Source organism: Hypomesus nipponensis, chromosome 13, assembly GCF_054491055.1.
Source record: "Hypomesus nipponensis isolate SF chromosome 13, ASM5449105v1, whole genome shotgun sequence".
Lineage (NCBI taxonomy): Eukaryota > Metazoa > Chordata > Actinopteri > Osmeriformes > Osmeridae > Hypomesus > Hypomesus nipponensis.
Window position 1 is genome coordinate 17,209,497 of NC_140373.1, and position 70,278 is coordinate 17,279,774.

At 49.4% G+C, this 70,278-nt stretch overlaps 5 protein-coding genes across 6 annotated transcripts in view; all 5 read left to right on the forward strand.

The window, feature by feature from the left end:
• The window catches only part of ppm1bb (protein phosphatase, Mg2+/Mn2+ dependent, 1Bb), an 11,925-nt gene extending 139 nt beyond the window's left edge, over positions 1–11,786 (forward strand). Inside the window, exons 1-6 of one of the 2 annotated variants that reach the window (XM_084670054.1) lie at positions 1–262; positions 3,923–4,765; positions 5,943–6,060; positions 6,590–6,701; positions 6,878–6,935; positions 7,539–8,794. The exon at positions 1–262 is cut by the window's left edge and continues 139 nt beyond it. In XM_084670054.1, coding sequence (XP_084526180.1) covers positions 3,935–4,765; positions 5,943–6,060; positions 6,590–6,701; positions 6,878–6,935; positions 7,539–7,832 — 1,413 coding nt within the window. In that variant the 5' untranslated portion in view covers positions 1–262; positions 3,923–3,934 and the 3' untranslated portion in view covers positions 7,833–8,794. Of the gene's footprint in view, positions 263–3,922; positions 4,766–5,942; positions 6,061–6,589; positions 6,702–6,877; positions 6,936–7,538; positions 8,795–10,573 lie in introns of those variants that run through there. The other variant, XM_084670055.1, reaches the window with a different exon arrangement.
• A 5,175-nt stretch (positions 11,787–16,961) lies between these two features.
• On the forward strand, positions 16,962–19,082 carry six3b (SIX homeobox 3b). The gene is made up of 2 exons (XM_084670043.1): positions 16,962–17,784; positions 18,507–19,082. The coding sequence occupies exons 1-2, from the start codon at positions 17,093–17,095 to the stop codon at positions 18,643–18,645; spliced, it is 831 nt and encodes a 276-aa protein (XP_084526169.1). The 5' UTR covers positions 16,962–17,092; the 3' UTR covers positions 18,646–19,082.
• A 4,539-nt stretch (positions 19,083–23,621) lies between these two features.
• On the forward strand, positions 23,622–48,657 carry prkcea (protein kinase C, epsilon a). Its single transcript, XM_084669852.1, has 16 exons — positions 23,622–23,884; positions 23,979–24,739; positions 32,088–32,151; positions 39,705–39,864; positions 40,037–40,071; positions 40,185–40,273; positions 40,373–40,502; positions 40,680–40,822; positions 43,444–43,543; positions 43,674–43,846; positions 44,097–44,270; positions 44,430–44,584; positions 45,211–45,349; positions 45,524–45,712; positions 46,680–46,826; positions 47,187–48,657. The coding sequence occupies exons 2-16, from the start codon at positions 24,395–24,397 to the stop codon at positions 47,331–47,333; spliced, it is 2,190 nt and encodes a 729-aa protein (XP_084525978.1). The 5' UTR covers positions 23,622–23,884; positions 23,979–24,394; the 3' UTR covers positions 47,334–48,657.
• Positions 48,658–48,913: 256 nt separating this feature from the next.
• epas1a (endothelial PAS domain protein 1a) lies at positions 48,914–54,587 on the forward strand. The gene is made up of 9 exons (XM_084670662.1): positions 48,914–49,167; positions 51,310–51,476; positions 51,804–52,036; positions 52,294–52,378; positions 52,583–52,683; positions 53,098–53,261; positions 53,387–53,493; positions 54,011–54,179; positions 54,325–54,587. The coding sequence occupies exons 1-9, from the start codon at positions 49,142–49,144 to the stop codon at positions 54,386–54,388; spliced, it is 1,116 nt and encodes a 371-aa protein (XP_084526788.1). The 5' UTR covers positions 48,914–49,141; the 3' UTR covers positions 54,389–54,587.
• A 12,016-nt stretch (positions 54,588–66,603) lies between these two features.
• The window catches only part of glud1b (glutamate dehydrogenase 1b), a 15,149-nt gene continuing 11,474 nt past the window's right edge, over positions 66,604–70,278 (forward strand). Inside the window, exon 1 of the mRNA XM_084669499.1 lies at positions 66,604–67,132. Within this exon, the coding sequence (XP_084525625.1) occupies positions 66,736–67,132 (397 nt within the window). The 5' untranslated portion in view covers positions 66,604–66,735. The remainder of the gene's footprint in view (positions 67,133–70,278) is intronic.

The window sequence follows — 70,278 nt, forward strand, 5'->3', positions numbered from 1 at the left end:
TCTTTCGAATACACAGAATTGTTTTAGATTGTTGTGAGAAACATCATTGGTGTCAAACATGCGTAAAAACCAACGCCATCCAAGCAGGGAACCGCCGAGAAAGGAATTATCGCCGCTCATCTGAGGCCAATCTCGCTTATTTTGTCAAATAAGGAAACATAACGAGACAGCTAGCTAGGTAGCTAACATTAGCTACATATATACGAAAAAATAACACCCAGGCACCGAATTGAAACTATATTTGTAATTACATCCAGAAAACGTAAGTATTGATGCGAAGATCATTTGACGTACACACTCTTAGCCAGATAGCTAACGTTACATTAGATAGCTATCTAGCTAACAATACTGTTAGATTTAGCTAGCTTGCTAAAGTGGCTAGTGAGTAAGGCCTACTCGTAAGGCCAGGACCAGTCTAATGTCTGGAAATGCAATGGAACGGTACGTGCGATTGAATAGTTTACGTATTGAATTCGGAATGTACACACGTACCTAGCTCTGGCTAACAGGTCAATTGATCCATAACACACTGTGGTTATCTCTCTGGGTTTTACTTCAGCTACCTACATGGTTTTATAATCTTTCAAACTTCATAAAATGTGTTTTTTCTTCTTCCAGGGATTAGACAAACCCCTGTCTCAGCCGGACGTCGGGGGCTAGCTAGTGGCTATTATTGTTGCTAGATAGCTAACAACTTGTAAATGCATCTGGAGGAATGGTGTTGCTAGCTCACTACACAGATGCTATTTCAATCCAGCTAGCTAGTTGGTTAGATTTTTATGGACGCACAGACTGACATTATGCGTAATCATAGCGTTTATTGCGTTTGGCTCTGTCTGCAGTGTAGCGCAGTCAACAAACAACTGCGCGCGTCAGAAATAATCCAATCGGATCAAGCGTAATATTAGCATGGTTCATGGGATTATGTAATCTGTAACGTACCCCCTACCTAATCAAATTGGCTAGTAAACGACACCAACTCTCTTGCTATTTACTGTTTTTGACGACCATGGAATCTTTATCCACAAATAGAATAGCATTAAACTTGCTTAGCTTCTGATATTGTTAGCAAGATCACATGCTGATTTAATAGATTCGTATGTTTAAACCAAATTGGTAAAAGGAAAAACTAGAAAAGAATGCAGAGATCTTCCATTTCCTTCCAGTTGTTCGATTAGAAAATAATCGTGGTTCTACACGTTTTTTTAAACTCCATGCTGTTCACACCAAGTCAGTGAAACTTCAGGACCCCTGCAACATTTTTCCTGTATTTTAGAATATCACAGGTGGGATTAAGTGACACTAACGCAACGCTAGCTAGAATATGGTGAACTGTGACCCCTGCAAGATTAAGGGTCAAACTAAGCAGGTGACCTACAGTGTGACAGCATGGATTTTGACCCCAGCTCTCTAAGTGATTAGGGTGTTTCATGTCAATTGAGAATGGGGGGGGGGGGGGGGCATGACAGTTCCACAGGAGGGACAGCTGTGATGTGACAGTATGTGTGTGTGACGGCTAGGGGCGCTGACACGGGCACGGCAGTGTCTGTTGGAAGTGGGCGTGTCAGGGCGTAGGCTCGTGTGCCACTTCAGACAAACCTTATGTGTTTGCCATCCCGGGTCACATGATCACGAGAGGTGGACGTGTGAGTCAGGTGTTGCTTGGCCTCTTTGGAGCCCAGGGTCTTGATTTGTGTGAGGGCATATTTAGGGTGTGTGTGTGACCAGAGAGCTGAACCCAGGCGCATACTAGCATTACGCAATCGCTGACCTCCACTTCCCTCTGAAGAGCCAGTGGTTTTTGGCGTGTGTGTTTGGGGGGGGGGGGGGGGGGGGGGGGGAGAGATGAATGACGGCAGTTTCGATGGTTGAGTGGTCGAGAGTGCAATATAAACTTAGGGTTTCAGTGAAACTAGGATAGGTCTTTGGATTGAGAGAGCCCATATTAGTTTCACGAGTGAGTGAAGTGGACGTCAATAGATTGTTGTACACTTCGTAGATTCTACCAGCAATTCCATGTGTTTGCGTGTGTCCATACAGTCTTTTGCTGTGTTGTAAAGCCAGGGTGATGCAACTACCCTTTTCTGTCAGTAGAACTGTGTGTGCGCGTGCACGCCAGACGAAGGATGTTGCTGAATGAAGCTCAACCTGGGTGTTTGCAGCGGTAGGTCGCTAGGCAACACCAGTATGTTTGTTTTATTTTTAGAGAGGATCACTGCTGCCGAACACAACAGATGACATACACACACCTCAGCATGCACGCTCACTTCCTGAAGGAGCGATTGAGGGAGGGATAGTGGGAGGGAGGGAGGGACGGTGGGAGGGAGGGACAGAGGAAGGGAGGGAGGGACAGTGGGAGGGAGGGAGGGAGGGAGGGAGGGAGAGGTTAGCGTCAGAGTTTGACACCGGCGAGGGTGGCAGCATGGTGGAGGTATGAATGGGGTGACCCCTCTCACCCTAGGCTTGAAATCCAAACCACAGGGGTATTAATAGACCCGTGTGTGTTTCTCAGAGACACAGGACTGCACAAGTGGCATGACACTGCGCACACACACCCACACACACACACTCATTCCATTAAGGCCAGCTGGAGTCACTACTCGCGTTTACCAGCCTTTTTTGGGCACATGCTTGTCATTGTGTGTGTAAGTGTGTATGTTTGTGTGTGTAACTGTGTGTGTGTAAGGTTGTGGGAGTGCCTGTGTAAGAGTGAGTGTGTAAGAGTGTAGGGAGTGTACACTTCTCTCCTGTGTGGACGGTGAGGGACGGGATTCTCTCCTGTGTGGACGGTGAGGGACGTGATTCCCTCCCGTGTGGACGGTGAGGGACGTGATTCTCTCCTGTGTGGACGGTGAGGGACGTGATTCTCTCCTGTGTGGACGGTGAGGGACGTGATGAAGGACTGATGCTCTGGTCACCTGACTGGGGAGACCTTCCTCTGGCACTGCTCTCTAAAGCTGGGGCCCCTGGAGAGTGCTGGCCAGCCGGCAGTGAGCTTGGTGTGGCCCACGCAGTAACACTAGAGCCTAGGAAGGGTTTAAGTCACTTCAAAGAAAAGTGTGTGTTGGAAGAATTGGTGTTCCAGTCCAGGTGTGCTCTGTGAGGCTGTCAGCTGCTGTGAAGCTCTGTGGAGATGTTTTCTGTCCGCCCCCCAGCCCTGATGCCCCCTGGGGATGTCAGCATCACTAGCTTGGCACCAGCTGGTCAAACCAACAAGCACTCAAGTGCCCCCCCGTACTCCCGGTCCTGTGGTAGACCTTCTATCCTCTCTTCAAAGCGGTCTCTAGAACAATGACACTTGATGTCTTGGTAATCCTAGCCGACAGGAGCAGGGGTGTAGCTCTGAGATCATTGGATAGGCTGGGGGGTAGATCTGAGAACATTGGATAGGCTGGGGTGTAGATCTGAGATTATTGGATGGGCAGGAGTGTAGATCTGAGATCATTGGATAGGCAGGGGTGTAGATCTGAGATTATTGGATGGGCAGGGGTGTAGATCCAGGGTTTCCCGCAACACTTTTCAGTTAAGGTGGCCGCTGAAGTAACACATGTCCGCCACCTTAACTAGGTAGTAAGAAAAAAAAAAAGAGTCCTGTTGTCTCCCTTCCATACCGTGGCCAACACCAGTCTCCCTTCTCTGCAGAACGCATTAGTCTATCACTCAAACTAGCCCCGCCCCCCCGATTATTGGATGGGGCTGGGGCGTAGATCTGAGATTATTGGATGGGCAGGGGTGTAGATCTGAGATTATTGGATGGGCAGTATGGTTGTATCTTGTTCACTGATGACCTTGGTGGAGGTGGTACCACGCATCTTCCCAGAACCTGTCTGTACATAGAGTAGAATGTATCAAGCAGTGACTAGAGCATGTAACTAACATCTCACACTCCTCCTTCTGTCTGTCTCTCCGCATGCCTCCCCAGGTGTAGGCAGCGATGGGCGCGTTCCTGGACAAACCCAAGACAGAGAAGCACTGCGCCCACGGCGAGGGCAACGGCCTCCGCTACGGCCTGAGCTCCATGCAGGGCTGGCGTGTGGAGATGGAGGACGCCCACACGGCCGTGGTGGGCCTGCCCCACGGACTCACCGACTGGTCCTTCTTCGCCGTGTACGACGGCCACGCCGGCTCGCGCGTGGCCAACTACTGCTCAGGCCACCTGCTGGAGCACATCCTGACAGGGGGCGCGCAGTTCAGCCCCGGGGCGGGCGCGGTGGACGGCGTGAAGGACGGCATCCGCTCGGGCTTCCTGAAGATCGACGAGTACATGCGCAGCTTCTCGGACCTGCGGCAGGGGCTGGACCGCAGCGGCTCCACGGCGGTGGGTGTGCTCCTCAGCCCCACCCACCTCTACTTCATTAACTGCGGCGACTCGAGGGCCGTGCTGAGCCGCGACGGCCGCGTGGGCTTCTCCACGCAGGACCACAAGCCCTGCAACCCCCGCGAGAAGGAGCGCATCCAGAACGCCGGCGGCTCCGTCATGATCCAGAGGGTCAACGGCTCGCTGGCCGTGTCCCGCGCCCTGGGCGACTACGACTACAAGTGCGTGGACGGGAAGGGCCCCACGGAGCAGCTGGTCAGCCCCGAGCCCGAGGTGTGCGTGATGGAGCGCGCCGCCCAGGGAGACGAGTTTGTGGTGCTGGCCTGCGACGGCATCTGGGACGTCATGTCCAACGAGGAGCTGTGCGAGTTTGTCCGCTCGCGGCTACAGGTGTGTGACGACCTGGAGAAGGTGTGCAACGCCGTGGTGGACACCTGCCTGCACAAGGTACGCACAGACAGACAGACGCACAGACCCACAGACAGACGCACAGACCCACAGACAGACGCACAGACCCACAGACAGACGCACAGACCCACAGACAGACGCACAGACCCACAGACAGACGCACAGACCCACAGACAGACGCACAGACCCACAGACAGACGCACAGACCCCCAGACAGACCCCCAGACAGACCCCCAGACAGACCCCCAGACAGACCCCCAGACAGACCCCCAGACAGACCCCCAGACAGACCCCCAGACAGACCCCCAGACAGACCCCCAGACAGACCCCCAGACAGACCCCCAGACAGACCCACAGACAGACGCACAGACAGACGCACAGACCCACAGACAGACGCACAGACCCACAGACAGACGCACAGACAGACAGACGCGCGCACAGACAGACGCGCGCACAGACAGACGCGCGCACAGACAGACGCGCGCACAGACAGACGCGCGCACAGACAGACGCGCGCACAGACAGACGCGCGCACAGACAGACGCGCGCACAGACAGACGCGCGCACGCACAGACGCGCGCACGCACAGACGCGCGCACGCACAGACGCACGCACGCACGCACAGACGCACGCACGCACAGACGCACGCACGCACAGACGCACGCACGCACGCACGCACAGACGCACGCACGCACGCACAGACGCACGCACGCACGCACAGACGCACGCACGCACGCACAGACGCACGCACGCACGCACAGACGCACGCACGCACAGACGCACGCACGCACAGACGCACGCACGCACAGACAGACGCACGCACGCACAGACGCACGCACGCACAGACGCACGCACGCACAGACGCACGCACGCACAGACGCACGCACGCACGCACAGACGCACGCACAGACGCACGCACGCACAGACGCACGCACGCACAGACGCACGCACGCACAGACGCACGCACGCACAGACGCACGCACGCACAGACGCACGCACGCACAGACGCACGCACGCACAGACGCACGCACGCACAGACGCACGCACAGACGCACGCACAGACAGACGCACGCACAGACAGACGCACGCACAGACAGACGCACGCACAGACAGACGCACGCACAGACAGACGCACGCACAGACAGACGCACGCACAGAGAGCTTAGGCCTGTAGACAAGGTGTAACAGGCTGTTATGGTGTGTGCGTGGGGTCCAGGGGAGCAGGGACAACATGAGCGTGGTGCTGGTGTGTTTGCCCGGCGCCCCCAAGGTGTCTGAAGAGGCTGTGAAGAAGGAGGAGGAACTGGACAAGTACCTGGAGTCTCGCGTGGAGGGTGAGAACACACACACACACACACACTCTCCAAACCCCCGCATGTCATTCATTCACACACACACACCTTCTCCAAACCCCGCACGTCATTCATTCACACACACACACACCTTCTCCAAACCCTGCACGTCATTCATTCTCACACACACACACACACACACACTCCAAACACATGCATGTCATTCATTCACACGCTCACTCACTCACTCACAAAAACCCATACAAATTATTTTTTGTATTCTCACACTGCCAGATTTCAATTGACGACCTACAAACCCTTTTCTTGTAGCCAATTATCGATGCCTTGACCCACTCCACACCCCTTAAGCAAAACTCCCCCCAAGTCTGGCCCGCCTCCCCAGTATGGCCCGCCCCCCCAGTCTGGCCCGCCCCCCCAGTCTGGCCCGCCCCCCCAGTCTGGCCTGCCCCTCCCTCCCAAAGCTGCCAGGGAGACACGGAGGTGACAGACACACGCACACTCTGTGACGGTGTGTGTGTGTGTGTGCGCGCGCGCGTGTGTGTGTCCGTAGAGCTGCTGGGTGGCTGTGGGGAGGAGGGGCTCCCTGACCTGGTGTCTGTCCTGAGGAACATCGCCACTGAGAACATCAGCAACCTCCCACCAGGAGGAGGCCTGGCCAGCAAGTAAATACATACACACACACACACACACACACACCCTCAAGCACGCTCTCACATCCTTTTATTTTGTCGCCAATCAGACTCCCATGACCTCATGAATCAGGCATGCTGTACCTTGGTTTTCCTCCTAAGAAGCTGTGTGTTGGCTGACTAGTCTGTGTGTGTGTGTGTCCTCCCAGGCGCAGTGTAATCGAGGCTGTGTACAACAAGCTCAACCCCCATAGAGAAGAGGAAGGGGTGAGTTGATCCCTCTGACCTCAAACACCCACCGCCCTGCCCCGCCCCCTCCATCAGCTTCAGACTGGCAGCCTGCTTCAGCCCACACTGCTGTCAGAGGAGTCTGTCTGCCCATCTGTCTGTCTGTCTGTCTGTTACTGTCTGTCTGTCTGTCTGCCCGTCTGTCTGGAAATTGTCATGTTGTGACATGAAACGAGGGAAAATGACGACTGTAGAAACGACACTAAACATCTTTTCCATCCATCGCCTTAACACCATGGCAACCTGGGGTGTTGAGCCGCTGTCTCCACGTGTCTGTAGAACTGGACAGTACCAGAGCCCGGTAGAACACGTCCTCTTACTGCCACTGGGACAACCATGCACCTCACCTCCCCAGAACATGCTGTTTGTATAGTTATAGCAGGATGTGTGTGTCTAGTTTAACAATAGACTGTGTGGTGTGACTGGGGGTGTGTGTGCCATGTTCCTGGGTGTATTGAGTGTCTGGGCTGGTCGCTCCTTGAGAAATATCCCCAATCTGGCCAGGGTTAGTCCGTGTGTGTGTGTGTGTGTGTGTGTGTGTGTGTGTGTGTGTGTGTGTCTGACGGTGGCGTGTCGCCCCAGGCCTGCGCGGGGGGAGGCAGCGCGGGCGAGGAGGAGAGCGAGGAGGGAGGCCCGGCGGGCCACCTGCTGGAGGCGCTGCGCCAGTTTCGCCTGCACCACCGGGGCCAGTACCGCTCGGTGCTGGAGGAGGCCCTGACCTCCTACCGGCTGCCCGGCCACCAGGAGAGCCCGCCCAGCCAGGACCAGGAACGCCCCGCCTCGCCCCCCTCACCCCCTCCCTCGCCCGACGCCCCCGCTGGTGACGACGGGCCCGCCCCCACAGTGGCAGACCAGCCCGCCCCCTCCTCTGCCTGAGCCTCCCCCACCCCTCAGCCCCACACCCAGCCTCACCGCCCAGCCTCACCCCCACCTCCATGTAGGGACCCCACAGGACAGAACGACCAACCCTGGTGAAGACCATGTAGCATCTGGACCTGGAGACCACATGGACACAAGCTCTGTCTCTAGCACAACAGCCCGCACAAACCTAGACCACCACCCCCACTGTGTGTGTTTGTATGTGTATATATGTGTGTGTGTGTGTGTGTGTGTTTATGTAAGGAAATGACACTGGCCGTAATTGGGAGCTCATTGTATCTTTTCCCAAAAGGGTTTGGGTTTTGCCAATGAAGTGTTTTCAGTGCATTCTGGGCTTTGTAGTCATGGGGGGGGGGGGGGGGTCAACCTGAGTGGAGAAGACAAGAGTGGGTTGGGTTGTTCACGGCCCATTCTGTGTGTGTTTGGGAAGCCATCCCAGAATGAGCTGTACTAATGGCTTCAGATGGGACCTTTCATCTGTGCTGTACAAGCACCAGTCTCCTGTCATCCCATCCTGTTCCATCTAGTGCACATTTCTCGGAGACAGCTCCGAGCGTTTTTATGGAGCAGTTGCAAAGAGATTTGTTGTAAGTAAATCCTGCCACGCCTAAGAATGTATCTAGAACATTTGGAAATGACTCCTATCATCAAATTAGTTGTTTACAACAACAACAAAGGTATACAAATTGTAGTTTGGCAGGTGCTCTTAAAGGTGCAAAACGATCTACTAACTACTGTGTTGTCTCGTCTTGATATGAACTGGGCGTTAAACTGTAAGGTGTGTGTCTGAGACAAGTTTATAATTCCTTTTCTTATCCCAGCACATGCATTGTACCTGCTTATCTCACGTGTGGTTCATATAAAATGAGGCCATGCTAAGGTGATGGTGTGTTTTTCAGCAGTTCAATGCAGTTCAATGTAAGCAACAAACCCTCAAATAAAGCATTGGAGCTCCAGAACTTTGATGTGCGAGTGATTGGGTTACATGTCTGTTTGTTGTGTCCACTGGGTTGTATGAGACTGGCTACTATTGCGACCCTCTCCCTGGTCATGTCTGTGTTGCGGCTGCTTCGTGGTCACGTGTGTAGTTGTGTCGGAGCTAGAAAGAGTTAGGTGAGGTGATGACCACAGCTGGTCATGGATAGAACCAGTCATGTCCTCCTGTAGGTGATGACCACAGCTGGTCATGGATAGAACCAGTCATGTCCTCCTGTAGGTGATGACCACAGCTGGTCATGGATAGAACCAGTCATGTCCTCCTGTAGGTGATGACCACAGCTGGTCATGGATAGAACCAGTCATGTCCTCCTGTAGGTGATGACCACAGCTGGTCATGGATAGAACCAGTCATGTCCTCCTGTAGGTGATGACCACAGCTGGTCATGGATAGAACCAGTCATGTCCTCCTGTAGGTGATGACCACAGCTGGTCATGGATAGAACCAGTCATGTCCTCCTGTAGGTGATGACCACAGCTGGTCATGGATAGAACCAGTCATGTCCTCCTGTAGGTGATGACCACAGCTGGTCATGGTTAGAACCAGTCATGTCCTCCTGTAGGTGATGACCAGAGCTGGTTAGAACCAGTCATGTCCTCCTGTAGGTGATGACCAGAGCTGGTCATGGTTAGAACCAGTCACCTGTCCTCCTGTAGGTGATGACCAGAGCTGGTTAGAACCAGTCATGTCCTCCTGTAGGTGATGACCAGAGCTGGTTAGAACCAGTCATGTCCTCCTGTAGGTGATGACCAGAGCTGGGTAGAACCAGTCATGTCCTCCTGTAGGTGATGACCAAAGCTGGTTAGAACCAGTCACCTGTCCTCCTGTAGGTGATGACCAGAGCTGGTTAGAACCAGTCACCTGTCCTCCTGTAGGTGATGACCAGAGCTGGTTAGAACCAGTCACCTGTCCTCCTGTAGGTGATGACCAGAGCTGGTTAGAACCAGTCACCTGTCCTCCTGTAGGTGATGACCAGAGCTGGTTAGAACCAGTCACCTGTCCTCCTGTAGGTGATGACCAGAGCTGGTTAGAACCAGTCACCTGTCCTCCTGTAGGTGATGACCAGAGCTGGTTAGAACCAGTCACCTGTCCTCCTGTAGGTGATGACCAGAGCTGGTTAGAACCAGTCACCTGTCCTCCTGTAGGTGATGACCAGAGCTGGTTAGAACCAGTCACCTGTCCTCCTGTAGGTGATGACCAGAGCTGGTTAGAACCAGTCACCTGTCCTCCTGCGCTCCTCCTGGTCTTGCCCCAATGTAGCTCTAGTCCCCAGCTCTGAGCCTGCGTGGTGCTAGTCCAGCTGGCCACCTGTGGGGTAGCCACAGCTGGTAGAGCTGTGTGAGAGCATGCAGGGAGACGGCTGATGGAGGGCTGTATTTCCACCCGTCCAGTTCTACTGCGTGCCTGTGGAGGAGAGGAGTCTAGGACAGGACAGCTCCATAAACTATTGAGATGCGCTCCCCCTTCTAGCAGTGTTTGTCTATCTGCCAGGTGAGTGGGGGACGGAGCCCTGGCAGTCTTACTGGTGGGGCAGGGCCGGTGGGGTGGGGCGGGGCAGGGCCGGTGGGGCAGGGTAGAGTAAATTAGAGCCGTCCCAGCTTAACTTCTGCTCAACTTGAACACACAGAATAACAAGAAGGGACACCTGTACATTTTGACATGCTTCCCATTTGTGGGCCAGTATGCATGATTAAACTTTGATCTCTCTCTTCCCCTCTCTCTCTCTCTCTCTCTCTCTCAGAGCGCTGCTGACTTAGAGGACCCCTGGTAGCCATGGTAACAACCCCCGTCTCCTCCTTCGATTGGTGCAGCCACCCAGAGGAGGAGTGTCTCCATTGGGCAATGTTCCCTCTCTCCACATGGGGACGTTGTGTTGGAGTGTGTGTGTGTATGTGTGCGTATGTGTGTGTGTGGCAGGGGACTACATACACACACACACACACACTCTGCTTAAACCAGGAGGAATCTCTTTTCGGAAATGTTAAAAATTTAAAGAACTGAAGCATCGTAATGGTAGAGATGATTTTTACCATTGAGTTAATTTTTGTGTTTTTTTTTCTTTTTTTTTTTTTTTTTTTTTTGGATGTTGTTGACAGTGATCACCTGACTTCACAAGCCGTACGGAGCGACTCTGTGCGTGCGTGTGTGCGTGTGTGCGTGCTACAAGTGCTTGGAGGAGCGGGTTGGGGGGGGTGGTAACTTTGTGGTTCTGCTCCTTGTTCAGTTCCAGGACTGTGCTGCCTGACATACCAGCCCTCTCGCTCCACCGTTCACACACACACACACACACATTACAACCTTACACACAACCTGCACCCTGCACACGCATGTGTTGTTCCATCCTGGGGCACACAAGGACTTGGGTTCTACATGTTCATAGTTCTTTCACCCCTCCCCCCACCAGCCCCCTCCGCTTGGCGCCACAAGCCTCAACAGATCTCATTTGCAGATCTCTGGACTCTGATTGGCTCCTGCTGTTGATTGAAATTCTGATTAAATGTATATTTTTCTGTTTGATGATGGTAATGAGGAGGAAAGGGGAGAGGAGAACTGTTGGCGCAGGGCCGGGATGGAGAGAGAAGAGTTAGTGGGTAAGATGGCGCGGTGGGAGAGCACTGTCTGGACTGAGGTATGGGAAGAGCGATCTAAGAAAGGGTGCGGGGGTCTTTAATATTCTCTAGTTTGTTCAAAGTCAACTGAATGGGAAGTAACCTTTTGGACTATGTGAGGGCAAGGCCCCCCCCAGCTACTCCACCCTCCCCCCCCCCCACACACACACACACCAACATCAGGGGGCCAAGGGGCCCCTGGGCCCCTGCCACAGGCTTCCAGTTTAACCCTGTGTTTCCTGGTTCTCAGACTGCATTGGTAATGTTTGTATTTGCTGTTGTTTGATTGCACTCACATTTGATTACAGAAAGCGTCTATATATGAAATAAAATACCTGCCAAGGACCAGTGGTCACAGTGTCTGTCAATGACTGTGTGTTTGTTGACTGTCAAAGCGCAGATCTGAACGGCCACCCACTCTCCCTCCAGGGTTCCTAAGGGAGGTCGTGTGCCCACATCAGGGACGAGTGAGAGTCTTTCGCTGGGGTCGGTGGTCTGGGTCTCCAGCCTGTCTCAGTGGTGGACCAGAGAGGGGCATCCCCTTCTAATCCACCCTCAACATAATTTGATCATAATCTCCCATCGCAATCATATATCTTGAAGGTGTTCTCAATCTGCAGGGGGATTAGGGGATTACAGGCAGTGTGTGTGTGTATGTTTGGTGGGGGTGGGGGCAGTGGGGCTTGATTTAATGATGGCTCTCTGACATTTCAGTCCATCCTGGCAAAGCAGCTCCTGGAAGGACACTAAATGTTAAGGAAACAAACAAAATATTTTTGGGGCCATTCCAGACATGCCTACATCTGTAGAGAGGGGAGTGGGACAATGAATCAAGATGGTGGTTACCCTGACATCTGCCCTGTTCTCCCTCATTGTCCACACGCTTTCCCGTCTCCTCCCCCTTCTTCTCCACAGCCCACACTGCACTCACTTCTTCCTTGAATGTCCTGAATAGATGGTTAGATCAAAGTCTTTCCACAACCTTGAAACCATTTATCACATCTCCGTTCAGCAGACAGGAGTGCTTGCGCTGCTGCCAGGTGACGGGAGCGGATGCTTTGTGCCCTCGCACATCCTTTTGAACAGAAATATGCCGGTGCACACACACCCGCTGCATTCATAGACACACTCGCTGCTCTCATAGACAGTCATTATTTAGCTGCAGGCACTGGTCTCATGGTTGGTCTTTGTAGAGAGAATAAGATGGTTGAAGCCGTTGTTGTGTCACACACCTTGATCCTTACTCTCGTAGAGAACCTGCTGCTGGAGTTCGTTTTGTTGCGCATGTTTTCTCGTCACTGCTCCTCACCTTCTCTCCCTCCTCTCATCCACCCTCTCTCTTCCAATGTCATTCATTACCAGTTAACGGGAGACGTGAGGCCTTGAGTTTCCATTGCAGTTCTGGGAAATCTCCAGGAAGAACACCTGCATGTTTACAAGCTTCTACGCACACCTTCAACATTTGATCGGCTTCTTCTGATCATTTTAGGACATAAAATGAGAGTTTGAACACATGACCGGTCGACCGAGGGAACTGGCGCGCGTGTGCGCGCGTGTGTGTGTGTGTGTCAGGAGCAGCATATGATTTTGAGTGGAGTAATTTAGCAGATGAGCGAGAGGCCATTGTCAGAGGGATAATCCATCTCTCGCTGCTCAGATGGGTTAAACACGCAGCAGATTAGACTGGATTATGCAGAGCCACACCAGACAGGACAGACTCAACGTTCACCTCCAGTTTCACTGACCAGTGCCTTTTCCTCCCCCCTCCGCCCCCTCTCTCCAGCCCACCTGACCTCTGCTGTCTCAGTGTCTTCCCTCCCAGTTCAAACTCATTCCTTTAATTCCACTCCCTTCCTGTTCAGTTTCTTCCGTCATCGTTCTCTCCTCATCACCGGTCCTCTTCTACCTTTTTCTGTTTCCCAACACTAGCAGATGCTGCTCCAAGAAATAGGATTAAGCCTTATAAACAACCAACTAAATACATACGGCACAAAACCTTCTCTCGTCGGGCTTTCGCCAAATCTCTTAAGACCTCTTGACATTTGGAGCATGTGAATGCATAGAAAGCCATAGTTGTTCCAGTAATAATCACCATGGGGAAATGTTTGTTTCTCAGAACCCACTTTGTCAATCACCTTCCACCTTTTCTCTACTACTTTTATCATCTTTCTCTCTCAGAACAACCTGCCTTCAGCTAAACAGCTGTATGTGTGTGTGTGTGTTGTTGTCCAGCTGTTTATATTTTTGACTGTGGGTATGTTTGCTTGTCAGGTCAGTTATGTTTGTCACATACACACAGAGTAATTAAAAACAACCCCAGCGATGATGTGATATCTGCAGATCACAGGATAATGATGTAATTACAGCATCAACATCTGGTCCACGCATTCTAACCTACTGCCATGTCCAGTAGGATGCAATGTATGCTGTATTAGAATTGAATATCTCATTATTATAATCTTGATGTTTTTTGTTTACAGGTACACATGTTTTTGTGTGAGTTTGTATGGTGCTTTTGTGTGGTGGAGAGATGTTGCTCTGATTCAGCTGTGAGTGACTACTGGACAATCTGAAAGATTGTAACTTGCACCCATAACTATCTGTAAATGAGGAAAGTCGATGAGAATGTTCTTGTGAGATATCTGAGAAATTAATATACTGTTATCAGTGAATTCACATTAAGCATCGAACCAGCTATCTAACCAGCAGTTTTATGTAACCAACAGCTCTATCTAACCAGCAGTTTTATGTAACCAACAGCTCTATCTAACCAGCAGCTATGTCTAACCAGCAGCTCTATCTAACCAGCAGCTATATGTAACCAGCAGCTCTATCTAACCAACAGCTCTATCTAACCAGCAGCTCTATCTAACCAACAGCTCTATCTGACCAGCAGCTCTATCTAACCAGCAGCTATATGTAACCAGCAGCTCTATCTAACCAGCAGCTTTGTCTAACCAGCAGCTTTGTCTAACCCAGCAGCTCTATCTAACCAGCAGCTTTATCTAACCAGCAGCTCTATCTAACCAGCAGCTTTATCTAACCAGCAGCTTTGTCTAACCCAGCAGCTCTATCTAACCAGCAGCTTTATCTAACCAGCAGCTTTGTCTAACCAGCAGCTTTATCTAACCAGCAGCTTTATCTAACCAGCAGCTTTATCTAACCAGCAGCTTTATCTAACCAGCAGCTTTGTCTAACCAGCAGCTTTGTCTAACCAGCAGCTCTGTCTGACCAGCAGCTCTATCTAACCAGCAGCTTTATCTAACCAGCAGCTCTATCTAACCAGCAGCTCTGTCTGACCAGCAGCTATGTCTAACCAGCAGCTCTATCTGATCGGCAAACATACAGCTGGGCTGTCGCTCCACCTAAATAGAGGGATTGAGAGGTTCTCTCAGGTTACACTCCAATCAGAGCTCTGGATTAGGTCCAGTTACCTGTCCTCCTCACCTGCCCCTCCTTGTCCCATTGAGGTGGCACACACACAGCCAACACCTGCCCAGCAGTACACCAGGAGGTACGTCTTACTAATGTTGTCCTGTAGTATGCTGTTTGCCAGGAGATGTTTGTGTATTTGTGTGTGTGGGGGGTGACGGTGGGGTTGTCACCTCACCTCTCACCCTCTTACCCTGCTCCCTCTCCTCCTCTGCTTTGAGGCCTCCCACACTTTTCATTCTCTCTCTCTCTTTCCATTCCTACCCTAACAAAAACCTGTTGAGCATTTTGTCCGAGCACAGAAGCACAACAGCACACACAGGAAGTGAGAGCATCTTAACGAGGGGATTGTGAGCAGGCTGAGAGGGAAGATCCTCATTGGAACCGATCAGGGGTTAAAGTTGGAGGGCTTAAGAGGCCCACTTAGTGAAGTGTTAGGTCACAAGGGTTAGTTAAAGGGTTCATTAGGACTTGGGCGCATTGTCTAGAGGAACAAGGAGGGGAGATACGGAGGGAGAGGAATCCACTAAAGTTTTCAGTTTTCTCCTCTGCTTGTTTTGGTTGTGTTGATTGTCACCCTCCTCTTCTCCTGCTCCTTCTCCCCTTTCTACTACCCTGTCCGTCCTCATCAGTAGCATCTCCAAGGTTACAAACACACACACACACACACATACGCACTCTGAAAGCGAGAGACATACAGAATAAGGAATGGGTAAGAGTATAGCCTTGACCCAGACATATACACACAGTGAATGGAGAGAAAGAAAGGAGTGTTTAACATTGACACAACAGTGTCCCGGTGGTCCATTTCAGGAAATAAACAAAAAACATTTGAAACAGCTACTCACCCAGCAACAAAGGCAAGCACACACACACACACACACACACACACTGTGGCCTGGTGATCAGACTGGGACATCTGTCTGTGGGAGTAATTGGCATTAACCCTTTGAGCTCAACCACTCCTCTTCCATATAGTTCACTACCTTTTCACCAGATAGTGTGTGTGTGCGTTTGTGTTTAAAACAGTCCCCTTCCAACCTAAAACACTTACAGTATACCCACAAAAATGTTGGTATATTGTATGTTTTTTTGAAACCTCTGCTACTGTAAGTGCAATTTGCCTTTGAGAATCAATAAAGTGCTACTCTACAGTTCTCTAAAACACATTTACAGACAGAGACAAAGGCAGACAAACACACAAAACACTTTTACTTTGTCACCAAATAGAGAGCAGTCGACTCCAACCCAGCCTCTCTGCATGGGGTGTTTTTGCTAAGCTGCTTGTCCTGGTCATAACGGCTAACGTCAAACATCAGGTCCTCCAGCAGGAAGGAAAACTGGACCAAAGAGCGTATGTTTCTCTAAGTGGTCCACCGTTATTATAATCACTTTTCTCGTTTCAAATTGAATTTGATATTAAGCTGTTCTCCATTCTATCACATTGGGATTATCATAGGTCTACACCTAACATTAGACTAATAGAGAAGCATATTCAATCAGCATTAACACATTCTAGTCTAAGCCATATGATCTGAACCAGTGCCCTTTGTGAACGTGTGTGTGTGTATGTGTGTGTGTGTGTATGTGTGTGTGTGTGTGTATGTGTGTGTGTGTGTGTGTGTGTGTGTGTGTGTGGGGGGGGGGGGGTTGAGGTATGAATTTTTGTTATTGTGCCAGTTCTTGTCCTCATTTTTTGATGGATTTATATTAGGTCCATGAAAGGAGCAATAAAAGTCAGTCTGGTCTGATATATTTTAACAATTAACTGTCAACAACTTCTTCTGCATTCCATCGTTCATTCCATCGTTTATTAATCTTGACTCTTAAGCTTTGGTTAGCAGTACCAAGCTCCCTCCACCACCACCAACCTCATCCTTATTGTCCTCATCATCATCTGGTGGCCGTTTTCTCTGTGTCTGTGTTGGTAGACTAGGTGAAAAGCTGAACAACAGTCCATGTGTCCACGATCGGACCCAGTTGCATCCTAACCAAACGAAGAGCCCTTGTGCAAAGGGCGGTGCTTGCTGGTCTGTGATTGGCAGCGCTGTCATTACAACCGCGCAGTGTGACCAATGGAGAGAGACACTGTGTCGCACCCCGCCTTTCAGGTGAGCTAAAGAGGGAGAGAGAATCCACAGCCCCAGTCAGACAGTACAAAGACGTGATCCTGCAACTTACGCTCTAATTTCTCCGTTTCGGTTTTTTCCGGTGCACCAATGGTGTTCAGATCGCCGCTTGAGCTATTGTCCGCCTCTCGTCTCCTCCTTCCCCACTTCACCGACCGGCCAACGATCTTACCTCGCGCTCGGTCACCGGAGGAGACCCCAGTTTGCACTCCCGTGGCTCTCCCAGGGCTATGCTTCTCTGCCGCACAGGTGGCCAGTGTGTGTGAGACTCTGGAGGAAACGGGGGACATTGAGCGGCTTGCGCGTTTTCTCTGGTCTCTGCCGGTTGCTCATGGTACGTGCGACTCCATCACAGAGCACGAATCTGTGCAGCGAGCTCGCGCCGTGGTCGCATATCACACGGGAAGTTTTCGTGAACTTTATCACATCTTGGAGACGCACCGCTTTACGCGCGTTTCCCACGGCAAACTGCAAGCCATGTGGCTCGAGGCACATTACCGGGAGGCAGAGAAGCTACGTGGACGGCCACTCGGGCCAGTGGACAAATATCGAGTACGGAAGAAGTTTCCGTTACCAAGGACCATCTGGGATGGCGAGCAGAAGACGCACTGCTTTAAGGAGCGCACGCGCGGGCTTCTGAGAGAGTGGTACCTGCAGGATCCGTACCCTAACCCCGGAAAGAAACGGGAGCTGGCGCAAGCCACCGGGCTTACACCAACCCAGGTTGGAAACTGGTTCAAAAATCGGAGACAGAGGGATCGCGCTGCCGCTGCCAAAAATAGGTGAGCACTCTTTCACTGTTACCACCTTGGTCTCCATGCGGAGGGAGCCTGTTAAAAAGCAGAACAATATTGGGTCAATAAAAAGTGTTACATTTGAGCATATTATAGGTTGTTGTTAGGATGTTAGGCGAACTCAAACTAAAATAAATAGTTTGCCTATACAACTTGGATAAGTTGTCATCTAAATAGTTTGATGAATGAAAAACTGCGGCCAATTTACAGTTGTAGTATAGCCTATGTACATTTTGCGAGAAGAAAAATGCTCTTATAAATGTATTTGTCAAATAAAGCAATTCACAATTATGATATAAACGCATTTAATGTGTGCTCATTGCTTTAAAAAGCTTATAGGCCAACATTAATTTAAGAAATTATTTGAACTAAGAAATAATAAATGCAGTCTAATATTTATTTAGGAGAGATGTTTGGTTTCCTCGCCAAGAGCACATTGTTGGAAAGTGCTCCCTCAGTAGTTAGACCATATCTTTATCTCGGTCCAAACTATACATTTCTCTCTCTTTCCTACGTCCTTTCTCTATATGGTGGATGTTTGGGTGGAGAGTTAATTTCTTGCATGCCCCATTAGACCCACGAACACGCGTGATTGAGTGTCAATGTGTTTGTAATTCAAGGTGGATTCTAGACCGGGATTCTTGATTTCTGTTAAAATAGCCTACTTTTGATGTTCTTTCTAATTGTCTAGCCTTCTCCATCTCTTTCAGGTTGCAAAATCACGGGATAGGACCCAACGGCATGCACGCTCTTACGAGAAGCCAATGCAGCCCCATGGGCAGCGCGGAACATGGGGAAGGGGACACGCATCTTTCGGTAACGGATAGCGACTCTGACTTCGACATTTGACTTTATAAAAACGGACAAGCTTTACCACGTCCGGACCTGGATGATCTGATTGTTGTTGGCCTATCATATTGTCTGGAGACGATAACACATTCTCTCCGCGAAAGACAGTTGAAGAGAAACGGTTTCCATGCATTCAGGACAAACTGAAATCTTTTCCACGGAAACGCACATTTTACTTCTGAATAAAGAGCTCTTGAGTGCGATGCGCATCCTCAATACCTCCCAAATACAATACACTTCTTGTCTAAAGATTAATAAACAATTTGACGTACTGTCCTCCCGGTTGTGGTCGGACTCTTTGTCGTTGTTTTAAATTGAACAGGAGTTCCTTGTAACTGCCCTTTGACTACATTAGATTACAGTATAATAGACTACAGTACAAAACCTGTAAATGTGAAATGCCCTATTTTGTCTTTGCCCTGAATTGTGTTTTTAAAAAGTTGTCATTTTATGTAAATAAATACATTTAATATATGAGTATTTGTGTTATGTCTTTCTTTAGGCTACAATAATATCCATAATGATGAATGTGCATACAGCCTAATATGCACAATTCAGGAAGTAATTAGGCATTGAATAGCCTCCTGAAATTTATGAAAAACGTTTCAAACGGTAGCCCTCCAATATAGTGAAGTAATAAGTACAGTACAAGCGGTGCACCTGCAATCCGTGTGCTTACAGCGCCGCCTACTGACAAGTTGTAAGGTAGCGTCTATCTAAACGGCTTTTCTATTGACGTCAGTGTGTCTGATGCCATACTGCTTTTTAACACAGGATGGTGACAGTAGCTGGGACTGAGACATCTGGGTCAAATGCATGGAGCCGCTACGGCCTTAGTGTTTTCACAATTTGCAGACAACAGTGGCAGGTGGGGTTCTGAGGGGGGGGGGGGGGGGGGGGCAGTGTCCCTGTGACAACAAGCCTTGTGGCCCCGCTAAATGTAGAGTCTGAATAATTATAAACATGCTCTTTTGCCTGTTAATGCCTGCAATGCAGTGAAGAAAACTATATGACAACAATACTGGTCCTCTAACAGTACAAATGCCTGTAGAACCTCCTCTGAACAGTAGTTACTTTCTATTAAAGATATGTTACAGCAAATCATATGAACAGGTATGCTTATATGACCACAGAGGCTATGATGAGCACAAAAGTCATTGGATAACTAGGCTAAATGTATTTATTTAGTTTAGCTTGGCATCGCCAGAGCAATCCACATTTTCAAATTCCAATGTTAGCGGGCCCAGACCAAATTGCCACCTTGCTGCAGTTGAATCGAATCAGATAGATACAGCCAATCAGAGCTAGAAACGTCCTCTTGTTTAGGGTTAGTTGTGTAGCTTGTTTACAAAAATGACAGATCATTGGATTATACCCGCTCCAAATCAAATAGACGGTTGTGATTGGTTTGACCAGATCCATTTTGGATGGGAGGATGGCCAGACAAATCTAACCTGACTTGCCAGATGGTTTGTTACACATACAGTATACATCTGGGAAGTTGTATTTGGAAACAGTTTGGACAAAGGCAGGCACTTATATAAATACTTGGGAGGTGTTTGGATGAACCATCTGTCTATCACAGTCTATCACGGGCTAACGTCACCCAGAGCTGCCAGCAGATTCTTAGAGGACTGGTCTGAAACACTGTGGTTAAGACACAAACAGATAGAGCGTCCAGGACGGATTTATGGCCATGATCTCTCAAATCCAGCTGTTTCACATTATGTACAATGAAGTCATCATATTTCATGTTCGGTCATGTATCACAAACATGTACTGACTCAAATTTGAGGTCTACAACCTATATATATCGCCAGATGTTCTTCTAGAAGGCTTCTGTGTTTCGTGCCAATTCCAGCCTGTCCAGATTCACCTCTGAAACGTCAGCTCCATGGATAGACACAGGAGTCTGCCTGGTCCACCCCCATCTCCGTGGTCACCCTACACGGAGCTGCAGGTGGGTTTGTGAGCACCAACAAGTCTCCTATCAGCTTTCTGGATTACCCCTCTTCTTTAGATGAACACTTCTTTAGATTAAGATCAGGTTTGGCCATGGCCATAAAACATAACAGTTGCTCTGGCACTGTGTTAGTCTCATGACCTGGCAATCAGTTGGGAAATGTTTGTGTTTTTCTGCAGAGATCAAATGTTTCGGAACACTTCCTAATGAAACCAACTACTGCTGCCAGCCGTCACATCATCCGTGAAGACAAGGGAGTTATATCAGCTGCCACACATGCCCAGGTCCAAACACCACCTCCACCATGTTCCCCAGAGGGGGCGGTATGCAGCAACTGTCTGTTCTTTAACAGTAGTGTGTCCTCTGAGGGCTCTGTAGGTGAAGGATCCTGGATGTGGTAGACACAGATACTCTTCATCTTGGAGAGTGTGCCTGATCTGTTGGGCTCTGGTAGATCTTCTCACTAGAGAGTATTCTATGGTAGATCTTCTCAGTAGAGAGTATTTTCTGGTAGATCTTCTCAGTAGAGTATTCTCTGGTAGATATTCTTAGTGGAGTATTCTCTGGTAGATATTCTCAATAGAGTATTCTCTGGTAGATCTTCTCAGTAGAGTATTCTCTGGTAGACCTTCTCAGTAGAGAGTATTCTCTGGTAGATCTTCTCAGTAGAAAGTATTCTCTGGTAGATCTTCTCAGTAGAGAGTATTCTCTGGTAGATCTTCTCAGTGGAGTATTCTCTGGTAGATATTCTTAGTGGAGTATTCTCTGGTAGATATTCTCAGTAGAGTATTCTCTGGTAGATCTTCTCAGTAGAGTATTCTCTGGTAGACCTTCTCAGTAGAGAGTATTCTCTGGTAGATCTTCTCAGTAGAAAGTATTCTCTGGTAGATCTTCTCAGTAGAGAGTATTCTCTGGTAGATCTTCTCAGTAGAGAGTATTTTCTGGTAGATCTTCTCAGTAGAGTCTTCTCTGGTAGATCTTCTCAGTAGAAAGTATTCTCTGGTAGATCTTCTCAGTAGAGTATTCTCTGGTAGATCTTCTCAGTAGAGAGTATTCTATGGTAGATCTTCTCAGTAGAGTATTCTCTGGTAGATCTCAGTAGAGTATTCTCTGGTATATCTTCTCAGTAGAGAATATTCTGTGGTAGATCTTCTCAGTAGAGTATTCTCTAGTAGATCTCAGTAGAGTATTCTCTGGTAGATCTTCTCAGTAGATATTCTTAGTGGAGTATTCTCTGGTAGATATTCTCAGTAGAGTATTCTCTGGTAGATCTTCTCAGTAGAGTATTCTCTGGTAGACCTTCTCAGTAGAGAGTATTCTCTGGTAGATCTTCTCAGTAGAAAGTATTCTCTGGTAGATCTTCTCAGTAGAGAGTATTCTCTGGTAGATCTTCTCAGTAGAGAGTATTTTCTGGTAGATCTTCTCAGTAGAGTCTTCTCTGGTAGATCTTCTCAGTAGAAAGTATTCTCTGGTAGATCTTCTCAGTAGAGTATTCTCTGGTAGATCTTCTCAGTAGAGAGTATTCTATGGTAGATCTTCTCAGTAGAGTATTCTCTGGTAGATCTCAGTAGAGTATTCTCTGGTATATCTTCTCAGTAGAGAATATTCTGTGGTAGATCTTCTCAGTAGAGTATTCTCTAGTAGATCTCAGTAGAGTATTCTCTGGTAGATCTTCTCAGTAGAGTATTCTCTGGTAGATCTTCTCAGTAGAGTATTCTCTGGTAGATCTCAGTAGAGTATTCTCTGGTAGATCTTCTCAGTAGAGTATTCTCTGGTAGATCTTCTCAGTAGAGTATTCTCTGGTAGATCTTCTCAGTAGAGAATATTCTCTGGTAGATCTTCTCAGTAGAGAGTATTCTCTGGTAGATCTTCTCAGTAGAGTATTCTCTGGTAGATCTTCTCAGTAGAGTATTCTCTGGTAGATCTTCTCAGTAGAGTATTTTCTGGTAGATCTCAGTAGAGTATTCTCTGGTAGATCTTCTCAGTAGAGTATTTTCTGGTTATACAGTTTTTCTGTCCTCTCTCTGGTGGAGAACATTAAAGTGTAAGGGCCCTATCTTGCCCCCAGGGTAATAAGCGCAAAGTCATTTATCCCGCGGGTATAATAACAACAGGGCCGGAGTCCTGCCCACAAAGTTACTTGCGCTTTGCGTTTTGATACTTGTGTTTCAGCTCGTTAAAATAGGGCTCTAAGTCTCTCTCTCTCTCTCTCTCTCTCTCTCTCTCTCTCTCTCACACACACACACACACAAACACACACGCCTGAACCTGCAGATGGCAACAGGCCTGGTCAGGCCACAGTCAGTGTGAACTGTGTGAACACACAGATTCCAACTAAAGAGGGACAGTTATCGAAGTTACAATCTGTTGTTGAGCTCCTGGACCAATCAGCTATCTCTACACATAAATATGTCATATACTGTAAGCGTGAGAAAGATGTGTGTGTGTTTGTGTGTGTGTGTGTGTGTGAAAGAGAGTTATAGGCTCCATGTCTTCTCTCACCTCAGCAGAGTATACAGCTCAGTCCAAGTAGAAATGTTACAGCTAGCATGTGTGTGTATGTGCATGTTCATGTGCAAGCTGGGAGTGGTGGTGGTGGTGGTGGTGGTGGGGGGGGGGGTGTTAGTGTGTCTGTGTGACTGGGACCATGCGTAGGGCAGAGACCGGCTGATTGACTATTTGGTGTCTGCTTGTTTTTATCTCTCTCTCTCTCTCTCTTTCTCTCTCTCTCTCTCTCTCTCTCTCTCTCTCTCTCTCTCTCTCTCTCTCTCTCTCTCTCTCTCACACACACACACACACACACACACACACACACACACACGAACACACACCCTCGGCCCGCGGGTGAATTCCATCCTCCCCCCTCCCATCCCTGTCCTTCTCGCGCACAAACACACCTCTCCCCCATCTGCACACAGTCACACACTATCCTATTCGACAGAAGGGGCAGGCGGCGCGTCTGACGCGTTTTGCGCATTTCCTGAAGCTCGCGCTCACTCACGGATTCAGGAGAGGGACGGGAAACAGAACAGGAGGGCGCGCGCAGGAACAGAGAGAACGAAGAGGGAGCTGCGCTAATTGTTCAGTTTGTTAGCTGCAAGACCGCACAGAAAAACGTAGCACGCGCGGACCAACATCGCATTACCTATAAAATCAACCGAAGAGATTAGCGGATTTGAGCTGAGGCACAAGACAGAACACGGATCCCGGATGGCTAGGCGCGGCTGCTCGCGCTTTCTTCCACCCTGACCCAGGAGAGACGGCTGCTCTGTTGAGGTAGTCTCCAGTGGTCAGACAACCATAAATGCCCCGCTAACCGTGTTTTCGTCACAAGGTTTCTTCAGCCACTACAATCTCTTTCACGCTACAGCTATTTCCGTTTAACCGGGATCCTGTCTAGCGCACCGGACAGACTGTAAACAAACGAGCGGAACTCCATCCCGAGCCGGTTGGCGCGAGAAGGTTTGGAAGAAAAATACCTGGCGTGTGTTGTGGTCCTACTAGATTTCTTCCTTTTATCTCTGCCGTGTTCATTGATGAGTTTTGTACATGACTGTAGGATGACTGAGAGTCCAAAATACCGAATTGAACGCTGGAATGTAGCAGGAGTATGTATGTCCATCTGATGCAGTGACTGCTCAAACAGCCATCAGACTCCCTCCACATACCAGGACACACACAGCTTACAAACTACACACACAGTGACACACACACAGAGACACTCACAAACACCCCCCCCCCCCCCATACAAACACACACACACACCCGCACCACCACCTCCGGGCCATGCCTGTGTTCAGTGGTCTGTTGAAGGTGCGCGTGTGTGAGGCTGTGGACCTGAAGCCCACTCCCTGGGCACTGCGTCATGCTGTGGGGAAGAGTGGCTCCTTCCTGCTGGACCCCTACCTGGCCCTGAACCTGGACCAGGCCCGGCTGGGCCAGACCGCCACCAGGACCAAGACCAACAGCCCGGCCTGGCACCAGGAGTTCTGCACCGAGGTCCGCGAGGGGAGGAGCCTCGAGCTGTCAGTCTTCCACGATGCGCCGATCGGATACGACGACTTTGTAGCCAACTGTACTATTCAGCTGGAGGACCTGTTGCAGAATGGGACCAGGCACTATGAGGACTGGGTACGTGTGTGTGTGTTGTGTCTTAGGTAAAGGTAACCTGTGCTGCATCAGTAAATAGTCATGTTCTATCCTATATCCAGACCTGGATGAACTGTACTGTATTAGAACTGGTAGACACCTGGACCCCCAGCTGAGACATGTTTGTGTGTGTGTTTCGAGTCCCCTGAGTGATACCTGTGGCAGAGCAAGCGGTGGGCAGGGTCTTGTTGATCTGGACAGACACTATATAGCAGCTCTGGAGAACACACAGCACCCCAGGCCTCTCCTGGCCTCTCTTCTCCTGGTCTCTCTTGGCCTCTCCTCTCCTGGTCTCTCCTGGCCTCTCCTCTCCTGGTCTCTCCTCTCATGGTCTCTCTTGGCCTCTCTTGGCCTCTCCTCTCCTGGTCTCTTCTGGCCTCTCCTCTCCTGGTCTCTCCTCTCCTGGTCTCTCCTGGTCTCTCCTCTCCTGGTCTCTCCTGGTCTCTCCTCTCCTGGTCTCTCCTGGTCTCTCTTCTCTTGGCCTCTCCTCTCCTGGCCTCTCCTCTCCTGGTCTCTCCTGGTCTCTCCTTTCTTGGCCTCTCCTGGCCTCTCCTCTCATGGTCTCTCCTCTCATGGTCTCTCCTGGCCTCTCCTCTCCTGGTATCTCCTCCTCTCCTGGCCTCTCCTCTCCTGGTCTCTCCTCTCATGGTCTCTCTTGGCCTCTCTTGGCCTCTCCTCTCCTGGTCTCTTCTGGCCTCTCCTCTCCTGGTCTCTCCTCTCCTGGTCTCTCCTGGTCTCTCCTCTCCTGATCTCTCCTGGTCTCTCCTCTCCTGGTCTCTCCTGGTCTCTCCTCTCCTGGTCTCTCCTGGTCTCTCCTCTCTTGGCCTCTCCTCTCCTGGCCTCTCCTTTCAGTGTCCTGGCTGACTTGCTCCTGGTGTCCCTGGGACCTAGGGTCTGCTCTAGTGATTGTGATTATGTAACACGTAAATACACACACCTCGGGGCGTTCTGCTCTTCCAGGCAGTGTCCCAGTGTGAGGTCAGTTTGTATAGATCGCTCCACTGATTGACCACAACATTGATTATCCAGCCTGGTTAGGTCAATACATCTGCCCTACGGTGCTCTCCCCTCGCTCTCTCATCCCTCGCTCCCTCGCTCACTCCCTAACCCCCTCGTTCCTTCACTGCTGAACTCCATTCCTCACCTCTCCTTTCCATGGTGTTCCCCTCCTTCCTCTCTCTCCCTGTCGTAGCTTCCTCCTCCTATCTCTCTCTCTCTCTCTCTCTCTCTCAATTCAGCTTTATTAGCATGACAGTCATTTCAACCGTAGTGCCAAAGCAAGACGCACAATAACAGACAACCATACATCAACAACACCAAAAACAACTCAAGGAACGACAGTCAGTATTGTCCGGAACATGTGGTAACAACAAAGTGTCAAGAACAGAAAACAACAAATCGAAACAAAAATAAAAAATAGCTACATTGAGATGGACAACACATATTACAAATAGAGTTTCAAGGCTGGTCACATTACATTCAGGTTTTCCCTGATTTTCATGCTCTTTTAGAAATCGCCCAGATAGGGGGGCTGTGTGTCCCTCCCCTAAGAGTAGTTTTAGCTTTTCATCATCCGACAGTGTGGTGAACGATGGTACAAGGGATTCAAATTTAACAAAGAAATGCTGTCTGGTATTTTTGTACCGTTGGCAGTGTAGTAGAAAGTGCATCTCTGTCTCTACCTCACCTGCAGTACAGTGGCCACACACTCTGGACTCTTCCGGTAACCAGGTTTTCTTATGTCTGCCTTTCTCAATGGCCAGACTGTGGTCACTGATCCTGTATTTAGTCAAGATCTGTCTCTGTTTTACGTCTTTTACAGTATGAAGATATTTAGCCAATTCATAGTTTCTGTTTAGGGCCCGATAACAATTTAGTTTGTTTTGTGTTTTGGTCTGGTTGTTCCAATGTTCCAGATAGGCCTTTTTGGTTTGTTGGACAATTTGGTTCACTCTGATTGGTGATTGTGAAGTAGTGCTGATCTGAGATGGGGCAATGTTAGGTGTTGGTTGGTTGATTAGTCTCATAACCAGCTGACTGAAAGGACTCTTTTGGGGGTTCAATTCTTGGGTGTTCAGTGCTTCAAATTGCAGAGTATCTTGGGGACTTAATTTGAGATGTATCCAGAATTTTAGTGGTCTTTTTTTAATGTTTATAATTAGTGGATATAGGCCTAATTCTGCTCTGCATGCATTGGTGGGTGTTTTCCTTTGTATATTCAATATAATTCTACAGAATTCAGGGCCTCTATTAGATGTTTGTCCCATCTCTCTCTCTCTCTCTCTCTCTCTCTCTCTCTCTCTCTCTCTCTCTCTCCCTGTCGTAGCTCCCTCCTCCTGTCTCTCTCTCTCTCTCTCTCTCTTTCTCTCTCTCTCCCTGTCGTAGCTTCCGCCTCCTGTCTCTCTCTCTCTCTCTCTCTCTCTCTCTCTCTCTCTCCCTGTTGTAGCTCTTTCCTCCTGTTTGTCTCCCTGCTGTGTGTCCAGCCTGTGGACTAGCAGGGGTTAAATGATTTATAGGGGTATGATGCTTATTAATTGTTTCAGTCTGTAATTGAGATGCTCTCTGGAGCCTGTCCCCATGGTGACACCATAGCCACTCTCCTCCTCCTCCACAGAGAAAGAGGGGGGGGCAGTGAAAAGTGAGATTTAGGGGGGTGCAGGAAATAGAGAGATAGAGGGGGATAGAGAGATAGAGGGGGATAGAGAGATAGAGGGGGATAGAGAGATAGAGGGGGATAGAGAGATAGAGGGGGGGCAGGAAATAGAGAGGGGGGATAGAGAGAGAGAGAGAGAGAGAGAGAGAGAGAGAGAGAGAGAGAGAGAGAGAGGGAGGGAGGGGGGGAGCAAAAGAAATGTGCGATGATTGTTTGCATGTGACGGTACGGTAAGGTCATACTGAGATGAATGCTCAAGGGCTCTCCTGTAACCCAATAATGGAACAATACTGAGGTTTGAACACACACACACATGCACACACACTAGCCTGAAGTGTTACCCAGAGAGCCACAATCAGAGGCTGCCTCTGGCTCGTTACTGTGGCAGGATGCCGGGTAGTGACATCATTAGCCCCACCCCTCAGTGTAGAAGTAGGGCAGACTGGGCTTAAGATGCCCTGGCACATTATCACCACGGAGACGAGTAACACGCACACACACACACACACACACTCACACACACACACACACACACACACTGGACCAAGATGCCCAATCAGGTCATCATCCCTGTGTGTGTGTGCTTCTCTACGGTGTGTCATGCATGGCCTTAGTGAAAGGAAAGAAATAGGGTGACATTTGAGAACGTATTCAGCAGGTGAAACATACACTCTCTTTTTCTCTCTCATGGTCTCTCCCTCCTTCCCTCCCTACCTACCTCTCTCCCTCCCTCCCCCCTCCTCTCGCTCTCTGTCCTAACTGTTAACCTAAGATCAATGACAAAAGAAAGTATCGCTTTCTCCCATTCTATGTTCTTAGTGTGTGCCCCCCTGTATCACGACTGGCCCGAGGGCCTGTCACTCAGGGTTATCACGCAGGGGCGGGGTTTTCTCGGGAGAGCTCCAATCAGAGGGTCCCAGGGCTGACCCAATCCTACTCCACTTACATGATTAGCCGTCTGTGATGTTATATTAAAGATGCATGACTCTCACACTGTCTCACTCAGCATGGCCTCTGTCTGTGTGTTAGTGTGAGTGTGAGTGTGTGTGTGTGTGTGTTTGTGTGTGTGTGTGTGTGTGTGTGTGAGTGTGTGTGCCAATGCCTGGACGACTGAGTGAAAGAGAGACACTGAGTTATCTCTGTGCTCAAATTAGTCTTTTGACAGATGGACGTGGGAGGCTGTCACTGAGAGAGAGAGAGAGAGAGAGAGAGAGAGAGAGAGAGAGAGAGAGAGAGAGAGAGAGAGAGAGAGAGAGAGAGAGAGAGAGAGAGAGAGAGAGAGAGAGGGAGAGAGGGAGGGAGGGAGGGAGGGAGGGAGGGGGGAGGGGGGAGGGGGAGGGGGAGGGGGAGGGGGAGAGACCATGAGAAAGAAAAAGAGAGAGGGGTGGCAAAGAGAGAGAGAAAAAAAGAGACCACCAGAGAGAGAGAGAGTGAGAGAAAGGGCAGAGTTTGAATAGGAGCAAAGGAAATGGACGTGCAGGGAGTGGAAGGGGTAAAGAAGGTATGTGTACACAGTAGAAAGGCAGCGTCCACATGGTGAACGTAGTGTATGACAGTGTGTGTGTGTGTCTCATAGAGAGAGCAGGAGGAGGAGAGGGCTGAGCTCTGATGTGTGGGTAAAGATGACCTCAGACTGAATCCTACTTTAGGTTCCCTAGACACCCGACACACACTGATAACCTGTGTGTTTGAGTGAGAGAGAAAGAGGTGATCTGTCTCTCTGTCTCGGCCCGTATCAGTGTTCTAATTGGACTAGCCAGATTAAGGAGGTGAACTAGATTTGAGAGGCCTTCTCTTCCTTGTGCTGAAACAGGTTGGACAGACACACAGGGATGCTTCCAGCCTGGATTTCCCTGTGAGCGTGTGTGTGTGTGTGTGTGTGTGCGCGAGTGCACGTGTGTGTTTGTCTGAAAAGCTCCTTGGGTGATATTAGAAAGGAAAGGCCCAGAGTCTCAGTTTATGATAGTCCTGATGTGTTCTTACACAAGCTGCCATTAGTAACTGCACAGTACAGGTTACCTGGGAGGGAGGGGGGCTAGAGTATGTGTATGGTTAGTGTGTATGGTTAGTGTGTGTGTGTGTGTGTATGGTTTGTGTGTGTGTGTGTGGATAGTGTGTGTATGGTTAGTGTGTGTGTGTGTGTGTGTGTATGCTTAGTGTGTGTGTATGGTTAGTGTGTGTGTGTATGGTTAGTGTGTGTGTGTGTATGGTTAGTGTGTGTGTGTGTGTATGGTTAGTGTGTGTGTGTGTGTATGGTTAGTGTGTGTGTGTGTGTGTGTGTGTATGGTTTGTGTGTGTGTGTGTGGATAGTGTGTGTATGGTTAGTGTGTGTGTGTGTGTGTGTGTATGGTTAGTGTGTATGGTTAGTATGTGTGTGTGGTTAGTGTGTGTGTGTGTGTGTATGGTTAGTGTGTGTGTGTGTATAGTTAGTGTGTGTGTGTGTGTGTGTATGGTTTGTGTGTGTGTGGTTAGAGTGTGTGGTTAGAGTGTGTGGTTAGTGTGTGTATGGTTAGTGTGTGTGTGTGTGTGTGTATGGTTAGTGTGTGTGTGTGTGGTTAGTGTGTGTGTGGTTAGAGTGTGTGGTTAGAGTGTGTGTGGTTAGAGTGTGTGGTTAGAGTGTGTATGGTTAGTGTGTGTGTGTGTGTGTATGGTTAGTGTGTGTGTGTGTGTGTGTGTGTGGTTAGAGTGTGTGGTTAGAGTGTGTGGTTAGTGTGTGTGTGGTTAGAGTGTGTGGTTAGAGTGTGTGGTTAGAGTGTGTATGGTTAGTGTGTGTGTGGTTAGTGTGTGTGGTTAGAGTGTGTGGTTAGTGTGTGTGTGGTTAGTGTGTGTGTGGTTAGTGTGTGTGGTTAGAGTGTGTGGTTAGAGTGTGTGGTTAGAGTGTGTGGTTAGTGTGTGTGGTTAGAGTGTGTGGTTAGAGTGTGTGGTTAGTGTGTGTGTGGTTAGTGTGTGTGTGTGGTTAGTGTGTGTGTGGTTAGAGTGTGTGGTTAGAGTGTGTGGTTAGAGTGTGTGTGGTTAGAATGTGTGTGGTTAGAGTGTGTGGTTGCACTGTGTTGCATAAGAGGATCTGCTCCTATCCCAGAGCTTAGTCAAGGATTTAAATTTCTGTTTCTCTCTCCGCCTCTGTCTCTATCTCTCCCTCCCTCCCTGTCTATCTCTGTCTCTCTCTCTCCCTCTTTTTCTCTTCCTCTCTCTCTCTTTCTTTATCTCTCTCTCTCTTTCTCTCACCCTTTGTCCATTTGTCTTCCCCTCTCTTACCCCCCTCTCCTTTTATCTCACTTACCCTCTTTCTCTCTCTCTCTCTCTCTCTCTCTCTCTCTCTCTCTCTCTCTCTCTCTCTCTCTCTCTCTGTCTCTCTCTCTCTCTCTCTCTCTCCCTATTCCTGTCTCTCTACACTCTTTCGTTCTCCATCCTCCTACATCTCTCTATTTTTGATCATCTCTCTTTAATTGCATATATATGAAGGGAGTGATGTCACTAGTGGATGGAAAGATGGGATTTATCTATCTAGTACAGTTATTAGTGCATGAATATGTATGTCTATCTGTGTGTGTGTGTGTGCGTGTGTGTGTGTGAGAGAGAGAGTTTGTTTCTATATGGGTAGCTGTCACACACACCAGAGTGAGGGCTGATATTCCAGCTGTTGCTGGATTAGGCAGCACCATCCTCTGGTGTCTCCTAGATTAAGTCCTCCCCTGCAGATAGCTGTGGGACTCAGATAGCAGCAGGCTGTCACCAGCCAGCCCTGGCCCTGCCTGACCCTAGCCAGCTAGCCTGCTCTCTGCCCCTGACCCTAGCCAGTTAGCTTGGTCCCTGCCCCTGCCCCTAGCCAGCTAGCCTGCTCCCTGCCCCTGCCCCTAGCCAGCTAGCCTGCTCCCTGCCCCTGACCCTAGCCAGCTAGCCTGCTCTCTGCCCCTGCCCCTAGCCAGCTAGCCTGCTCCCTGCCCCTGACCCTAGCCAGCTAGCCTGCTCTCTGCCCCTGACCCTAGCCAGCTAGCTTGGTCCCTGCCCCTGACCCTAGCCAGCTAGCCTGCTCTCTGCCCCTGACCCTAGCCAGCTAGCCTGCTCTCTGCCCCTGACCCTAGCCAGCTAGCCTGCTCTCTGCCCCTGACCCTAGCCAGCTAGCCTGCTCTCTGCCCCTGACCCTAGCCAGCTAGCCTGCTCTCTGCCCCTGACCCTAGCTAGCTAGCCTGGTCCTGGGGCTAACCCTGGGGGAGGAAGGGGATGTGGTGAAGGGTTGAGAACTATTATCTTTTGATTGAGTCTGTGTCATGTGGTGGGTTGGTGAGGGTCCAGTTTACACTTGTAATACAATCAAAAGGAACAACAATGAATACCCCTCTCTCTCTCTCTCTCTCTCTCTCTCTCTCTCTCTCTCTCTCTCTCTCTCTCTCTCTCTCTCTCTCTCTCTCTCTCTCTCTCTCTCTCTCTCTCTCTCACTTTCAGTCACCAAATTCTAATGCTTTATTGGCACGTTAAGACATATTTCAAATATTGTCAAAGAAAACATGTAGAGCATAGAGATTCATTGATGTATCTAAATAAATATACATATACATTTATGTATGATGATATTTATGACACATTCTATTATAATATATTCTGTTATTATATATGGTCATTACAAAGTGTGAAACCCACATGAAAGAAGTAAGGTCGGTCCATATGCTGTGTCTGTAGGTGGACCTGGAGCCAGAAGGGAAGGTATACGTGGTCATCGACATGTCGGGGTCGTCCGCTGAAGGTAAGCACGTTGACAAGTCTGCACAGGTCACTGCTACTTGCACTCACAAGCCTCCCCAAGGTTCAAGGGTCACCTTGTAATTTCTGTTTATAGTGGCTCTATCAATAATGTACACATTTAGTCTATACCCCCCCCCCTCCCCACACACACTAACATGCATATACACATACATGGGGGTGTGGGGAGGGGGGGGAGGGGAAGTGGGGAGATTTGGACAGAGAAAGTGGGACAAAGGAAAGATGGGGTCAGAGAGAGAGAGAGAGATGATACCAGAGGGAGAGGACTGTAGGCATTATAGTCTTAAAATAGAAGGTGCAATAGAGCTGTGGATTACATCACACACACACACACACACACGGACCCCACCTTCCTTCCTGGCCGCCCCCTCTTCAAGGCGATTGGCTGTAGTCTGCTGATCTCTCAGCCCCCTCTTGAACTCATGGGGCTCATTGCGTTCATGTTAATGTATGCTTATATATGCGGATACATGCAAGTGTGTTTGTGTATGCAGCTAGCAAGTGCAGGGGGCGTCAGAAGGAACGAGAAAGAGGATGCAGGGGGGGGGGGGGAGGAGGTATTTTTAGCAGGTTTGTTCCTGGTGCAAAATCTGTTCTGAGCAGCTCACGGGCTGCAGCCTCCTCTCCTTATCTCTCCTCTCTCTCTCCTTATCTCTCCTCTCTCTCTCCTTATCTCTCCTCTCCTCTCACTCTCCTTATCTCTCCTCTCTCTCTCCTTATCTCTCCTCTCTCTCTCTCCTTATCTCTCCTCTCCTCTCTCTCTCCTTATCTCTCCTCTCTCTCTCCTTATCTCCTCTCCTCTCTCTCTCCTCTCTCTCTCCTTATCTCTCCTCTCTCTCTCCTTATCTCTCCTCTCCTCTCTCTCTCCTTATCTCTCCTCTCACTCTCCTTATCTCTCCTCTCACTCTCCTTATCTCTCCTCTCCTCTCACTCTCCTTATCTCTCCTCTCTCTCTCCTTATCTCTCCTCTCTCTCTCCTTATCTCTCCTTATCTCTCCTCTCCTCTCTCTCTCCTTATCTCTCCTCTCTCTCTCCTTATCTCTCCTCTCTCTCTCCTTATCTCTCCTCTCTCTCTCTCCTTATCTCTCTTCTCCTCTCTCTCTCTCCTTATCTCTCCTCTCTCTCTCCTTATCTCTCCTCTCTCTCTCCTTATCTCTCCTCTCTCTCTCCTTATCTCTCCTCTCACTTTCCTTATCTCTCCTCTCCTCTCTCTCTCCTTATTTCTCCTCTCACTCTCCTTATCTCTCTCCTCTCTCTCTCCTTATCTCTCCTCTCCTCTCACTCTCCTTATCTCTCCTCTCTCTCTCCTTATCTCTCCTCTCCTCTCTCTCTCCTTATCTCTCCTCTCTCTCTCCTTATCTCTCCTCTCCTCTCTCTCTCCTTATCTCTCCTCTCTCTCTCCTTATCTCTCCTCTCCTCTCTCTCTCCTTATCTCTCCTCTCTCTCTCCTTATCTCTCCTCTCACTCTCTCTCTCCTTATCTCTCCTCTCTCTCTCCTTATCTCTCCTCTCTCTCTCCTTATCTCTCCTCTCCTCTCTCTCTCCTTATCTCTCCTCTCTCTCTCTCTCCTTATCTCTCCTCTCTCTCTCCTTATCTCTCCTCTCTCTCTCCTTATCTCTCCTCTCACTCTCTCTCTCCTTATCTCTCCTCTCTCTCTCCTTATCTCTCCTCTCTCTCTCCTTATCTCTCCTCTCCTCTCTCTCTCCTTATCTCTCCTCTCTCTCTCTCTCCTTATCTCTCCTCTCACTCTCCTTATCTCTCCTCTCACTCTCCTTATCTCTCCTCTCCTCTCACTCTCCTTATCTCTCCTCTCTCTCTCCTTATCTCCTCTCCTCTCTCTCTCCTCTCTCTCTCCTTATCTCTCCTCTCTCTCTCCTTATCTCTCCTCTCCTCTCTCTCTCCTTATCTCTCCTCTCACTCTCCTTATCTCTCCTCTCACTCTCCTTATCTCTCCTCTCCTCTCACTCTCCTTATCTCTCCTCTCTCTCTCCTTATCTCTCCTCTCTCTCTCCTTATCTCTCCTTATCTCTCCTCTCCTCTCTCTCTCCTTATCTCTCCTCTCTCTCTCCTTATCTCTCCTCTCTCTCTCTCCTTATCTCTCTTCTCCTCTCTCTCTCTCCTTATCTCTCCTCTCTCTCTCCTTATCTCTCCTCTCCTCTCTCTCTCCTTATCTCTCCTCTCTCTCTCCTTATCTCTCCTCTCACTTTCCTTATCTCTCCTCTCCTCTCTCTCTCCTTATTTCTCCTCTCACTCTCCTTATCTCTCTCCTCTCTCTCTCCTTATCTCTCCTCTCCTCTCACTCTCCTTATCTCTCCTCTCTCTCTCCTTATCTCTCCTCTCCTCTCTCTCTCCTTATCTCTCCTCTCTCTCTCCTTATCTCTCCTCTCCTCTCTCTCTCCTTATCTCTCCTCTCTCTCTCCTTATCTCTCCTCTCCTCTCTCTCTCCTTATCTCTCCTCTCTCTCTCCTTATCTCTCCTCTCACTCTCTCTCTCCTTATCTCTCCTCTCTCTCTCCTTATCTCTCCTCTCTCTCTCTCCTTATCTCTCCTCTCCTCTCTCTCTCCTTATCTCTCCTCTCTCTCTCTCTCCTTATCTCTCCTCTCTCTCTCCTTATCTCTCCTCTCTCTCTCCTTATCTCTCCTCTCACTCTCTCTCTCCTTATCTCTCCTCTCTCTCTCCTTATCTCTCCTCTCTCTCTCCTTATCTCTCCTCTCCTCTCTCTCTCCTTATCTCTCCTCTCTCTCTCTCTCCTTATCTCTCCTCTCACTCTCCTTATCTCTCCTCTCCTCTCTCTTTCCTTATCTCTCCTCTCACTCTCCTTATCTCTCCTCTCATTCTCCTCTCCTCTCCTCTCTCTCCTTATCTCTCCTCTGCTCTCTCTCTCCTTATCTCTCCTCTCCTCTCTCTCTCCTTATCTCTCCTCTCTCTCTCCTTATCTCTCCTCTCTCTCTCCTTATCTCTCCTCTCCTCTCTCTCTCCTTATCTCTCCTCTCTCTCTCCTTATCTCTCCTCTCCTCTCTCTCCTTATCTCTCCTCTGCTCTCACTCTCCTTATTTCTCCTCTCTCTCTTCTTATCTCTCCTCTCCTCTCTCTCTCCTTATCTCTCCTCTCTCTCTCCTTATCTCCTCTCCTCTCGCTCTCCTCTCTCTCTCCTTATCTCTCCTGTCCTCTCTCTCTCCTTATCTCTCCTCTCACTCTCCTTATCTCTCCTCTCTCTCTCTCCTTATCTCTCCTCTCCTCTCTCTCTCCTTATCTCTCCTCTCTCTCTCCTTATCTCCTCTCCTCTCTCTCTCCTCTCTCTCTCCTTATCTCTCCTCTCTCTCTCCTTATCTCTCCTCTCCTCTCTCTCTCTCCTTATCTCTCCTCTCTCTCTCCTTATCTCCTCTCCTCTCTCTCTCCTCTCTCTCTCCTTATCTCTCCTCTCCTCTCTCTCTCCTTATCTCTCCTCTCTCTCTCCTTATCTCTCCTCTCTCTCTCCTTATCTCTCCTCTCTCTCTCCTTATCTCTCCTCTCTCCCTCCTTATCTCTCCTCTCCTCTCTCTCTCTCCTTATCTCTCCTCTCTCTCTCCTTATCTCTCCTCTCCTCTCTCTCTCCTTATCTCTCCTCTCCTCTCTCTCTCCTTATCTCTCATCTCTCTCTCCTTATCTCTCCTCTCCTCTCTCTCTCCTCTCTCTCTCCTTATCTCTCCTCTCTCTCTCCTTATCTCTCCTCTCTCTCTCCTTATCTCTCCTCTCTCTCTCCTTATCTCTCCTCTCTCTCTCCTTATCTCTCCTCTCTCTCTCTCTCTCCTTATCTCTCCTCTCCTCTCTCTCTCCTTATCTCTCCTCTCCTCTCTCTCTCCTTATCTCTCCTCTCTCTCTCCTTATCTCTCCTCTCTCTCTCCTTATCTCTCTTCTCTCTCTCCTTATCTCTCCTCTCCTCTCTCTCTCCTTATCTCTCCTCTCCTCTCTCCTTATCTCTCCTCTCTCTCTTATGTACTCCCATATCACTCTTTCGTCGTCAAATCAAACACATTTGATTTATATAGCCATATATGAGTGATGCCCCCCTCAATTTTACTTTGGTCCCGTGATAATGGCTAGATTGAACGCCTCTGAGCACTTAGGGGCGGCATATATTTTCGTCCGTGGAAAAAAGTTAATTTCAGGTTGGATATCCAGCAGATATTCCCCATTTAAATGAGGAGAGACCAGGGATGAGTGAAGTTATATTTATTTTACAAAAGATGCTGGATTTAACAAAAGGTGTTTGGTGCTTAGACCCCATGGGGAAATGAATGACCAATGGGCATCAGCCCTGCAGCCGGAGAGAGTTCCCCCCATGGAGTCCAGACAGCGGCGGCAGCTGCCGACCCAGCTGGACAAGCCGAGAGGTGGAGGGTCGCTCAAAGTGGCAGCATGGACAAACTAAACAGGGAGAGAAATGTTTTTAAAGGCACGGCAGCAGGATGATAGGCTAGCGGAGGAGGCAGGTCTGAGTAGCAATGACACATGTTGCACACCCTTTGGTTTGTCCATTTTCATCTCACACATTTTTATATAAATTATTTGTATAATAATTTGTGTGACCTACTAACCTCTAAACTTTTTCTTACTGTCCGTGAATTAGACTTATATAAAAAATCACACCAATTAGTTACTTCAAAGTGTCTGGTTCACCAGAAATTCCAAGAAGGGTTACTGTGCCGATAAAACAGTCTAATATGAATACAAGTATTCACAAAAAAACTGTTTTAAAATAGGGTTCGAAAAAATAAGTCAGTTCCGGCTTCGGTTTTTGTCAAGTGCATCCCAAATTTTATATAATTGTATATAATTTTAAATCATTTTATATTTGGTATTTGGTGCATCCATACCCTTTTCACAAGCAATGTTTGAGAGCGCTTCACATACAACCATAGAACTGAACCTAAACCAAGCTAACCCCTCATTGATGACAAGGAAAAACTCTACTATGGTAAGAAACCTTGGGAGGAGCAGTTCAGTTAGGGATCCCCTCCTCCAGAGACGGTGGGTGACAGAGAGGTGTAGACCAGAGGGCTGACAGAGAGGTGCAGACCAGAGGGGTGACAGAGAGAGGTGCAGACCAGAGGGTTGACAGAGAGGTGCAGACCAGAGGGTTGACAGAGAGGTGCAGACCAGAGGGGTGACAGAGAGTTGCAGACCAGAGGGGTGACAGAGAGGTGCAGACCAGAGGGGTGACAGAGAGAGAGGTGTAGACCAGAGGGGTGACAGAGAGAGAGGTGCAGACCAGAGGGGTGACAGAGAGGTGCAGACCAGAGGGGTGACAGAGAGGTGCAGACCAGAGGGGTGACAGAGAGAGAGGTGCAGACCAGAGGGGTGACAGAGAGAGAGGTGCAGACCAGAGGGGTGACAGAGAGGTGCTGACCAGAGGGGTGACAGAGAGAGGTGCAGACCAGAGAAGTGACAGAGAGGTGCAGACCAGAGGGTTGACAGAGAGGTGCAGACCAGAGGGGTGACAGAGAGTTGCAGACCAGAGGGGTGACAGAGAGGTGCTGACCAGAGGGTTGACAGAGAGAGGTGCAGACCAGAGAAGTGACAGAGAGAGGTGCAGACCAGAGGGGCTCTCCTCAAAACCTTCCCTCATTCACCACGTTTTTTTCAACTAGTGTTCCTCTCCTTTTCCTTATCCTCTCTTTCGTCTCTCTCCTCTCTCACTCTTCTCTCCTCTTCCTCCCTCTCCTCCCCTCTCTCCACCCCTATTCCTCTCCTTTCCCTCTCCTCCCCTCTTCTCTCCTCTCTCCCCTCTCCTCCCCTCTTCTCTCCTCTCTCCTCTCTCCTTTCTCTCCTCTCCTCTGTCACCTCTTCTCCCCTCTCCTCCCCTCTTCTCTCCTCTTCTCTCCTCTCTCCTCTCTCCTTTCTCTCCTCCCCTCTTCTCCCCTCTTCTCTCCTCTCTCCTCTCTCCTTTCTCTCCTCTCCTCTGTCACCTCTTCTCCCCTCTCCTCCCCTCTTCTCTCCTCTTCTCTCCTCTCTCCTTTCTCTCCTCTCATCTGTCACCTCTCCTCCCCTCTTCTCTCCTCTCTCCTCTCTCCTTTCTCTCCTCTCATCTGTCCCTCTCTCTCTCCTCTATCCTCTATCCTCTCTTTTCTCTTTTCTCTCTTTCTCTCCTTAGCTACCTCTTTTTCCATTCTCCTCTCTCATCCCTTGCTTGCCATGTATGTTTGTGGAAAGGTTGGATGTGTGTGTGTGTGTGTTACTTGTGCCCTCATTGAATTGCTGTCCTGTGATTGGACAGCAAGTGTTCCGTGAGTTCAGAGTACGATGGTTTCCACGGCAATCATTCTTACCTGCCGTCATGCCTCATATAAGCCCACCCCTCGGGTGTGTGTGTGTCCTGAACAGATGGATAATGTATTATGTAAAACACAGTGATCCCAGTAATGGACTGTTTAGCTGCTTTGCTTTCTTTTGCTCTCTCTCTCTCTCTCTCTCTCTCTCTCTCTCTCTCTCTCTCTCTCTCTCTCTCGCTCTCTCTCTCTCTCTCTCTCTCTCTCACACACACACAGCCCCTCTAGACTGACTTTGTCAGATGGAACTGTGGGCAGCTGAGCTGGAAGCACCTTGCAGCTCAGCCTAGAAAGAGAGAGGATGGAGGGAGAGGAAGGGAGCTCTGGAGAGACAGAAAGTAGGGCAGAGAAGAGAGGAGAGTGTGGGAGGGAGAGTGGGAGAGTGGAGGGGGCTGCCTTGTCTCAAGGTGTCCTGGCAAGGCGCTTCATTGTTCCAAGAACCGGAAGGTTCCCTGTGTGGAGGCAGTGAGAACATCCTCATATTCTGTCCTCCGTCACGGTGCCCACACACACCTGTAAAAATAGGATGAGCACACAAACAGTACAGTACACACACACTCTCACGCACACTCTCACACACACACACACACACACTCACATACACACTCACACACACACACTCTCATGCACACTCACACACACATACACACTCACATACACACTCACACACACACACACACACACACTCTCACGCACACTCACACACACTCTCACGCACACTCACACACACATACACACTCACACACACACACACACACACACACACTCTCATGCACACTCACACACACATACACACTCTCACGCACACTCACACACACATACACACTCACACACACACACACACACACACTCTCATGCACACTCACACACACACTCACACACACATACACACTCACATACACACTCACATACACCCATAATCTTAACTGCAGTACTTGTTTGTTTCAAATGTAAAGTGCGTTACCGATGCAATCAATTATTATTATTATTCACACTTTCTCACCCACTCACATACAAACGCTTTCTCTCACACACACACACACACACACACACACACACTCACACACACACGCACACACACACACACACACACACTCTCTCACACACACACACACGCACACACACACACACACACACACTCTCACACACCCACACACACGCACACACACACTCACTCCTCACACCCCTCAGATTAACTGTCCTCTCTTGTTTGACGGGTTTGCCTCAGCAACCAGTGAGAATGAGGAGCGAGTATTCCGCGAGCGGATTGGTCCTCGGAGACGACAAGGGGCGGTCCGAAGGCGTGTCCACCAGGTGAATGGACACAAGTTCATGGCGACCTACCTACGACAGCCTACATACTGCTCTCACTGCAGAGACTTCATCTGGTACGACACACACACAGCCCTTCACTCCACATCGCCTACAGCCCCCTCTGCTGGCAGTTTTGAAACAAACAGGAAATTACACTTTTTAACCTTTTACTGAACTAAACCTGAGAAAAATCACTCTGTTGTAAAGATGTTAACTTTGTGTGTATGTGCGTGTGTGCTTCTGCAGGGGAGTTTTGGGAAAGCAAGGCTACCAGTGCCAGGGTGAGTCACTGCATCACTTTCTAAATCTTCAACATCATGTATCAGCCTATGAGCTCTCCACAAGACCAGACAGTCAGGTGAGAGTGTGTGAGGCTGTCCTTTCTTCTCCTTAGTGTGTACCTGTGTGGTCCACAAGCGCTGCCATGAGCTCATCATCACCAAGTGTGCTGGGATGAAGAAGCAGGAGGAGACCCCCGATGAGGTACACACACACACACACACACACACACACAGTGATGTAGTCCAGTGTGAGGTGTGGAGCTGTGCTGGCTGCACTCCTGCAGCTTGTGTGTTCCTGCAGGTGGGCTCTCAGAGGTTCAGTGTGAACATGCCCCACAAGTTCAGCATCCACAACTACAAGGTCCCCACCTTCTGCGACCACTGTGGCTCGCTGCTCTGGGGCCTGATGAAGCAGGGCTTGCAGTGCAAGGGTGAGCACCTGTGTGTGTGTGTTTGTACGTGTGTGTGTGTTCCTGTGAGAGATGGAGAGGCAATCAGTGCGTGTGACAGAGAGAGAATGTGTGTTTGCGTGTTCTTTTTCATATTACAGTCATGTGAAACTGGTGGTGTGTGTGTGTGTGAGTCTAAAGTGTGTGTGTCTCTTCTAGTGTGTAAGATGAACGTGCACCGGCGCTGTGAGGCTAACGTGGCTCCCAACTGTGGCGTTGACGCCAGGGGCATCGCCAAGGTCCTCGCCGACATGGGCGTGACTCCCGACAAGATCTCCAACACTGCTCAGCGCAGGAGGAAGGTATGCCTGGCACACACACACACACACACACACATGCTGTCATTACTAAGACATTAAATGTTACACCTGCTGGTGAAAAGGTCCACGTGTCGGCAGTCTTCAAATCGATAGAATCCCAAAAAGGTATTTTGTTATTTTCTTAGTTTTTTCACTTTGACACTAATATCAGAACATTGGTGTCCTTTTTCAAAACTCTAGATACAAAACTCGAAACAGTCGTTACTTGTAACACAGACTGTCATATGTTCAAAGCATAGCATTGTATGTTCATATCTTTAAGACACCTTGCGCATGCAGAATCATTAGTTCAAAAAATGAATTAATCATGAAATACCATAGGAGCATTTACTTAGATCATCCACACAAAAGATACTGATAGTTTCACCATGTAGTTCTTTGTACAATCAGTATTGTACTACAAAATATGTGATACATGTTTCATAAGATACTACATCACCATAAATGGACTAAGAGAGAATACTACAGACAGTGGAGTCATTGAGCAAAATCAGAAAAGTATTGATGAAATACAATCAAATTACAAAATGTCTTTGTTTTTTTTGTATCAAAGCAAACATAATTAGCTACAAAAGAAAACTATGCTACCGTATGTAAGCATGTACTGCAGTGTTCCTCACCTGGCTCAAAAAACAAACAAACAAAGCAAAATAAAGGATTGATTACTGTCCTATATTTCCATCACCCCTGTCTTGTGGATTTGGCCACAAGTTTTCATTCACATCGCAATAGATGTTTTCATTTGACAAACATCTCAGAAAAATCTCCGGGCATGGTGAATCCAGGCCTGACACTGGTCTGCCGTGATGTAATTGCATGCCTCATCCATGGCCTGGAGAAGAGTAACTTGTTCATGAGGATGTCCATCATACACCTTCCACCTCCATGTGGAGAACAATCCTCAATAGGGTTGAGGAAGGGACAGTATGGGGGCAAGTACAAGGCTGTCAATTGACAAAGCAATTACAGTACAAGGCCCGCATACCTACAGGTGCTGCTGGTTTTCAAATCTGAAAACATGTTGGTTTAGTCCAATTTGTTCATGTTTCATAGCATTCTCATTGTATACTGAAACATTCATGTTCTAAACTTGGAATATTGTTTGTCCATTTCTATAAAACTATGCAGTAAGAGAAATGCAACAATTATTTTGAGCAGTAGTATCAATTGACAGTTAGATCATTGTAATGTAAGAAAATGACATTTCAGATGTTATGTGTGAATTGCATTTAAAAATGGTGATACTTTGATGTTTAGTTGTGTTATTTGGAACAGATGATTACAGTTCAATGACCACATGATCTAAGGTTTATGTGTAATGTATCCAAGCAATTGAAAATTCTGTTAGCGTTTTGAAAAATGTGCATTTTGATCATCAGTTGTGAGTTTTGTGTCTAGAGTTTTGAAAAAGGACATCAAGGTTCTGAAATTAGTGTCAAAGTGATTGTAAAAAACTGTATTACAAAAGTTTGAGTTTTGGAGAAGTCTCTCAATATAAAAAGCAGTTTTAGGATAACTGAATACTCATTTGTCCTCAAAGCAGGCTTTTTTAGGCTTCTAGTTGGGGCATGGAAGCTGGGCTTCAGATTAATCAGCATTGTAGGTTTAGTTGGCTGTTGTTCCTTAGTCTCGGTCAAATCAACAAACATCTCTCTGCTGGGAAGACAATCAACAATGGACATAAATGACCATGACCTACATGGGGACTAAAATACCATCCCCTGTCACATTTAAGTCTGACAAAGATGATGATGATATTGATGTTGTTGGTGGTGATGATATTGATGAGGGTGATGGTGGTGATATAGATGTTGTTGGTGGTGATGATGTTGTTGGTGGTGATGATATTGATGAGGGTGATGATGATATAGATGTTGTTGGTGGTGATGATATTGATGAGGGTGATGGTGGTGATGATATTGATGAGGGTGATGGTGGTGATGATATTGATGAGGGTGATGGTGGTGATGATATTGATGAGGGTGATGGTGGTGATGATATTGATGAGGGTGATGGTGGTGATGATATTGATGAGGGTGATGGTGGTGATGATATTGATGAGGGTGATGGTGGTGATATAGATGTTGTTGGCGGTGATGATGTTGTTGGTGGTGATGATATTGATGAGGGTGATGATGATATAGATGTTGTTGGTGGTGATGGTGGTGATGATATTGATGAGGGTGATGATGATGATATAGATGAGGGTGATGATGATGATATTGATGAGGGTGATGATGATGATATTGATGAGGGTGATGGTGGTGATGATATTGATGAGGGTGATGGTGGTGATGATATTGATGAGGGTGATGGTGGTGATGATATTGATGAGGGTGATGGTGGTGATGATATTGATGAGGGTGATGGTGGTGATGATATTGATGAGGGTGATGGTGGTGATGATATTGATGAGGGTGATGGTGGTGATGATATTGATGAGGGTGATGGTGGTGATGATATTGATGAGGGTGATGGTGGTGATGATATTGATGAGGGTGATGGTGGTGATGATATTGATGAGGGTGATGGTGGTGATGATATTGATGAGGGTGATGGTGGTGATGATATTGATGAGGGTGATGGTGGTGATCTCTCTGCAGCTGGCTCCAGGGCAGGATCCTCCCCAGTCTCCTCCAGACCTCTCCCAATCAGAGGAGAACAGCTTCAGCCAAGCCCCGCCCACCTCGCCCTCACAGCAGGGTAATACACACACACACACGCTTGTCCACACATGTGTACGCACACAGGTGCACACCTCCACACACACCCACAAACACACACTGGTCTAATGTTCTCTGTGTGTGTGTGTGTGTGTGTGTGCTGGCTGCAGAGCTGGCAGAGTTGGCTCGTCTGCACCAGGTGCTGTCACTGGAACAGCAGGGGCCAGATCACTCTTCCTCCTCCTCCTCTACCTCAGCCGGGCGGGAGAACGGGCAGGGCCAGAGGAGGAGCCTCAAGGACTTCCTCTTCATCAAGGTCCTGGGCAAGGGCAGCTTCGGGAAGGTGAGGAGGGAGGGAGGGAGGGAGGGAGGGAGGGAGGGAGGGAGGGAGGGAGGGAGGGAGGGAGGGAGGGAGGGAGGGAGGGAGGGAGGGAGGGAGGGAGGGAGGGAGGGAGGGAGGGAGGGAGGGAGGGAGGGAGGGAGGGAGGGAGGGAGGGAGGGAGGGAGGGAGGGAGGGAGGGGAGAAGGGCTGCACGGGGTCCAGGGGAGTCCAGGGGGAATGCTCACGTCTCTCTGGGTCTCTGTCCCTGCAGGTGATGCTGGCGGAGCTGAGGGGCACTGAGGAGGTGTACGCTGTGAAGGTTCTGAAGAAGGACGTGATCTTGCAGGATGATGACGTGGACTGCACCCTGACGGAGAAACGCATCCTGGCCCTGGCTCGCAGACACCCCTACCTCACCCAGCTGCACTGCTGCTTCCAGACACGAGTACGGACACACACACACACGCACGGGCACACACCCTGCTTATTGAACCCACACATGCACAGCACAGACATGCTCACGTTTTGTGCTCTCTTTTTCTCTATCTCCCTCTCTCCTCTCTCCTCTCTATGCTCTCTCTCTCCTCTATCTTTCTGTTTTCAGGACCGCTTGTTTTTTGTGATGGAGTACGTGAATGGGGGAGACCTCATGTTTCAGATCCAGCGCTCCAGGAAGTTTGACGAGCCGCGCTCACGCTTCTACGCCGCCGAGGTCACTTCTGCGCTTATGTTCCTGCACCGCAACGGCGTCATCTACAGGTAAACCCCTGACCCTAACTCTGACCTCTAAACCCCTGACCCCTGTTCCCAACCCCTAAACCTGAACTCTCTCCTGTCGACCCGTAACTCAAGACCTCTAAACCTGAATTCTTATCTCAAACCCTTTTACTCTCAACCCCTAACCTTGAATGCCATGTCATGTTTAAAATAGGGTAGTACAACAGTAACACAAATCAAATGAGTTTATAGACTAACCTTTGAAAACAAATGTACTATTATATGTGGGAGACTGTTATATACCTGGGATAGTGTTATATGTGTTCCTGACCTTTACTTTGTTATGTATGCCTCCTTTCTTTTTCTCTTTTCCTCTCTCTTTTCCTCTCTCTCTCTCTCTCTCTGTCTCTCTCTCTGTCTCTCTCTGTCTCTCTCTCTGTCTCTCTCTCTGTCTCTCTCTGTCTCTCTCTCTCTCTCTCTCTCTCTCTCTCTCTCTCTCTCTCTCTCTGTCTCTCTCTCTCTCTCTCTCTCCCTCTCCCTCTCCCTCCCCCTCTCTCTCTCTCTGTCTCTCTTTGTCTCTCTCTCTGTTTCTCTCTCTGTCTCTGTCTCTCTTTGTCTCTCTCTCTCTCTCTCTCTCTCTCTCTGTCTCTCTCTCTCTCTCCCTCCAGGGATCTGAAGCTGGATAACATCCTGCTGGATGCGGAGGGCCACTGTAAGCTGGCTGACTTTGGGATGTGTAAGGAGGGCATCATGAACGGTGTTACCACCACCACCTTCTGTGGCACGCCTGACTACATCGCCCCTGAGGTAGGCCCCGCCCAGCCCCGCCCCCAGCCCCCCCCAGCCCCGCCCCCAGCCCCTGACAGTAGCTGGAGGAACTCTCCAACACACTGCTTCCTGTCCCCTAGCTAGAGAACGCCTGCACCCTTTGGGCGCCTCCTCAATGGAGCGTGTAAATGGTGTGTGTGTGTGTGTGTGTAGATCCTGCAGGAGCTGGAGTACGGAGCGTCGGTGGACTGGTGGGCTCTGGGGGTGCTGATGTATGAGATGATGGCGGGACAGCCCCCCTTCGAGGCGGACAACGAGGACGACCTGTTTGAGTCCATCCTCCACGACGACGTGCTGTACCCCGTGTGGCTGAGCAAGGAGGCCGTGTCCATCCTGAGAGCGGTGCGTGCCCACTCCTGCAGACACTCCTGCAGACACTCCTGCAGACACACATGCAGACACTCCTGCAGACACTCCTGCAGACACTCCTGCAGACACTCCTGCAGACACTCCTGCAGACACTCCTGCAGACACTCCTGCAGACACTCCTGCAGACACTCCTGCAGACACTCCTGCAGACACTCCTGCAGACACTCCTGCAGACACTCCTGCAGACACTCCTGCAGACACTCCTGCAGACACTCCTGCAGACACTCCTGCAGACACTCCTGCAGACGCTCCTGCAGACACTCCTGCAGACACTCCTGCAGACACTCCTGCAGACACTCCTGCAGACACTCCTGCAGACACTCCTGCAGACGCTCCTGCAGACGCTCCTGCAGACACTCCTGCAGACACTCCTGCAGACACTCCTGCAGACGCTCCTGCAGACACTCCTGCAGACACTCCTGCAGACACTCCTGCAGACGCTCCTGCAGACGCTCCTGCAGACGCTCCTGCAGACGCTCCTGCAGACGCTCCTGCAGACGCTCCTGCAGACACTCCTGCAGACACTCCTGCAGACACTCCTGCAGACACTCCTGCAGACACTCCTGCAGACACTCCTGCAGACACTCCTGCAGACACTCCTGCAGACACTCCTGCAGACACTCCTGCAGACACTCCTGCAGACACTCCTGCAGACACTCCTGCAGACACTCCTGCAGACACTCCTGCAGACACTCCTGCAGACACTCCTGCAGACACACATGCTGTGTGACGATCCCAGGACAAACAATCCCACTTAGTGTCTCTCCAATAATTTTTTGTGTGTGTGTGTGTGTGTGTGTGTGTGTGCATGCATGCATGCGTGTGTGTATCTCGCGTGGGTGTGTATGGGTGTGTGTGTGTGTGTGCATGCATGCGTGTGTGTATCTCGCGTGGGTGTGTATGGGTGTGTGTGTGTGTGTGTGTGTGGGGGTGTGTGTAGTTTATGACGAAGAACCCAGCCAAGCGTCTGGGTTGTGTGGTGACCCAGGGGTGTGAAGAGGCCATCAAGGGTCATCCCTTCTTCAAAGAGATCGACTGGGTGCTTTTGGAACAGCGAAGGGTTAAACCTCCCTTTAAACCACGCATAGTAAGTGAAGCACACACACACACGCGTTCTTCACAATCACAGTTAGTCTGTCTACAATTTTGCGTTTTGGATGAACGTGTGTGTGTGCGCACGTGCCTGTGTGTGTGTGTGTGGGCACGTGCACGTGCCTGAGTGTGTGGCTGACTGAAACAGAATATAACCGACAGTTTCCTCTTTCCTACCGTGAGAAAACTGTTCTGTGTCCTCTGGTTGACAGTCTTATTGTTCTCATTGTCTTCCTCCCTCCTCTCTCTCTCTCTCTCTCTCTCTCTCTCTCTCTCTCTCTCTCTCTCTCTCTCTCTCTGTCTCTCTCTGTCTTTCTTGGTCTCTCTCTCTTCCCCTGTTTTCTCCCCTGTGTAGAAGACAAAGCGGGATGTGAATAACTTTGACCAGGACTTCACCAAAGAAGACCCTGTGTTAACCCCCACTGAGGAGGTCATAGTGAGGCAAATCAACCAGGAGGAGTTCAAAGACTTCTCCTACTGCGCAGAGGACACACAAACCTAGCACACACACACACACCAAGTCACTCTTTTACTTTATAGCTATTGGTTGTTGTTACTTTTAAAATATTATTTACTGCGTTGTTGGTGTTTGTGTTGCCTGGCTTTATTATGAATACACACACATGCACTCTTGTAGCAGTCACACACACACACACACACACACACACACACACACTGCTTCATGCCCTCAGGCACCTGGACCCTGGGTGTTAGGGTGACAGCTATATATAGCCATGTTGGTCTGTATTGTGTTGATATTGTTTGTGAGTGATGCTGTGTGCAGCATGGAGAAGCCCCCTATCTCTGGTACTCTTCTGATTATTGTGTACCAGTTAGGGCCAAATACCCTTGTGCAATACCCTGACTATATATATATGAATATATATATATATAATATATACAGTATATTTTAATGTTTTTCTTTTTTGACTGGCATTGTACTTTATTGGTTTCTTGTATGACTGAAGCTGTATCCTATTGGTTCAATTTACTTTGTACAGTTCCTGTCTTATGTGACATTTCCTCTGTGGTTAGTGCTGGCCATGACTGAATCAAAGTTCTGGTCTGCCGTAAAGACCAGCTCATTCTCAACGTCTAACACGTCCAATCTGTCTCTGTCTGTCTGTAGAACGTGGACAGGACAGAGAGGACAGGCTAGCTTCCTGTGAGCGTTGCTGAAATAGCTCCCCAGGACACAACCATTCATAGACTTGGTTCTGGGGTCGAATCACTTCCATGGATGCCGTGGTGTGTCTGTTTTGTGCTGTATGTGTGTGTCATGTTTTGAATGTATTTGGTCTGTTCCATTTCTGGTCCGTGTCACTTGCTGTAGCACCTTCGTGTTCTGAGCGGGGGTCCTCCTCAGGATCTAGCAGCCAAAACCTCTCAGTGTCTGCTTTTCTAACTCGCTTTTTAAAGAATATTTATCTTTCTTTGCTCTCTTTTTTATCGTGACAAGTATCTGGAAATATATGTGGCGTACAAGACAATACTCTACTTTCCTACACGACATTGTAGCTGTGTTCATTTAGTCAGAGGTCATGTGAAAACAAACCAGCAGCAGAATTAGGCCTACCTCTTATTTTTTTCTTTCATACACACACACACACACACACACGCTAAGACTGTTTGCGCTTCATTGTGTCCAGTGTTCTGAGCAGAGCTGCTTGGCTCCAGTGTGCAGTAGTCAGAGTGTAGTGACGCTTCAAGCACACGGGTTACATCTGTTTCTGGTCACACTATTTTACTCCGTGCCAAAATGTAGTGTAACAGCAGGACTGTCCTGTCTGGTCTGCTTCCTAATAAACATTGAGCTGTCTACATAACTCCTCATCTCTCTCTCGCTCTCTGGCTCCACCTGCCTCCGTGTGATATTCTTTGAGCCTCCTCTTAAGTTGTCAAATCTCAATCACGTTAGAATAAGTAAAGTTAGAACAAGAATAAGATGTTCGAATCAGTGGGAGTTTCTATCTACATACATATGAATCAGAGCCAGGGGTTCACCGTGTCTGCAGTATCATTGTGAAGGGGCGAGGAGGACTCATTGGCTCGCGCGTAAGTAGCCTAGCGGCACGCGTGCGGTGGAGAGGTGTGACACTTGAAGAGGGGAGCCTTCAGGACAGATGCGTTCTTGCGCGCATTTACCGTCCTTCTCTGTCTGTTACCCATCGCTGGACGCTTAAGATGCATGAAAGGGCGCAAATGAACGACTAGTATTAACGACACATAAATGTGATAGTGTTACCTGGGCTAATTATTAAGCAAATTACTGAAAGCCAGCGCGATCCGCTGAAACGTTCTTTGACAAATATGACCGCGGAAAAAGATAAAAGGAGGTAAGTTTTTTACGCAAATTACCGCAATCAGTTAGAGACAAATTGTTTTGTTTCAATAAGTTTTTTCGTATGGAGATTAATTTACACGGTGTAACGGCTTGTAGTTTCAGCGGCTTATACCCTATACCTGGACATTTGACATCATGTTTTTAATGATATTGCATAATTGTTGCTGTATTGTCGGCCAGTGCCGCCGCTAGCCATTTTGGTGCCCTACGCATAATTCCTTTATGATGCCCCCCCCACCACCACCACCACAGCTGCCCTGTCAATGCATCTACATTCTGTGTTTTATATGATGCAAGTTACGGAGTTAATGCGAGTGCGCAGTGCGCGCGAGCGAAATTTTGGGGCCTTTATTTGAGTGCATAATAGTTTTTGGAGCATAAACAAAATATGTAAAATAAACAGCTGTTTTCCAATTGGTAAAACCTTGTCTTGTGAAGGTGATGTATTTTTGTCTCTTAATTTTTCAGCCCCACCCTTACGTTTCTTAGCATGGTTTTCCAAATTAATTATAAACATTTATAATTGTAAACTGAAAACTGAAAGCATGCAGCCAAGGAGCTCTCCACCTTTATTACTCATTTAAAAACGATTTGATCAATCAAATATAAAAGCATCATAGAATGTACAGTAAAGTAACTTTTTGCTGGCGTCAGTTATTTCAAATGCATAGATAACATATTTGAGTGTGCTAAAATTAGCAATAACGTCAGCTAGTTCGAGGTGTATGCATAGGTTAACTATAAGTTAGCAGCACATTTCCCGTATTTAACAATAATTAAACATGGACTTACCTGAAAGTGATGCACGGGCATCATCTAGCAGTTTATTTATTTTTCTGCCCCTGACTCTTGTTGTCTTTTTGAGGCCATTTTCGAAAAGTTTACCTAGCCTACTGTCAAAATTCGTCAGGCCACTGAGGTAGGAAAGGGCACCCACGGCGAGCTTGGAAAGCTGAGTGTGTTGTTTTAAACATATCTCTTGTTTTGCCTGTTTTGTGATTTACATGCCTAAAAGGTGCGTAATATTTATATAGGCCTACTGAAATAATATCGACATTATAATTATAATAACTATGATGATTTTTCAGTTGGCAAATTTTTGGTGCCCCCTCAGGACTTGGTGCCCTACGCACAGCGCGTAGTGCGCGTTATGGGAGCGGCGGGCACTGGTAGGCCCTATTGTTTCTGTCACCTTCATCCCTGCTGCTCTCTTCCTCAAACCACACATCCGCCTCCAGGCTGACCTGGCTTTCAAAACGTTCTAAGCCCTGTATTAGGACCTATTCATTTTCAAACAAAATGTTCAAGCAGAATGTTTATTCATGCATTTGTATCATTTTGATTTTATTTTACCTGACCTGAGTAAAAGGTTACACCAAAAAATCACATCCCTCCAGTTTTGTGACCTTTACAAGGGCTTCATGTGTCTCAAATCATTGACTTTTAAAGTGGTGCTGTTGGTTTATAAGGCTCGAAATGATTTTAAGATCTTCTTGTATATTATGAGCCATCCAGACCTCTCCGATCCCCTAGGACAGGTCGGCTTTTCTCCCCAGTCAAAACTAAACATGGAGCAGATTTCAGTTTTTATGCAACATTATCTGGATCAATCATCCTAGAAAACTGCAGGTCTGCTCCAATTTTCTGTTCATTTAAAACAAGGAAGACGTTTCATTTTTTAATCAAATACATTTTGAAGCTTTTGTTTAATAACTTGTACTATTTTAGGTTCTTTTTAAGTGAAAGTCTTTCTAAATATATTTCACTGCATTTATTACTGACCGATGTTGCTTTTAGATTTGGTTTTGATGACTTTGAGTTGTATGTTAAGCCCTTTGAATTGCCTTGTTGTTGAAATGTGCTCTAGAAATACAAGAAAACTCCCCAGTTGTTCATTTGGTCGTCATGACGCAGGTGATCCACCACTCAGAGTTGACATGTGTCAGCTCATTGGTTGCTGTCAGTGGCGTGATGGGTGTATGTTCACTTCCTGGTTCATGATGTCATTGCCTCCAGTTGGTTTAGGACCACAGCTCCTTCAATGCCTCAAGGTTAACGGCTGAAAGCTAGTAAGACTACACAGTGACGTGTCCTAAGTGTTGAAGTGTGATCAGACAGACGTCTCCCCCCGCAGGGCACTGAGCAAGGAGGCAGCCAGGGTCCGGCGCAGGGCCGAGTCTGAGGTGTTCTGTGACCTCAAGCGCCTCCTGCCCCTCCCTGTCACGATACGCACCCCCCTGGACAAACCTTCAATCATACGGCTCACCATCAGCTACCTACGCACACACACCTTACTGACAGGTAGCCCTCACACACACATAAACACTCTCTCTCTCTCTCTCTCTCTCTCTCTCTCTCTCTCTCTGTCTCTCTCTCTCTCTCTCTCTCTCTCTCTCTCTCTCTCTCTCTCTCTCTCTGTGTCTCTCTCTCTCACACACACACACACATACACTCTCTTTTGCTCACACACACACACACACACACATTACTATCAGATAACCCTCACACACACATTACAATCAGATAACCCTCATACACACACACATTGCTATCAGATAACCCTCACACACACACACACACACACACACATGCCTAACCATCACATGCACGTGTGTGTCTGTTCCTCAGGTAGTGGTGTGTCCCAGGTGAGTCAGAGCAGAGTGGAGGAGCAGAGAGGAGGGCTGGGAGAGACCACAGGTGATAGACACACAGGGGGGTCATGGGGCAGCCCACCTGGACGGGGCTTGGGGGAGACAGATCTGTACTTGCAGGTCCTGGGGGGATTCTTCATCATCGTGACAACCGAGGGACACATGATCTACCTGTCTGAGAATGTTAGCCAGCACATGGGCCTGACACAGGTACACACACACACATACATACGTATATACACAAACTCTCATTGGCACAGACACATCTACACACACATAAGTGTAGACACAAACACTCTCATAAACAGACACATGCACACACACACATCTACACAGACTCACGCACGCCTACGTATGCACACAAACATTCGCATACACAGACACGCAGACACGCATACGCAGATGCACACTCACACGCAGACACACACACATAGTAAAGGAGAACTCTAAGTTTGTGTGTTCCTCAGGTTGAGCTGATAGGACACAGCATGTTTGAGTTCAGCCACCCATGTGACCACGAGGACATCAAAGACAAGCTGTGTTCAGCCTCAGGTGTGTGCGCCCCCCTCTCCAGTCATACACAGATACACATGCTACTGAGCCACAACACCAAACGTTTTTTCTATGTGGGGAGTTATTTGTGCGTCTGAAATGCGTCTGTCGTGTGTGTACTGTAGCTGAATAGAGTGCGTGACAGGTGTGTGTGACAGGCGCGTGTGTGTGACAGGTGTGTGTGTGCATGTTGTGTGTTTTCAGAGGAATGGTGGCCCGGTCGACGGAGGAACTTCCTCATGAGGATGAAGAGCACAATCACACACAGTGGGAGAATCACCAACCTCAAGTCAGCCTGCTGGAAGGTGAGGCAGTCATGGTGAAGTCTAACAGGAGACGTCTGATCAGATCATCTCATGCCTCAGACTCGTGTATCTGTCTGTGTCTGTGTCTGTGTCTGTCTGTGTCTGTGTCTGTGTCTGTGTCTGTGTCTGTGTCTGTGTCTGTCTGTGTCTGTGTCTGTCTGTGTCTGTCTGTGTCTGTCTGTCTGTGTCTGTGTCTGTATCTGTGTCTGTGTCTGTGTCTGTGTCTGTCTGTGTCTGTGTCTGTGTCTGTGTCTGTCTGTGTCTGTGTCTGTGTCTGTGTCTGTCTGTGTCTGTGTCTGTGTCTGTGTCTGTGTCTGTCTGTCTGTCTGTGTCTGTGTCTGTATCTGTGTCTGTGTCTGTGTCTGTGTCTATGTCTGTGTCTGTCTGTGTCTGTGTTCTCCATTGTGATGTCAGGTTCTTCACTGTCAGGGGTGTGTGAAGGTGTGTGTGTTCCCCTCCCCGCTGACCTGCCTGCTCATCCTCTGCCAGCCTCTGCCTCTCTCACACACACTCGTCCACGCACACTCTTTCACCAGCCAGCACAGCATGGACTTGAGGTTCCTCCACTGCGACCAGAGGTAGCACACCCACACACACACGCACACACGCACATGCACATACACACATACGTACTGACACATACACCGGCAGGTGCATGCATGTCGTTTGTGAGTAGTTTCACTTGTGTGTGTGTGTGTTGCAGGGTTGGGGAGCTGTTGGGGTATTGTCCAGAAGAGCTTTTGGGTCACTCAGTGTATGAGCTGTGTCACACTATGGATCAACATAGAGTGAGCAGGAGCCACAGGAACTGTGAGTACACACACACACACACACACATTCAAAATGCAGTTTCCTACTACACTGACACACACACACCCACAAACATGCACACACACACATCCAACATGGATTAACTCGTATTTTGTTCTCTTTCTCCAATAATCTCTATCCCTCTCTCTCTCTGTTTCTCCACCTCTCTCTCCATCCCTCTTTTTCAATGTATCGTCTCTCTCTCTCTCTCTCTCTCTCTCTCTCTCTCTCTCTCTCTCTCTCTCTCTCTCTTCTCCCCCCCTCTCTCTCTCTCTCTCTCTCTCTCTCTCTTCTCTCTGTCTCTCTCTGTCTCTCTCTGTCGCTCTTTCCACCCCCTCTCTCTCTCTTCTCCCCCCCCCTCTCTCTCTCTCTCTCTCTCTCTCTCTCTCTCTCTCTCTCTCTCTTTCCCCCCCCTCTCTCTCTCTGTCTCTCTCTCTCTCTCTCTCTCCCCCCCTCTCTCTCTCTCTCTCTCTCTCTCTCTCTCTCTCTCTCTCTCTCTCTCTCTCTCCCTCTCCAGTGTGTTCTAAAGGCCAGTCAGTCAGTGGTCTGTACAGACTGCTGGTGAAGAGAGGAGGCTATGTGTGGGTGGAGAGCCACAGTGCAGTCATCTCCAGTCCCCGCCTCTCCAAAACCAACTACAGCTCCCATCAGCCCCCCTGTGTCCTGTCGGTCACCTACATCCTCAGGTAGGAGGGTCAAGCTGTGCAGCTGCTGTGGGATCAGTCATCCTGCTGTGTGGGTTAACCTTCTGGGAAGCTCTTCACTTTATGGGCGTGATGCTGATGTGTGTGTGCGTGAATGTGTGAACGTGTGAATGTGTGTGTGTTACAGTGGCGTGGAGGAGCCGTCCTTGTTGCTGTCTCTGGACCAGGCTCTCTGTGGGCATGTGAGCTGACGATAGAACACACACACTCACTCACACACACACATACCTACACACATACACTCACACACACACATACCTACACACATACACTCACACACACACCTACACACATACACATTCCCACATGCACACACACACACATACACACACAACACATACAAAACTGAACCTGTTAAAGACTAGATATACTTTAAATGTAAGAAGGTAATAAACCACGTTAACCAGATTGTATCTAGACTGTTATATCCTGCTGGTGCTGTACGGTTGGAGAGTGGTTGACACATGGCCGAGGTAGTGTTTAGAGAGTTGCTCCACAGTTGAAGGAGTGTTCAGAGAGATGCTCCACAGTTGAGGTAGTGTTCAGAGAATTTCTCCACAGTTGGTCGGAGCCGTGAGACGCTGATGCTGCATGGCCTCCTTCTGACCTTTCAAAAACACACCACTTCCTGTGAGGTTTCTTGGCATGGGCAGACACTGTCTCTCTCTCTCTCTTTCTCTTTCTCTCTCTCAGACACACACACAATCACACACTCACATACACATGGGTATTGTAGTCTGACACATGTGCATCTCAGCCACGTTGACCACAGCTTCCTGTTGAGAGGTGTGTTCAACGAGTATTCTCGTGGGAACTTGTTCAACTCTTTACCTCTCAAATCCTCACCACATACACCCACACACACTCAAACTCTTTCTCTCTCTCACACACACACACACACACTGTCTCACACACACACATAGTGAAAGAAAGGTGCAGTCAAATGCAGAAGAAGGGGGGGATGATCCCATCAACAGTAAGCAGACCTGATTTACAGTAATAGAGGATGCATGCAATACAGTCAACTGCCAGCAGAGGTTAGTATTGTATGAGAGAGCGATTTGTTTTTGCTTTCAACAAAGAAAACCCTGTGTCTGTCTGACATACCAATATACTGTGCTCAAAACCGCTTCCATGCAGTCCATACCTTCCCTGCCCCCACCATGGCTCTGTGCTCTCTTTGTCTTGTCCCATGATAAAGAGCTGAGGCTGGGGTGATTTTCCAGGAAAGGAGCAGGCTTCTGGAACTGCAGAAGGCCTCAGCTCACTCACGGAAAGGTCACCTTGACAACCAGCAGAATCCTAACCAGCCATGAAGTGTACCATTGGACTGCTTAAAAGTGTGTTTATGTGAGACCTTGTGAATGTTTGCATGCCTATGTGTGACTGTGTGTGTGTACAGGCGTGTGTGCGTGTTTGTATATACATGCCTGTATTTACATGTGTGTGTGTGTGTGAGGGGTATAGAAGAATTAAATGTGTTTAGTTAATGAAGGACTTTATTTATGAGATAATTAAATATCCAGAATTTGTGAGATGATCCTCACCTCAAGGCTTTAATAACAGGAGATCAGAAATATGTGTGCGTGCATGATAGACAGAGTGAGAGAGACAGATATATTTATGTTCTCATTCTCTAAGACTGAAAATAAAAATCCAGACTGTCCTCAATCCAAGCACTGCCTAGCAGCAGCTCCTGTCCCTGGATAAGACTGGGGATCCTGCAGCAGGCACAATCTGATCCTCAGCAACATCGACGGATAGCACGTTCTCCTCTGTGCTTTTATGACTCAACATGCTAGTGGGTTTAACCCTACCGAAACCGGTTCCTGTTTATGACCCCTCCCCCCTCCTCCCCTCTCCTCCCCTCAAACTCGGTGGGTGTTGTCTCCGCGACAGCCAATGGCAAGCCAAGCACTCGTCCTGTGACAAATGACCATGATAAATCATAGTACGCCACAGCTGAATGAAAAACAAGCGAGGGAGAGAGAATGAGCGTGAGGGAATGTGTTTGACATAGAGAGAGCGGGAGAGAGATTGAGAGAGGGAGCAAGAGATGGAGAGAAAGAGAGGGAGAGAGAGAGAGAGAGAGAGAGAGAGAGAAAGAGAGGAAGAGAGAAAGAGAGATAAAGAGAGAGAGAGAGAGAGAGAGAGAGAGAGAGAGAGGGAGGGAGGGAGGGAGGGAGGGAGGGAGGGAGGGAGGGAGGGAGGGAGGGAGGGAGGGAGGGAGGGATAAGGGGAAGGCGGTGAGATAGTTGTGGAGTGGAAGAGGGGTTGAAAGGTAGCTCACAGGACATAGAGAGAGGGTAGAGACTGCAGACACAGGAGATTAGTCCTGGTAAATAATTGACTTTGACACAGGCCATATGTTTATCAGGTCCTTTTTTATTGCTGATATGCATTGACTGATCTTTCATTAATTTATCTTACTCACGCCGCCAAACACTGGCATTGACAGAGGACGAGTAAATACAAGGAAGCCGGTGGTGGAGAGTGAGAGAAGAAGGGAGGGAGGGGTGGGGATGGAGGGAAGAGAAGACTGAGAACAGGACTGGGGAGTTTACCTTTGCACCATCTCCTTCTCTTCCTTTGCACTTCAAGCAGTTGTCTTCCTTCATCCGTCATGTTCGGAGCTTCCTCATGTGAGGTGATGACAGCAGACCAACACAGACGTTAAACACCACCAAGTCAACCAAGCGTGCTTTCATTGAACTCAATTCAAGCTGTAACTACAATGTACTTTGCAAAATCGGGATATTCTTTCCTTGCTACTTCCAAACTTCAAACCAAGCCAGTTATAATCATATGTTTCACTGTGCATAAGCCCAACTACGTTTATTTTGTAGAATTCTCCTAAGAAGAGAAAGTAACTATGATTAACTCTTGCAATGATAAAACACAAATTTGGTGGTGAAAAAGGAACTTTTCTTGTGAACCATCTGCAAAATGTATATATGCATATCAGGGGTTTACCCAATCTGTGTCGGGGTTAGGGTTGGCAGATAGGTATAGCTTGGTGGAAGAGCATTTGACTGGATTCTTCAATGTATGTTGCTCTGAAAACAAGTGCTTGATAAATGAAGACATTCTTACTGGTCCCACCCTGAATAAAAGAGAAATGATCAAAAGGAGTCTTCATAAGCATTCAGGACCTCTTAGAACACAACTTCAATCAATTAAACAAATGGCTCTGCCCGTCTAATGAACTGAAAGAGCCAAACTAAGACAGGGCATACTGAACAACACGTAACAATCCAACAAGCTTCACAAACTACAGGATTACAATGTTGACCTAAAATAAGGTGCCATCATTTTGGACATTTTCTATTACAACCGTCTCGGACCATGAGCTAAACGTTTCACTCTTTGTACCCAAGGCAACACCATTCACTGGGGGTCTGAGTACTGAATACAGTGGACTGTTTCAGAGACACGGACTAAAAGGGAAAGTGTCTTAAAGGTTCCCAGTCCCCTTGTGTGTGTGTGTTTTCTTTCCAGTGCAGAGTGATGGCATAAGACTTCCCCTTGGGTGTCCTGGAGGACATGGTCTCTGTCGAGGAGGAATGTGAGCGGCCCTCAGACCTGGAGACAGGTGCAGAGTCTGGGCCTGCTGCCTCAGACCTGGAGACAGGTGTAGAGTCTGGGCCTGCTGCCTCAGACCTGGAGACAGGTGCAGAGTCTGGGCCTGCTGCCTCAGACCTGGAGACAGGTGCAGAGTCTGGGCCTGCTGCCTCAGACCTGGAGACAGGTGTAGAGTCTGGGCCTGCTGCCTCAGACCTGGAGACAGGTGTAGAGTCTGGGCCTGCTGCCTCAGACCTGGAGACAGGTGCAGAGTCTGGGCCTGCTGCCTCAGACCTGGAGACAGGTGCAGAGTCTGGGCCTGCTGCCTCAGACCTGGAGACAGGTGTAGAGTCTGGGCCTGCTGCCTCAGACCTGGAGACAGGTGTAGAGTCTGGGCCTGCTGCCTCAGACCTGGAGACAGGTGCAGAGTCTGGGCCTGCTGCCTCAGACCTGGAGACAGGTGCAGAGTCTGGGCCTGCTGCCTCAGACCTGGAGACAGGTGCAGAGTCTGGGCCTGCTGCCTCAGACCTGGAGACAGGTGCAGAGTCTGGGCCTGCTGCCTCAGACCTGGAGACAGGTGTAGAGTCTGGGCCTGCTGCCTCAGACCTGGAGACAGGTGCAGAGTCTGGGCCTGCTGCCTCAGACCTGGAGACAGGTGCAGAGTCTGGGCCTGCTGCCTCAGACCTGGAGACAGGTGTAGAGTCTGGGCCTGCTGCCTCAGACCTGGAGACAGGTGTAGAGTCTGGGCCTGCTGCCTCAGACCTGGAGACAGGTGTAGAGTCTGGGCCTGCTGCCTCAGACCTGGAGACAGGTGCAGAGTCTGGGCCTGCTGCCTCAGACCTGGAGACAGGTGTAGAGTCTGGGCCTGCTGCCTCAGACCTGGAGACAGGTGTAGAGTCTGGGCCTGCTGCCTCAGACCTGGAGACAGGTGTAGAGTCTGGGCCTGCTGCCTCAGACCTGGAGACAGGTGCAGAGTCTGGGCCTGCTGCCTCAGACCTGGAGACAGGTGTAGAGTCTGGGCCTGCTGCCTCAGACCTGGAGACAGGTGCAGAGTCTGGGCCTGCTGCCTCAGACCTGGAGACAGGTGCAGAGTCTGGGCCTGCTGCCTCAGACCTGGAGACAGGTGCAGAGTCTGGGCCTGCTGCCTCAGACCTGGAGACAGGTGCAGAGTCTGGGCCTGCTGCCTCAGACCTGGAGACAGGTGTAGAGTCTGGGCCTGCTGCCTCAGACCTGGAGACAGGTGCAGAGTCTGGGCCTGCTGCCTCAGACCTGGAGACAGGTGTAGAGTCTGGGCCTGCTGCCTCAGACCTGGAGACAGGTGTAGAGTCTGGGCCTGCTGCCTCAGACCTGGAGACAGGTGCAGAGTCTGGGCCTGCTGCCTCAGACCTGGAGACAGGTGCAGAGTCTGGGCCTGCTGCCTCAGACCTGGAGACAGGTGCAGAGTCTGGGCCTGCTGCCTCAGACCTGGAGACAGGTGCAGAGTCTGGGCCTGCTGCCTCAGACCTGGAGACAGGTGTAGAGTCTGGGCCTGCTGCCTCAGACCTGGAGACAGGTGCAGAGTCTGGGCCTGCTGCCTCAGACCTGGAGACAGGTGCAGAGTCTGGGCCTGCTGCCTCAGACCTGGAGACAGGTGTAGAGTCTGGGCCTGCTGCCTCAGACCTGGAGACAGGTGTAGAGTCTGGGCCTACTGCCTCAGACCTGGAGACAGGTGTAGAGTCTGGGCCTGCTGCCTCAGACCTGGAGACAGGTGCAGAGTCTGGGCCTGCTGCCTCAGACCTGGAGACAGGTGTAGAGTCTGGGCCTGCTGCCTCAGACCTGGAGACAGGTGTAGAGTCTGGGCCTGCTGCCTCAGACCTGGAGACAGGTGTAGAATCTGGGCCTGCTGCCTCAGACCTGGAGACAGGTGCAGAGTCTGGGCCTGCTGCCTCAGACCTGGAGACAGGTGCAGAGTCTGGGCCTGCTGCCTCAGACCTGGAGACAGGTGCAGAGTCTGGGCCTGCTGCCTCAGACCTGGAGACAGGTGTAGAGTCTGGGCCTGCTGCCTCAGACCTGGAGACAGGTGCAGAGTCTGGGCCTGCTGCCTCAGACTTGGAGACAGGTGTAGAGTCTGGGCCTGCTGCCTCAGACCTGGAGACAGGTGCAGAGTCTGGGCCTGCTGCCTCAGACCTGGAGACAGGTGCAGAGTCTGGGCCTGCTGCCTCAGACCTGGAGACAGGTGCAGAGTCTGGGCCTGCTGCCTCAGACCTGGAGACAGGTGCAGAGTCTGGGCCTGCTGCCTCAGACCTGGAGACAGGTGTAGAGTCTGGGCCTGCTGCCTCAGACCTGGAGACAGGTGCAGAGTCTGGGCCTGCTGCCTCAGACCTGGAGACAGGTGCAGAGTCTGGGCCTGCTGCCTCAGACCTGGAGACAGGTGTAGAGTCTGGGCCTGCTGCCTCAGACCTGGAGACAGGTGCAGAGTCTGGGCCTGCTGCCTCAGACCTGGAGACAGGTGTAGAGTCTGGGCCTGCTGCCTCAGACCTGGAGACAGGTGCAGAGTCTGGGCCTGCTGCCTCAGACCTGGAGACAGGTGCAGAGTCTGGGCCTGCTGCCTCAGACCTGGAGACAGGTGCAGAGTCTGGGCCTGCTGCCTCAGACCTGGAGACAGGTGCAGAGTCTGGGCCTGCTGCCTCAGACCTGGAGACAGGTGCAGAGTCTGGGCCTGCTGCCTCAGACCTGGAGACAGGTGTAGAGTCTGGGCCTGCTGCCTCAGACCTGGAGACAGGTGCAGAGTCTGGGCCTGCTGCCTCAGACCTGGAGACAGGTGCAGAGTCTGGGCCTGCTGCCTCAGACCTGGAGACAGGTGCAGAGTCTGGGCCTGCTGCCTCAGACCTGGAGACAGGTGCAGAGTCTGGGCCTGCTGCCTCAGACCTGGAGACAGGTGCAGAGTCTGGGCCTGCTGCCTCAGACCTGGAGACAGGTGCAGAGTCTGGGCCTGCTGCCTCAGACCTGGAGACAGGTGCAGAGTCTGGGCCTGCTGCCTCAGACCTGGAGACAGGTGTAGAGTCTGGGCCTGCTGCCTCAGACCTGGAGACAGGTGCAGAGTCTGGGCCTGCTGCCTCAGACCTGGAGACAGGTGCAGAGTCTGGGCCTGCTGCTCATGCTTTCACCTACTACAGATATCACCTCCCCCCCACCCCCATCCAACGCCTTCGACTGCTTGTTTCCCCTGGGTGGCTGGCGGGTCTGTGTCCAGCTCCTACCATGGCTGCAGGTCCAGATGCTGCTGTCTACCCCCCCCCCCCCCCCCCCCCCACTCCCTGTTGCAAGTGTCTTTGTAAATGTTGTTGGGGTTATGTGCTGAGGTTTTGGCCTGTTCCCACACTGTACTCCTCTAGGAGCATTGTATGGGGGTTGCCTTTTACTCTCCTCATGTTATGCTGTAAATTTTCTAGTTGGCGCCGAAAATGGCTGCCTAGGTAGGCTCTCCTGCCAAAGTAAATTCCTTGTCTGTGCAAACTTTCATGGCGAATAAACACCAATTCTGACTCTGACTGATTCTGCTGCTGATCTCTCCCATACTGGGATCAGCAGCCTGGGAGAACAGAAGTACTCACACTCAAAGGAGAACATGATGTTATCGTCTGTGTGTATGTGTGTGTGTCAGTGTAGTAGGAACCTGCCATTTTGTTTCCTTTTGTAGTCAGATTAGCATCTCTCGATGTGTGGGTCTGTGGTTGTGCAAGGGTCTCTGGATGGCAGTGTGTGTGAGTGTTGTTTGCTCCAGGGCCCAAAGGGGTTTCAATCTAATCTTATCTCCTGTGCAGAGTCCACGGCACAGGCTCAGGTCAGGGCCTCCGATCACACACACTCAGCACTCACACTCACACACGCACACACACACTCACACATGCACACACACTCAAATTCACACACAAAAACTCAAACAGTCACTCGCACACACACACACACACACAACCACGCACGCAAACACCCTTACACACAAATTCACACACCCTCACACATTCACACACTCACACTTACACACTCACACAAACACACACACCCTTACATGCCCTCACACACACATTCACACACCCTTACACGCACATAAACATTCACACACACACACACACACACACTCACTCACACGTACATTCACTTACCCTCACATAAACACATTCACAAACACATTCACAGACCCTCACACACACTCACACAAACACACACAAACACATTCACAAACACATGCACGCACTCACACACATACACACACTCACACATACACACACTCACACACACATACACACACTTGCACATACACACAAAGGGCTGACTTGAAGCTTGCTTGCATAGAGAGCATAGTTGGACATGAACCAAGTTTTAAAAAATTTGAGTATGAGTGTGTGTGTGTAAAAGAATAATCCAGTGGTTTTGAACCAACCATGTATGGTTGTCTTATTTGCAATCCAAGAAAGTCACTAGACCAGACAACACTGGACTACCCTAGTCACTAGACCAGACGACACTGGACTACCCTAGTCACTAGACCAGTCAACACTGGACTACCCTAGTCACTAGACCAGACAACACTGTCCTGGACTACCCTAGTCACTAGACCAGACAACACTGGACTACCCTAGTCACTAGACCAGACAACACTGTCCTGGACTACCCTAGTTACTAGACCAGACAACACTGGACTACCCTAGTCACTAGACCAGACAACACTGGACTACCCTAGTCACTAGACCAGACAACACTGGACTACCCTAGTCACTAGACCAGACAACACTGGACTACCCTAGTTACTAGACCAGACAACACTGGACTACCCTAGTCACTAGACCAGACAACACTGGACTACCCTAGTCACTAGACCAGACAACACTGGACTACCCTAGTCACTAGACCAGACAACACTGGACTACCCTAGTCACTAGACCAGACAACACTGGACTACCCTAGTCACTAGACCAGACAACACTGGACTACCCTAGTCACTAGACCAGACAACACTGGACTACCCTAGTCACTAGACCAGACAACACTGGACTACCCTAGTCACTAGACCAGACAACACTGTCCTGGACTACCCTAGTTACTAGACCAGACAACACTGGACTACCCTAGTTACTAGACCAGACACACTGGACTACCCTAGTTACTAGACCAGACAACACTGGACTACCCTAGTCACTAGACCAGACAACACTGGACTACCCTAGTCACTAGACCAGACAACACTGGACTACCCTAGTCACTAGACCAGACAACACTGGACTACCCTAGTCACTAGACCAGACAACACTGGACTACCCTAGTCACTAGACCAGACAACACTGGACTACCCTAGTCACTAGACCAGACAACACTGGACTACCCTAGTTACTAGACCAGACAACACTGGACTACCCTAGTCACTAGACCAGACAACACTGGACTACCCTAGTCACTAGACCAGACAACACTGGACTACCCTAGTCACTAGACCAGACAACACTGGACTACCCTAGTCACTAGACCAGACAACACTGTCCTGGACTACCCTAGTCACTAGACCAGACAACACTGGACTACCCTAGTCACTAGACCAGACAACACTGGACTACCCTAGTCACTAGACCAGACAACACTGTCCTGGACTACCCTAGTTACTAGACCAGACAACACTGGACTACCCTAGTCACTAGACCAGACAACACTGGACTACCCTAGTCACTAGACCAGACAACACTGGACTACCCTAGTCACTAGACCAGACAACACTGTCCTGGACTACCCTAGTCACTAGACCAGACAACACTGGACTACCCTAGTCACTAGACCAGACAACACTGGACTACCCTAGTCACTAGACCAGACAACACTGTCCTGCACTACCCTAGTCACTAGACCAGACAACACTGGACTACCCTAGTCACTAGACCAGACAACACTGGACTACCCTAGTCACTAGACCAGACAACACTGTCCTGGACTACCCTAGTCACTAGACCAGACAACACTGGACTACCCTAGTCACTAGACCAGACAACACTGGACTACCCTAGTCACTAGACCAGACAACACTGGACTACCCTAGTCACTAGACCAGACAACACTGGACTACCCTAGTCACTAGACCAGACAACACTGGACTACCCTAGTCACTAGACAAGACAACACTGTCCTGGACTACCCTAGTCACTAGACCAGACAACACTGTCCTGGACTACCCTAGTCACTAGACCAGACAACACTGGACTACCCTAGTCACTAGACCAGACAACACTGGACTACCCTAGTCACTAGACCAGACAACACTGGACTACCCTAGTCACTAGACCAGACAACACTGGACTACCCTAGTCACTAGACCAGACAACACTGGACTACCCTAGTCACTAGACCAGACAACACTGGACTACCCTAGTCACTAGACCAGACAACACTGGACTACCCTAGTCACTAGACCAGACAACACTGTCCTGGACTACCCTAGTTACTAGACCAGACAACACTGGACTACCCTAGTTACTAGACCAGACAACACTGGACTACCCTAGTTACTAGACCAGACAACACTGGACTACCCTAGTCACTAGACCAGACAACACTGGACTACCCTAGTCACTAGACCAGACAACACTGGACTACCCTAGTTACTAGACCAGACAACACTGGACTACCCTAGTCACTAGACCAGACAACACTGGACTACCCTAGTCACTAGACCAGACAACACTGGACTACCCTAGTCACTAGACCAGACAACACTGTCCTGGACTACCCTAGTCACTAGACCAGACAACACTGGACTACCCTAGTCACTAGACCAGACAACACTGGACTACCCTAGTCACTAGACCAGACAACACTGTCCTGGACTACCCTAGTTACTAGACCAGACAACACTGGACTACCCTAGTCACTAGACCAGACAACACTGGACTACCCTAGTCACTAGACCAGACAACACTGGACTACCCTAGTCACTAGACCAGACAACACTGTCCTGGACTACCCTAGTCACTAGACCAGACAACACTGGACTACCCTAGTCACTAGACCAGACAACACTGGACTACCCTAGTCACTAGACCAGACAACACTGGACTACCCTAGTCACTAGACCAGACAACACTGTCCTGCACTACCCTAGTCACTAGACCAGACAACACTGGACTACCCTAGTCACTAGACCAGACAACACTGGACTACCCTAGTCACTAGACCAGACAACACTGTCCTGGACTACCCTAGTCACTAGACCAGACAACACTGGACTACCCTAGTCACTAGACCAGACAACACTGGACTACCCTAGTCACTAGACCAGACAACACTGGACTACCCTAGTCACTAGACCAGACAACACTGGACTACCCTAGTCACTAGACCAGACAACACTGGACTACCCTAGTCACTAGACAAGACAACACTGTCCTGGACTACCCTAGTCACCAGACCAGACAACACTGTCCTGGACTACCCTAGTCACTAGACCAGACAACACTGGACTACCCTAGTCACTAGACCAGACAACACTGGACTACCCTAGTCACTAGACCAGACAACACTGGACTACCCTAGTCACTAGACCAGACAACACTGGACTACCCTAGTCACTAGACCAGACAACACTGGACTACCCTAGTCACTAGACCAGACAACACTGGACTACCCTAGTCACTAGACCAGACAACACTGGACTACCCTAGTCACTAGACCAGACAACACTGGACTACCCTAGTCACTAGACCAGACAACACTGGACTACCCTAGTCACTAGACCAGACAACACTGGACTACCCTAGTCACTAGACCAGACAACACTGGACTACCCTAGTCACTAGACCAGACAACACTGGACTACCCTAGTCACTAGACCAGACAACACTGGACTACCCTAGTCACTAGACCAGACAACACTGGACTACCCTAGTCACTAGACCAGACAACACTGGACTACCCTAGTCACTAGACCAGACAACACTGGACTACCCTAGTCACTAGACCAGACAACACTGTCCTGGACTACCCTAGTCACTAGACCAGACAACACTGGACTACCCTAGTCACTATACCAGACGACACTGTCCTGGACTATTGCAATGCACAAAGGCTGCCCCCCCCCCCGCCCTACTCAGACACACACCAACACTGACACACACACCTTTGTATTCTTACAGTATGTGGACCAGTTTATTGCAGGTTGTACCATGGCCGCTGGTAAACATGTCCTGATTAGACTCACTCTTATCTCCGTATTCACAAATGGATGTCTCAAACTGGTTGTAAATGATATTTCTATTCACAAACACAGCAATTGAGGGCAATAAATGATTAAACTGCCATATAATGTATAATCCCCTTCTTTCCCCTCTCTTTTCCCCTCTCTATCTTAATAAAATGCTGATCCAAGCAGAGATAAGGGAGTGATCCTGTGATAGGAAATTAGAAAGACAAAGTGCAGTCATGTGCAGTATCCTGCAAGCATCCTGCTTGTCTGGTGATAAATTACCTGGTTCACTTTCGCTCTGGTGATTTTCTTATAATGTCATTAGCCTCCATGTACTATTCTTTTACTTTTATATTACTTTTGTTATTCCCATCCCCAATGTTGATGCCAGATACTTAATTTGGAATGAAATACGCAATGATTCCATTAGCACATTCAAGTGAAATCTCCAAAACTGCTATTCTGTTATCAGCTTTCAGGGTTAAAGATACAATAAACAGTCATGGCTTGTCAAAGTCGCAAACTTACTCGGGAACGCGCATCGTTTCTCTTGCCCACAGATGCGCGTCCCGGATGACCCTCCTTCGCGTGCTTCCCAGAAGCCCGTCGGTTTGGCTCGAGCTGCCTTTTAAAGCAAACAGACGCAGCATGCAATTCTTCAGCCATCCGGAGGTCGGGACACAGTAAGGAGCTGCTGTGTCGCTCATTCTGTCCCCTTACCTACCTGTACCCTGTCATTTTTCTTTAGTATTTTCCATTTTCACATTCACCTTAGTCATGTACCGATATTTCGGAGAGCTGCTCTCCCGGGGAGCTGGTAGTGCTCTGGCCTCGGGATGCGTGGACTCTGCTCTCCCTGCCTCTGCATCTCTGATGCGGGTTCGCCACTATGCGGACGCCGCTGACAAGCCGGACGACCCTAACTTCTTCCGGATGGTGGAGGGCTTCTTCGACCGTGGCGCCGCCATTGTTGAGGACAAGCTTGTGGAGGATCTGAAGACCAGGGAGACAGCCGACCAGAAACGCCACCGTGTGCGGGGAATCCTGCGCATTATCAAGCCGTGCAACCACGTCCTCAGCGTGTCTTTCCCCATCAAGAGAGACAATGGAGAGTGGGAGGTGATTGAGGGATACCGTGCCCAGCATAGCCAGCACCGGACGCCCTGCAAGGGGGGTAAGCTGTCTTCGCCTGGGTAATATGTCAGGGGGGTAGCTTGATGTGGCTAGCGACACACTTCAACTGACTGTCACTTACTGGACTTGAGAGCTAGCAATGTGCATGTTCGCTTTTAAATGGGAAATATTTCACTGCTGGCAATGGTGAGGATCTGCCCCTAACTGCAACTTGTTAAATATGTAGGTTTTGAACTGTCACCCCCATGTGGAGAGTGCAAGCTTGCGGGTCGCAGCCCTGAGTGACCTTCCCACACACCTGTGGTTGTAGCTAGCAGTTAGCTTGACAGATTTTTAACTGTATCATTGTGGTCTCACAATGTCTCACAATAATATAGCATTACAGTGGACTTGCTGCTTAGGGACATAGATAGTCACAGGGGTGTTGCTTGCTCTGGTCCAGTCTGTCTCCATACATCTTATCACAGATGTCACCATCTGTCTGCTTTTAACACGCGTGACCTGTTTCTGACTGGGTGCTCAGGTGTAGTGTGCTTGTCATCCCTAAAGCCGTGGTCAACGGAAGCCTCAGGTGTACTCGTTCTGTATGATATCCTCTGTTCAGGAATAACCCGAACCACACAAAACCCAATCACAGGTGACCCGTCACACTGACCTCACACTGACGCAGGTTGTGTGTCAGGGGAGGTGTGAACCTGCCCGTGTGTGCAGATGGTGAACCAGGAGGGAACACATGCTGTTCAAGGTTCAAGGCAGGGGTTTGTGCAGTGCATTCTGGGACAGGGAGGTCAGGATGAGGATGTGACGGCCCCAGCCATGGAGTTGGAGGAAGGGAGGGGGGAGGTCCGAGGGTGTTAACGTACCCCGGGCTCTGATTGGCCAGTTTGGTGGTGGGTGGGGGAGGGGCCCAGAGGGAAAGGGACGGGGTTCCAGACTGACACACAGACATGAAGACATGCTGCAACACAGCTGACTGAGCTGCTCTCTCCTCTAGTCTCTCCTCTAGTCTCTCCTCTGATCTCTCCTCTGATCTTTCCTCTCCCCTGGCCTGGTCTCTCCCCTGGCCTGGTCTTGATGCTGTCAACTGTTCTCCTCCTTCCATAAGGAAGTCTTATATCAAATTTAGAACAGTGCAGGGCCAGGCCATGTGACATGTTGATGTACGCATTTAGCAGACGCTTTTATCCAAAGCGACATCCAAAAGAGAGCTTTACAAAAGTGTATAGGTCACTGATCATAACGAGATAGCTGCAAACATTGCGGAAGAACCATAAGAGCATGTAGTTAAACAAGTTACAATTAAACTATTTAACAACATGAACCTCAAAATGTGCAAGGGTGTACCTGTGGGGAAAAAAAGCAAGCAACAAAAATATATTACACAGCAAGCACAATAGTTTAAAGTCAGTTACAACTAACCAACAAGAGCAACAAGTCTCTCAATAAGAGTCATTGTGATCCTGGAGGAAACATCAGGTCCACTAAATCATTCCGGTACCGTTGTAATCCCTGAACAAGTGCGTCTTGAGCCTTTTCTTGAAGGTGGGGAGACAGTCTGTGTCCCTGATGGAGGTGAGCTGGTTCCACCGTTGGGGGGCCAGACAGGAGAAGAGCTTGTGTTGGGACCGGGCGCTCTTGAGCGGTGGGACCACCAGGCGGTTGTCTGAAGAAGACCATAGGTGGCAGGTGGGGGTGTAAGGCAGGAGGAGAGACTTGATGTAGTCGGGTGCAGTCCCGTTCACTGCTCGGAAGGTCAGTACCAGAGTGTTGAATCTGATAGGAGCGTGACCATGGATTATTGGTTGTAATAGTAACACCCACGTTCTGGGCACCAACCACTGCCAACTGCCAACTGTTCGGCCAAGAGGAAGCTGAGCTCCGAGCAACCCTCTGAGCTTAGCTGAGCTTCAACCCTCTGGAGGGCTGAGCTTCAACCCTCTGGAGGGCTGGGCTTCAACCCTCTGGAGGGCTGGGCTTCAACCCTCTGGAGGGCTGAGCTTCAACCCTCTGGATGGCTGAGCTTCAACCCTCTGGATGGCTGGGCTTCAACCCTCTGGATGGCTGGGCTTCAACCCTCTGGAGGGCTGGGCTTCAACCCTCTGGAGGGCTGGGCTTCAACCCTCTGGAGGGCTGGGCTTCAACCCTCTGGAGGGCTGGGCTTCAACCCTCTGGATGGCTGGGCTTCAACCCTCTGGAGGGCTGAGCTTCAACCCTCTGGAGGGCTGAGCTTCAACCCTCTGGAGGGCTGAGCTTCAACCCTCTGGAGGGCTGAGCTTCAACCCTCTGGAGGGCTGAGCTTCAACCCTCCGGAGGGCTGAGCTTCAACCCTTTGGCCGCTTAATCAGTAATTGTCTCTTTGACCCTGATTCAGTTTGGTTCAGGGCAAATTCCAGAGTTCAAGGTTGTGTACTGGTGGGTTGTTGTTGAGGCTAGGAGTCTCCCTAAAGCTTTATTCACTGTCAAAGCACAGGACATGGATGTGCCTACTACACTTCAATACAGAACTGTGAATCAATAACTTTATGAAGATACGGTATTCATCCATTAAGATCTTCATATTGACTATCACCCATTGCTATAGTATGCTCATATAATAAGGTAATGCAAGTTAATAATAAGATAATAGCTTACTTAGTCTAATGATGAACCTGCTCTGGAACATTTATTTGAGTCTGAAAAGGTAGAAATGTCCCTGTTTTCCCAGAGTGAGATCAGGGCAACTCTACTAGCTGCTCTGCTAGCTGCTCTGCTAGCTGCTCTGCTAGCTGCTCTGCTAGCCTGCTCTACGAGCTGCTCTGCTAGCTGCTCTGCTAGCTGCTCTGCGAGCTGCTCTGCTAGCTGCTCTACGAGCTGCTCTGCTAGCTGCTCTGCTAGCTGCTCTGCTAGCTGCTCTGCGAGCTGCTCTGCGAGCTGCTCTGCTAGCTGCTCTGCTAGCTGCTCTGCGAGCTGCTCTGCGAGCTGCTCTGCGAGCTGCTCTGCTAGCTGCTCTACGAGCTGCTCTGCTAGCTGCTCCAGGACAATCTCATCCAGTATGAGCCACCAGCAGTGCCTTTACTCCCCATGGGTCTGACTCAAATGAAGATGTGTGTGTGTGTGTGTGTGTGTGTGTGTGTGTGTGTGTGTGTGGGTCACATTACAACCGATCCCGTCGTTCATCATGGTCATCTACTCTGGGAAATAAACAGC

Bases quoted from the DNA above. Each gene is read 5' to 3' on its own strand.
- epas1a (XM_084670662.1), top strand. From the start codon at position 49,142: ATGACCGCGGAAAAAGATAAAAGGAG. The intron at 49,168-51,309 runs GTAAGTTTTTTA...CTCCCCCCGCAG, and splicing joins GCGGAAAAAGATAAAAGGAG to GGCACTGAGCAAGGAGGCAG. The intron at 52,379-52,582 runs GTGTGTGCGCCC...GTGTGTTTTCAG, and splicing joins CAAGCTGTGTTCAGCCTCAG to AGGAATGGTGGCCCGGTCGA.
- prkcea (XM_084669852.1), top strand. From the start codon at position 24,395: ATGCCTGTGTTCAGTGGTCTGTTGAAGGTGCGCGTGTGTGAGGCTGTG. The intron at 40,072-40,184 runs GTGAGTCACTGC...TCTTCTCCTTAG, and splicing joins GCAAGGCTACCAGTGCCAGG to TGTGTACCTGTGTGGTCCAC. The intron at 45,713-46,679 runs GTGCGTGCCCAC...GGGTGTGTGTAG, and splicing joins CCGTGTCCATCCTGAGAGCG to TTTATGACGAAGAACCCAGC.
- six3b (XM_084670043.1), top strand. From the start codon at position 17,093: ATGGTGTTCAGATCGCCGCTTGAGCTATTGTCCGCCTCTCGTCTCCTC. The intron at 17,785-18,506 runs GTGAGCACTCTT...CATCTCTTTCAG, and splicing joins GCTGCCGCTGCCAAAAATAG to GTTGCAAAATCACGGGATAG.